This window comes from Cucumis sativus, chromosome 6 (assembly GCF_000004075.3).
Source record: "Cucumis sativus cultivar 9930 chromosome 6, Cucumber_9930_V3, whole genome shotgun sequence".
NCBI lineage: Eukaryota > Viridiplantae > Streptophyta > Magnoliopsida > Cucurbitales > Cucurbitaceae > Cucumis > Cucumis sativus.
Window position 1 is genome coordinate 25,856,616 of NC_026660.2, and position 68,951 is coordinate 25,925,566.

Here is a 68,951-nt window from a genome sequence, read left to right on the forward strand (position 1 = left end):
TTATTGAATAAGAAAAAGTACTTGAGTGACTTACGTCTACGTAGTTTATTCAAATGTATTATAAATTATTATGCAGTAAACTTAGGTGTTTTAAGAGGTATTTCTTTTACTCAGTGATTAAAGGGAATACATTGAAACAAATTTAACCCACTCACATATTTTTCATTAAAAACTATCAAACCAAATAACTACTAAATACTAATTTGACAAATTGAGTAATTTCTATACTTCACATCCTTATAGGCCGGAACTAAAACAAGAAAAGTGCCATTGTCAAACTTGAGTTCATAACATAGAAAGAAGTTGAATGTTATAGCCCATGGGCCAACTAATATATCGGCCATTTGTTGGAAATTGGTATGATAGCAGACTTTAAAAGTTTGATTTTGGAAAATGTTAAAAATAAATAAATAATATTAAGAATTATGGCAAATTACACTTACTCAAGTGTAGACAGTAGATTCATCCCATAATAAAATGTAGAAGCCAGATTTTTTTTTTCCAAAAATACTCTCAAAACATAATCTTTCACTCATATTTTGCTACACTACATATTTTGTTTATATGAAAAAAAATATTTTCTATACCTAAATTTATACATCTTTTGCTTTCAAGATCTCTCCCTTTACCGCACAAGTTTCTTTCTAAAAATTTCTCTCTCTTCTTCACAAGTTTTTCTCTACACTCCTACCTCTCTGTTTTTGGTTTTTCTTCAATTCACTATAGCTTTTTCTTGTTTCTTTGGTAATTTTATTTCTCTAATTGATTTTTTAATGGACACTCTTGTAGAGCATTTCCAAGATCTTGCAATATACTTGCCTATATTTTCTATCAGTTTCTATGGTTTTTTTTTTGGAGGGGATGGGGGATTATTGGAAATAATACATTGTCAGTGGAAATTTAAAAGCTACTTTTGATTTCGATTTTCTTTTTCTTTTTCTTTTTCTTTTTCTTTTTCTTTGTTTGGAGTACTACCTTTGAAAATGTTGCACTATTATTGTTATTATTATCAGCGTTAGCATGTATACTTTCCAGCATAATATCCATTGGAGTGGAAGGGGAGAGAAGCAAAGGGAAAATAATTATGATTTTGGCGTGACCCCCATGTGACTCTGTGACAACATACAGACCCGATCAAATTTTTTGTTTAAAAAAAACAAGAAAAAAACTGAGGCACACAACTTCATTAATTTATAAAAGTTAATATGTTGTAGATTTCTTTGAAGACACGTCTCACAAACAAGTTCACATAAATAAATATCTTCCGTTAGATAGTACAGATCAAATTGATTGACCGTACCTGTGCACAACTACATGAATGTCGCAGTTAAAAGATTAAAAAAGGTAATTATAAAGTAACACCAGGTAAGATTAGAGATTAGGATTATTCTTCTAATCTATTCATTTTAAATTCCAAGTACAATGCAGAAAATTCGAATTACAAAAATTAAAATAGAAACAGAACGTCATAGTGTTCCATGGCAATTGACAAAGACAAGCAAATTACGAATACTGTACACACAAAAATCGAACCAAAGCAAAGGCAATTCCCCATATTATTATCAGTTTTTTCATTTTCCATTTCCTTTCCTTTTTCGTAGAGTAGAACAAAATGTTAAAAAAAAAAAAACACTAAAATCCAGCTCTATTTCTCGCTGGAAATTCCACAAATATTACATTAACTTTCAATTTTAAGGTCAGATCGATGGTACACCCATCTTCTGGGCCCATTAGCCATGAAAATTCAACAAGACCCATCTTCTTCATTGTCCTCTTTCTACGTCCAGCTAAACGCAATCGGACTTCCCACCACGTGTTTCCCGTCCGACCACTCAATTCGACCAAACGCTTCTGCACTCGTTGGCGCCGCCGAACTGGTCGTGGTGGTGAATGTGACTGTGTAAGACTTCTTATCATTGGCTCCGGTGAAGCTCAATGATTCCGGCTCCACGGAGATTTTCACTGATTTGGTCTCCGACGTGATTGAGACTTTGTAGGTTCCTGGAGAGCCGACGTTTGTGAGTGTTCTAGTGTGCTTTACTACACTGGAACCACTGCCTCCGCCGCCTAATACGCCTTCAAAGACGACGGCGAAAGAAGGGTAGTTGAGATCGTTGACACTGTACTTCTTCTTGGAGTCGCAAGTGAAATCTTTCCTTGCCAGTGAGTTGATCTGCGATGGAGTGTAGTTGAGTGCGCAGAGGAAGTTCAGGTAATCGTCCACCGTTAGATCGTAAACAAGACCTGGATTGAGGGCTGATACGGGATCCACGTGTCCGGCTCCGTGATCGAATGGGGTGGATGGTTTTCCGGTGGCGATATCTTGGATCTTTTGGCCATTTTTGTAGGCTGTGTAGGCTGTTGTCATCAACGCCGATCGAATCGCCGCCGGACTCCAATCGGGATGAGCACCCTTGATCAGAGCAGCGAGACCGCTCACATGGGGGCAGGACATGGAGGTTCCGGAGATAATGTTGAAATCCACTCGTCTGTCATCAATGGCTAAACCACTTGGTCCCACTGATTTTGACCATCCAGCTAAGATGTTGACGCCAGGGGCTATTATGTCGGGCTTCAGCAACTGAGGAGTGATCGAATTTGGTCCACGGGAACTAAACGCCGCCACAACCGGTGATGGTTCGATCCCTAATTTAGTTCCTTCGAATAAGATCGTCACCGTCGGACTCGGGTCCGAAACGAGATACTTTCGTATAGTGTCGCCAGATTTCTGACCCACCGCCGTGGCCGGCAGAAGATGAGAGTCGGCCACCAACTCTTCTCCATTTGCTGCGGTATTGGCCAGCACCATTCCGATTCCACCAGCGGCTTTGACGACTGCACCTTTCTGAACCCTAGGGTTTACACCTCGGTCACAGAAAACGACCTTTCCGGCGACCTTTTCAGGGATCAAAGTACCAGTCATACACAAATTTCCATTACCGGAGTTACTCGCATTAGCAGCGTAAATAAAAGGCAACAATGTTCCCGGCAATGACTTGCCTCGATAGAGGGAAACGCCGGAGAAGTTCTTGGCGTCTCCAAGACTGACATACGCCGGAAAATCACGATCTAATGTTCCAGCGCCGACTGTTGTAATCCATGGAGACGTATTTGACAAACTGAAAGGACTGGGGCCGGCATTTCCAGCAGAGCAAGAAACGAGGATGCCTTTCTCCATGGCAGCAAAGGCTCCGGTGGCCACACTGTCTTTGTAATAATCGGATACTCCACCCCCAAGCGACATGGAAAGCACGTTAACATTGTCGTCCACAGCCTTGTCAATGGCGGCAACGATATCAGAGCTGAAACATCCGCCAGCCCAGCAAACCTTGTAGGCGGCGACTCTCGCACGCGCGGCCATTCCACGGGCGGTACCCGAGGCATACCCAAATAGACTTGCGTTTTCAACTACAGAACCGGCCGCAGTGGAAGCGGTGTGGGTTCCATGGCCATCGTCATCTCTCGGAGATCTAGATTCTTTAGATTCATCGATCGGACCCAGAGTTGCCTCATAGCCCTTAGAGAAAAATCTAGCTCCAACCAGCTTCCTGTTACAGTTCGACGCACTAAAATTAGTACCCGATTCACACTCACCTTTCCAGCTACTCGGAACTGGTCCAAGCCCTGTATCATCAAAGCTCTTACTCTCCGGCGAAATCCCAGTATCCAAAACTCCAATGATAACCTCCGACACGGAGTTGGATTCAGGGTAAAGATTCGCATTCTTGTCAAGCCCAAGAAACTCTGGAGAACGAGTGGTATGAAGTTCATATATCATCTCAGGCACCACAGCCAGAATCCCAGGTTGGGCTTCCAGCCGCTGAGCTTCCTCCGCCGTCAGTCTGGTTGAAAACCCATGAACCACGTTGTTGTACGCATAGATCATCTCAGCGGAATCGGACACCGATCTGAGTGAGGAGTCATACCAGTGCAAATGGTGCTCAAAACTCTCGGGCATTTGGTATTTAGCCATATGCACGATGTAGGTCTTCTTGTCTCCGACAGCCATGGACGGCACAGAGAAGAAACAGAGAAGTAAAAACATCCAAACGGGGTTGGCCATGATTTGTGCAATCAGAAAGAGAGCATCAAAATGGAAAATGAAAGATGGGAATGGAGTTGTATATATAAAAATGGAGAAGGGAAAGTGAAATAATAATGGAGGAAAAAAGGGGGAAAACCAGAGAGAGTGGAAGGTGGTTGTGTTGTTGAGAGAGTGAATAATTGTGTGGAGCCAAAACGGAAGAGGAGCTATCGACAGGTCTGAAGGAACGTGGAAGGGATAATGGTAATGGAAATGGAGAAGAAGTTACTGCTTTGTTTCATCACGTGTACAACCACTTTTGCTCTTCTCTCTTCTCGCTTTCCCTCCTACTCTCACCTTTTTAGTTCTCCTACTTAAATACTTTTCTTTCCTTCCTTACCGTCCAAAACAAAACACTCAAATTCAATTCTCAATTAATAAATAAAGGAAAAAAAAATTAACTTTTTATCTTAATTTTAAAAAATATGTAATAAATACAAGAAAAAGAGAATTAACCTTTTCATATATGGAGGTTATATTCCAAAGGTAAATTTGGTAATGCAATGACATCGAAATATGATTATATTAAAAACTTATATATGGAGATGGGTTTTATTTTTGTTCAATTTATAATATAAAATTTATTTCATTTAGACATCTTTCAATTAAGTTTTCTTTTTTATTGTTTGTACACAATTATTAATATTTTTAAGGTTTATCTAAATTTCATTCTAACTTTCCAAATTAATTTTTTTTCGTTAAAGTACATTAAAGATGGTTTTAGTGCATTGTTTTATAATATATGTTTTGATAACTATTTTATCCCTAAAATCTAAACAACAAGTGTATTTAATTATTGAGTTTAGAAAATGTATAATTTTAGTCTTGCATTTCTAAGAATAGACATGAAATAATTATATGATATCTTAAATTAGAAAATATTTTTTTTACCCCAATTCCTTTTTAAAATTATATTTATAATTTTGCATAATATAATCATTGGATTAAAAATATTTACGAGAAAAATTGCATATGATAGCATTGTGATAATATGATATAGCAATTATAGCACTTTGTTTTTAGAATTTTGTAAACATGGCAAAATTTTCACTTCTTCATCTTAAATTTGATATTATTCTTAAACTACCCTTCAATAATTTATCTATCTTCTTCTTTTTAATGTCCTACTCATTATTTATTTATGCTTCCACTTTTTATGACCCTAATTTTTTGTTTATTTCTATACTGGACAAATTATTTATTCTTTCTGTCTTAATCTTAATTTTAAAATATCAATAGTACATTAATTATAATATGAAATATAATATAATGGTTGTTGATCATAGTAATTTAACTTTATTTGTGATTTTTTTTTACTTTCTTCGATGTGTATTTTGAGTTGAATTTGATTCCAAATGGTTTTGTTTTATTTTTTTACATTGATTATTTTGTTTTACTTTGTCTCGGTGTTGTGATATACTTATATTATATGTATTAGTTGTTTAATATACCTACTATGTGATTTTCATTTTTTTCAACTTTTATGCACTTCATTATAGTATTATTAAATATATTAATGATGTAACTCAATGTATCATTATCAAGTATATGAATCAAGTTTACAAGTGTATATCAATAGTATATCAAGTGTATATGTAGGACTTCAAGCATATCAAGTGTATTTAATCAATTAATTGTATAAGTGAACAATACTAAATGTATATGCAGTGTATCAGGTGTATCAAACACATATTAGTATGTTTTGGTATCGAGTGTATCAAAGAGTATTAGGTGCATCAAGTGTATCAATTAAATGTATCGGGTGTATTAGGCGTCTCAGACTATCAAACGTATATTAGTAACGAGGGTATTTGTGACATTTTACATCTTGATGTGTGGGCTTGACCGCATTTTTGTCATTTTCGCAAATAATAAAATGTGTGTGTTATGAACTTAATTATTACAACTTATTTTGTTATTTTTGCGAGTGCTCCTATTTACAAATATAACCAAATTTATTAAAGTCTATCAATGATGAAAATATTAATCTATCACTAATAAACCATAAAAATCTATCAACATAATTTTATCACCTATAGATTTTGTTATATTTGTAATTTTTTAAAAATATTGTTATATTTTTAATTATTATTCCTAAAATTTATCCAAATTACAATTATCCTTTAATTATAGGAAAATTTTCAAAAACAGCAAATTTTATAAAACATTTACAACCTATATAAAACATTTACAACCTATAGCAAATTCTACCACCGATATTCATTGATATGCTATAATGATAGAAGACTATCATTGATAGAATCCAAAATTTTGCTATAACTTGTAAATATTTTAATTTATTTGACTATTTTTAAAAACATCCCTTAATTATATTGGGTAACTATTTAAATTATTTATAAAAAATTAATATTTCAATTAATTTTAAGACTAAAAAGTTACATTTAGATTTATCTAATTTGTGAACCACGAGTGCTCAACTAGTTTCCTCAAAATAGAACTTGTCTACATGCTACATCCAACCCTGCCATGTTTGATCTCATGTAACAAAAAAATGGGAAAATCCTGAAGTATCCTGTTGTAATTATAACATTTGTTCATGCTATTGTTTTAACGTTTATAGAAAATTATTTAATAATATTAAGCCCCACATGATTATTAAGAGAAAAAAAAAAGGGTGTAACAATAGACCAGTAGGACTATTTATTCCATAGTGTAGAAGCATTAAGTGTGTTTTATTCATCTCACACGAACTTGATTCAAGGGCAATTGGCAAGGAGATCCAAACATATATGCTCCAATATTTTGTTATACTATACCATATATAACATGTTATAATTTTTTTTTCTTGATTATTCATGTTGTAGTTTGACATACAATTGAACTCATGTGCCTGCTTTCATACAATCACCATTTTCAGACAACATGCTGTTATTATCACTAATACTCTTTAGTACTAGAAAAGTTATTAGTATAAGGTGGATCCTTTATAATCAATACACATAATTAATCATGTTTAAATGTTGTTCAGCCGGACCTTTAACTTCTTATTAGGATTTAAAATGAGGTTGATGCAGTGTGAATATGACGAAGGAACTGAAGGAGCACTCGTGCTGTCATGATAACGTGACTTTTAATTCTCTTTTTTTCCTTTGGTTTTATTTGTTAAGTAAATGCATTAGTCGGTTTAGTTAGAACTTAGCTGGGTGTGTGCTATGTACAGTGTCTCTATTAAAAGAGGTTTTGATGAGTTCGTATGCATGTCATACTATTTTATGATCTATTTTGTCTGTTTCTTTGATTCATCCACTTTTCACTTAGCAACAAATTGTTAAAAGTTGTCCCATAAAATATATATGCATATATACACACATCATAATGGAATACTAATTACATGGATGAAGTCACGTATATATCCAATATACAATTAAGATTTTAAAGCAAAAACAGGAACATATGTTGTATAATCTGTAATGGTTTTTTTTTTTTAAATAAAAATAAAGACGAGAGTGTATATTAAGTAAAAATTCAAACTAATTTTGTTATTATTTTTAAAATTAATCTATTACCGGAGAATTAATTTAAATTACTCACTAGATTTTCATTTTAAAATTATAATACACACCTCTCACACATCTACAAGACTCCCTTACGGTGAACGTAAATGAAGAATAAATACAATAAGCTAAAACACATGGTAGTAACTATTCCTTAAATTTAATCCAATCAGTCATCTTTTAGAAAACTGGGTTTTTTGTACATGATTTTGGGATGATTTAAATAAAATCCAAGTAAAAATAGTTATAAAAGGTATCACGTTTAAAGTTAGTTCAATTTTAATTTTCATATTTTCATTGGTTTAGATTCACTAAATATTAAATGTATGGGTATTTTTGCTTTCCCCCTTCAAACATATTGACAGATTATGTCTGATTTCTATAAATTATTATTATTATTTAATTCATCCATAAAAAATAAATTTAAAGATTAGTTCTAAAAATATAGAGTCGGAAAGGATAAGATAAAAAAATTAGAAATACATTTAACAAAAAGAAACTAAATTAATAAAAGAAAGGAAGGAAGAGTAAATAAAGCGTGGCTGGTTCACGGGTATGTGTCAGCGGTGTCTAGTAGCGAAGGGATAGTGTTTCCATTTGGTTGGTGAGGCTTTGAGCAAACACGGAAACCTATTCCATATTTTCTACTTCCAAATAAGAGGCCAAATTTCAATCTCTCTTTTTCCCCTAAATTGTCTATTTATGACTCTATTATTATTTCCCATAGCAAATAGCATACTCACACCACCCCCACCCCCACCCCCACCCCAACTCCACTCCCTCTTTATCATTTACGATACCGGTTTAAAATGCTGTTCATTACTGGGACCTCCTTGTCCTCCATTTTCGGTTCTTTATTTATCATTATTACCCTTAATTATTATTATTATTGTCATCATCAAATCTCAACACACCTATTAATAATAATAAAACCTATATTTCAATAATAGATTAGGGTCAAACACCCAATTAATTGCTTCGTCGTACACGCTATTCCTTCTTAATAACATTTCTGTACTTTCCTATTTCTACACATCGGATAATATTGTGCAAATGTCATTTTACATTGGATTTATTTACTTCACTTTTTATCTCTTTTCATGCCACATTTCTGTCAGATGCATTCATCAGTCTAATCTTTCATTCGATAGTATATGTACTGCCCATGCAATAATTTTTTTAAAAAATATTTTTACAATGGGTAGGTAAGGAGACGATTGATAAATGTATAAATGAGACAAATTAATTAACAAGGTATATATTTAAAATGAACAGTATTAAATTATTCTGAAGATACTCAAAGAGTTCAATGTTCTAACAACATGTACTAAACTAGGTTTTGATGTTTAAACTAATACATAAAATATATGATATATAGAATCAAGTATGGTGGAGTATATCTTTTTACGAACCTTGTAGTTTTTTATTTAACTACACTACTCTTATTTGATAATGTATTGATATCTGTAAGTACTCTATTGTTATAAGAAAATGTCAGAGTTTGTGTGTCATCCAAATGATTCGTTTAATTTAGAGTATTATTATCTTTCTTATTGTTCACTCACTACTCAACTCAATATCACATATCAACAAATTTAATATAGGTTAACGAATGAGACTTGATATATATATATATATATAAATATATAACTGAAATAATTTCAATCCTAGTAACTAATCTAGCGGTAGGAGTTGTCTTGTAGCTCATTTTAGTTTTAGGTTCCATTCTCATTTCTTACATTTTTTTAAAACCATAATCTACACCATATATGCGTATTTTTTATAATACAAACTAAAGTAATCTACATTTCAAACACAAACTATTGTAATTCAACTATAACAACTCACTCCTCATCATAAACATCATTCTACTCATTTTATTATAATCCACAAACAGGTCAATTTCAACTTCTAGGCTTGAAAGTAAATAATTGTATAAATCCAAATTTAGTTGTCTCCTTGTCACACCTAATAAATATGTACACATACAAACTATGCACCGTGGGCCACATAACTCAAGAATGTTGAAAATTAAAAGGATGAGCCAATGATCCACTACTATTAATGATGATTAGAGATTATTAATCATGTGTCTCGTATGAAAAGGCAAAAAGCTCATGCGAGTTTGTCAACTTTTGAATTAGCCCTAAAAATCATTTCACAAAAAAGGGGCATAACCTGCCAATTCATTCAATTTGAAGGAGTTTTGGTAAATTTTCTTTCCCTTTTATAGGGGAAGGTATGGGATCTGATCTTCACACTGATATTCTAGACCAAATTGAAGATTGAGCTACATTCTCAACTTAATTGAGGTTATTGGAAATCATATTGATTTGCTTTGTTTGATTATCTTAATTGTTTGAAGTCTATTGAAGCATTTCTCTGCTACCTAGGCCGTATTAATCTTCATTATCCAATGTTATCAACCTATCATAACTAATCTCTTACAACATTTGACATTGTTTTGCATTGTCATTCAATTACAGTTAATACTGTTTCAAGATCTTAAATCATTGTAATATCAACTGATTGCTATCATTTTTATTATTTTACATTGTTTTTCTAATTAAAGTGTTTATTAATTTTGTATAAAACTAAAATAATTTACCTCTCAAATACCTATAATCAAAACCAAAATATTATACATCCAAATGTCAAACTATCATAATCAATTATAATAAAATGTGTCGATAATAACCAACTTTTTGTTCCAAAGGTGTTTTGGACTCAAATTTATTATATGTTAAAAGCTACTTTTTTTCACAAAAATGTTTCTTTTCTGGACTAATATTTACATTTCTCAATCTTTTAACTTGAGCTAAACATCATTTTTAGAGATTTATTTATTTATTGGTAAGTATTCAATTTTAAAATAAATTAAAACATTTAACAACCAACTTAAAAATTTGTTCTTTTGTTCTTTCGAATCAATCTTTAGCCCTAATTTATTCACCATTCCAAACGATGGTACCAAACAAAATAACACCTACTCCTTTATACATATGTGTAATTAAAAAAGAAAAAGGTAAATGAATACCTAGAAAATGTAAATGCTTGAATTTATTGGAAAATAAAAGGTGGGTCCATGGATCACGTGCATCCTTTGAAGGGCGAGATTGGATTTTGTTGCAAACTTCGAAGGGGTTAAACAACGACGTCATTACTTTGGCCACGGGTTATTTTTCAATACTATAGCATTAGGTAAATATCTTGTTTACATCCCTACCCAAAAAATAAAAAAACAATTAAAATAATATATATATATATATATATATATAATAGTATACGTCTGTCAAAAGTTAATGTAAGAAAATAATTTAATTTAATTAGTCTTTTTTCTTTAATGCAAATTTATGAGTTTTTATTCACGGTGCCTTTTAGGTAGGAAGATAGTAGCCTTCTGGCTTAAGACTGGATTAGATTTTGATGGAATAAAAATTCAAGTCAGTGATGGAGTTATAAATTTGGATTTCTTTTCTTCCATCTCCATCCTTTTCTTAAATCGATTTGTTGAATTCGTTTTCTTTTCCACAATCAATTCTGTTCTTCTTCCACTTAATTTACAATTTTCTTTCTCGAGAATCACGGAGACTGAGGACCGAGAAAATTTGTGACCATAGAAAAACTTATTGAGAAGTGTAATAAACTATAAGCCAAAGTAAGTGATGTCACGCCAGGTTGGGTGGCATTAAACAAAATGTCGAAATTCATTAATTCCATTTTTCATTTTGAACCATGCAGTGCAAAGGGGCTTCGCTTTGGTACAAAAATTCCAACATAATTGGGTATGGTTTGGGTGTGTGGTGGAAGAAATTAAGAAGTTGGTATCTACTATCTACACCTACACGTCGCTTTTGATAAGACGAACTTCATCAAGAGTTGCGTTTGTGTGTTTCTGAAGTGGAAATGCAAAACCAAATTTGGGATCTGTGTGTTTTGTTTGTGCTTTTGGACCCTTTTCTTTTCTTTTCTCTTTTGGCATCTTTCTTGTTTTTTTTTTTCTATGGTTGCCGTAACCGCATCAATCTGCTTTCACATTTTTTCTCACCTTCCAATCGTTTTTCTATTATATCATTTATTTCTATATTTTCATTTAAAAAGAAAACACATGTTGTTCAAATATACTTTCATACTCTTCAAGAAAAGTTCCATAGTTTTGTTTTAATAGTAATTTAAAAACACTTGCAATGACTTCTGAAATATTTTATAGTTTTTCAATGTCATTATATTCTTAAAGCCTTATATCTAATAGAATTTGAATGCTTTTCATACCAAGCCCATACTTATCTTTTATGTTCACTCACAACTTAATTTACTAACTTTTCTATATAGATTTTGATTCTTGGCTACGCGTAAAAGATGTAAGGGGAAGACAAGTGAGGAAGGAGACTAGAATTTGTTCGTGGAAAGTGATTTTATCGTGACTTAAAATAAATATAAATATATAAAGTTAAATCATGAGTGATGAATTTGAATACATAACTAGAGATTAATATTTGATCTTTAGAAATGAAAGTTATTACATGTAGATTTTAAAAATAAAAATAAATAATAAAAGAAAGAAATTGAAGTGAAAACGAGACTCGTCAACCTTCGAATCTATATCAGTTTATGTTATTATAAACAAATGTACCTAATCTCATACTCCATTCTTCATATTTAACTAAGAAAAGATAAAAAATATATAAGTTTAATATTTATCATACATAAATCAAATATTTAATATTTATAGATAATGTAGTAATTTTAAATTTATTATTGATTATGTGAAAAGCAACGGTATAAAATTGTAAAAATAAGAACAAGAAAAAACAAAAAAAAAACGGGAAAGTTAAAAAAATAAAGTTAATGGGGTGAATAAGTGGTTGTGGGATCGAGAAGTCCCACCGCCTTTGGGCTACTCCCAACCTTCTCTTTCGGCCCACCAACAATTGTTATTGTTGTATTAAATAGTCATGGAAAAATAGGAGTTCTATCAATTATGTTGTTATCAACGATGTAAGTCTACCACCTATCAACTTTACAGATTGAATAACTTTGTCTTCAGTGAAATTTTACATTTTCTTTGAATCAAAAGGTTAAAAGAAAGTTGTGATATATTTGCACTTGGATAAAAAATATGACCTTTACACAAGCAATCTATCACTTCTATTACATATAAAAAGTGAAGTTTATCACTAGTTGATAGATTTCAATATCTTAAAATTTCATACCTCAAGCATTTTTTTTTTTATAATTAATCGGTCTTTTAAAATATCTTATATGGATTTTGCTATATTATGTTATACATTTTACTTATTTTGCTATATATATATTTATATGAAAGGAGTCCTGATCAAAATTGACATGTAAAGAGAGAAAAAAAATAGTCTACAACCAAGTTTTATCATGACACTTGAAACAAAGTAAATCTTAGTTCATATATTAGCGCAACTCATGTACTGACATTTTTTTTTTTTGGCAAAAGTACGTTTTCTTTAATTTGTAAAAGATAAACTGTATTGTTTTAATTAAAATAATGCGACATATATATGTGTAGTGTGGTGTGAAGATCTATAATATAAAATACTGCACTTATGCATTAAAAAATGTAAATTTGATTTCGTTGAAAAAATTGTATTCTTTCATTACTAAATTGATCTAAAAACTAAAATGGGTGAATAAAGACCATCAATATTATATCACTCAACACGTCTTTTACTTGGTGTATAAATAAGTCTACAAGTTTAAATCAATTTTTATTTATAAATAAATAATATTATAAAAATATTTATATGATATAATCTTAAATAATGAATAAGCTAACAAGTTTAAATAAATGGATAAAGACAAATTTAATATTACATCACTCAACAATTTCGACAATAATAACATTTTCGTAATTATTAACAATATAATCATAAAAATAGTTTAAACAAATATCAATTTATACTTCGAACTATGGAATTATATTCATTTAAAATATATCGAACTCCAAACTCAAGTAAATATATCAAATTAAACTCTCACATTTCTTAATCTATTCAGATAAAATATAAAAAACACAATGGAGAGTTTACATGGATACCATTCGATTGATGCAATTCCATAAGTTCAAAGTTTATATCCGAATTGATACAATTGTGAATTTTACAGGTTAAATTGGTGAAATGATTAGTTTATAATATAAATTGATACACCTCATATCATTTATGATTTCTCTATTTTTTTTAAAAAAAGTTTATGAAAGTCGAGAAAAGAACCTCGAGGGAGAAGAAAAGCCAAGCGGTTGGGTTTGGTTCATTTGAAGCGGTTTAGTTTACTTTTCCCTCGTAGGCGAGTGTGCCGATGCGCGCCACGGCAGTGATCCCTGATCACAGCATGGGCCATCCATTGCAAGCACAAGCACATACAATTCACGATGTGATTGCGACTATTTTTTAGTGCGTCTCGACACTTGAATCGGAATGAAGCTGGAATTGTTTACTTCGGTCGACGGAATGTGCCGCCGGCGGGCACTCTCTCTTGTTTCAGTTCTACAAAATCGAGGTAAGTCAAGCTCTTATCGCCTAGTATTATGTTATTCGAGCTCTGGAATTCGGCTGTTCACTTGCGGCAGTGACTCCGACTCAGCTCGATCTGAGTTTTCTGGAGAGAACGCATACGAAATTCTGGAAGTTTCACAGACCAGCTCCAGTGATGAAATCAAAGCTTCTTTTCGCAAATTGGCAAAGGAAACTCACCCGGACCTTGCTGAGTCGAGAAAGGATTCCTCCGCTTCCTTGCGTTTTGTGCAAATCCTTGCCGCCTATGAGGTGCTTATGTTCAATACTCTTCTTCTCTAATTCTGACTTTATTTCAATTGATAAACTGACGTGATATCAATGCTAATACTATAAACATGTAAAGCCAATTTAAGCAATTAAAATCTGGTTCACTTGTTAATTGAATGTAATTTAATTGTAGATTTTATTATAACCATCTGTTTATATTTCAACCTAAAATTTATTTTTCGCAAAGATTTAGATGTAGGCGAAACTGGAATAGAAAATCATCTGAGTTCGAATCGAAATGGCATTAATAATAGAAGGTAATAATTAAGTTAGGAATTTTGATGGTAAGGCTAAATATTGGATTTCCAAGAACAATTTTTCTCCAAAGTCATGCATGGGACCTGAACTTCACTGTGGCATTTCTCGTTCATAGAGATTTGTAGTTAGTTCACTAACATGTGCAACAATCTTCCTTCTGCTACCTCGGTTATGTTTGAGGCCTTACGTTTTCAATACATGTGCGCAAGACATGTTAGTATCTGCATGTGTTCTAAAGTGTAGTACTGCTTCTATGGTCCACTACACAATTAGCAAGTGTAAAAACTGGTTAATAGTAATGTTTAGTCTTTTTGTTTGCTTTGTGATATACAGGATAATCTGACATTGAAGCATAATCCATGATGGATTGCAGATCCTTTCTGATTCAGAGAAGAGGGCACACTATGACAGTTTTCTTATAGCTCAGAGAAGGTTAATTAAAAAACGCAGTAGCTATGGGTCAATATCAAACGTATGTAAACCAAATCAGACAACCTTCAAACAGATGGAAGTTGTTGAATGGTTGAAGTCCTATAGAATTTTCATTAACGGGATATTATCAGAAAGGAAAGTTGTTGCGGGTACAGGCTATTTTGATGTTCTTGAGAGGGATTTCTACTCAGCCATGCATATTGCTTTTTATGGTCCTACGATTGAATCTATGGAGCTTCTTCCTGATTGTTTTGAAGCTGAGGAGAGGTCAACTTATGAAACTTCTGAGATATTGCACTTAGTTTCAGGACGTGATCTTTTTGGGATGGTCTGTTTTGCTGCGGAGGTGCCTAAGGTGGCTTCTGCCACCAGTGGAAAATCTATTTCTTCAACTTCTAGGTGTCTACACATTACTGAAACCATTGAAAATGCTCGCAGCTGCGTGAAATTGACAAGAGAGGAAGAATACGAACTTCCTCGGGCCTCAATGGTTTATGAATTAGATGCATACAAAGATTTGGAGTTGCATATTTGTGGAAAAGTAATTGCTTGGGCTTCTAGACTTCCTCCAAAGTTTCACAGGGAGAGCACGGAGGATAAAAACAATCAAGACCAAATACATGTCTTTCTTAGTTCCAATGATGAACTCATACATAATAGTGTTGGATATTCTGTAGATTTCTCTTCTGGGGATGCTGCTGAAACAAGGATCCCCCTGGGAACTATTGTTGGTCTGGGTACAACTGAAGAAGAAGAATCCTGCTCCGTCTACAATAAATGTGGCACAAAAACACATGTGATAATGAAACATCGAACATTAATGGTTTGTATAGTCTTTAAGCAACCACTATTATTTGCTTCACATCTGTCAACATTAATTATTGTTACTTCAAATGCTATATTTTTCTTTAATTTGTTCATTTGTCTACTTGTTTTCTATTTATGATATGTCTTGCGTCTTATTGAAGCCAAGGATCATCTAGGTGTTTACATAGTCCCTATTGCATGGCCTTGAAGTTACTGAATTAATATTGACATTTTTTATTGCTAGCATTATTACTATTTTTGCACCTTTTTATTGGTCTTTTTTTTTTTATATCTTTCATTATTATTATTTTTCTACATTTGTTCCTTTGGTAAAGGCTTCCACCAAATGGCTTTGGTGTTCAAAAACCTCGGATCACTTTTGTGGATCTTGAATACTCAGCAAGTTTACGGACCTACAAAACGTAGAATGAAATAGTGGAGATGATACACTGGAGAGATGAAAAAAACAAACAGTTTTATTCTCTTTTCATTTTTGTACTTGAAGACATTCTTGACGTTGATAATGAAAAAACCTTCTCAGGTGCATGATTGGTATTTTTCTGTTTGACTTCAATATCTTTATATTGCCGACTGGGACACTATGGTAGAGTGCATTTGTTTACACATGTGATTGTGCTTTAGTACAGATGCATATTTTACAAACAGTAAATAATTTTCAATGTTGTGATGAGAAACCCTTTTACATAGAATGAAGAGAGAATAAGATATAAGAGTATGGTCTTTCTCCATCCATTTAAACAACACAATGCAATGTCATAATGATGCTATGGAGAAAATAGACGTTGCAAAAAGGTATGTTGCACGACTTGTTCACAATCAACATATTGCTGTCTCAATGAAAACCGAATTTGTGCTTGATTATCCTCCGTAAATTAAATAGTTCGTTTATGTCTTTGATATATGTATACTGATTCCTAATTTTACAGGTGAAACACATGCACTGGTATAGTACAAGAGAAAATGTTTCTGTCTGTGAGTGTAGATGCAGTCGAGCACGTTTACCACCAAGCAAGTGAGTTCTGCATCTTCAGAATTTTATTGATTGATGTACCCATGTTTAGTGTTGCTATAATGCTATTAGTTCTTGGCCCTTCTACTGGCAGTTGGCTAAGTAAAAATTGCTCTCTTTCTTTCTACTATAATAACATTGTAGTTGTCTGATAGTTTTACATGGATGCTTTTGACTGTAATGCAAGATTAGAACTCTTTGTAGGAAGCAGGGAGATCAAGGCTTGTTGTCACTCACCTGGCCAATTTTAATTGAGACACTAAACAATAAATGCACGATTGGAAATAGGATTTGTGATTTTTTAATAAAAAGTAAATGATTTATATGGGGAACAAGTTGTAGCTGTCAATTATCACGAGCAAGATTAAGTGTATGTTAATTAACAACATGATGGGACCATAGTTCTCAAAAGGATAGAAGTCCTTGTAAAGTATTACTTATGGTCTGGACGCCTTGATTTGGATTCTTTGTTTTTCCCTTCAGAAAGAAGGAAATATATTTTTTTAACGGGAAGACACCTTGGTTTACTGAAAGGAACCACATCATGGATTCTTTGATCTCTATAGTTGGACCACTTAGCATCTCCAACTCAGTGGCTTGGCTTCCATATTTTCTATGTGGATGCATCACCCGATACTTCTAGGTTCTTGGTGGTAGGTCGTAGGTGTGTCAAAGGAGTCACTGTTTAGGTTACTAAAAGCTTGGCTCTTTTTGGAATTTTCATGAAACTGGAATGGGTGTAGATAGAAATAATACATATAACTTGTGACTTTTTTCCAATAGAAAGTGAAGGCGGTATATTTGGAATCACGTTAAGGATAAACTCTCAGGCCAAGCATGATTATTGTTGTCAGAACCAACTGAACTATAATGATATTGAGATATGATGGTAAATAACATTAATATAAACAAAGTAATTTGAGGTACTTGGACTCTCCCTCTTTTGAGATCACTTGAGCCCTAAATCAACTGAATTAATGCCCGATCACCTAACAAGTTTTCTATCTAACTACTATTATGCCCTCAATATCCTAATTCTATCTAATACCATTTTTATCAGTAGAGTTGAGGGGCAGTCATTTGCCTAAATCCCTACGGGAAAAGGGGCGGCTCAGCCCTACGACATTGAACATAACGTTCATCTCTCTCAATATCCCTAGTAGTTATATATGATCAGGGTTAGAAACAGCTTGCACCTTGCCATTTCTGTGCATGATATGACAAGAAGATTGGTAGATTAGAAATGATGATCTCGACAACTTGGTATACCTCTTCTCATGATTGCTATTCTTATGACTAACATCTAAACTCTTCTATCTTATAGGTTTTGGCTATTTGAGCCTCGCTGTGGCATGCATGACACAGGGGGCTGGTATGTAGAAACATTTGGTAAAAATAAGAAAGGCCGAACAGTCCCATCACAAAGATTTTGGGATGGTTTTGATTATCAAGAGCATCAAGAGTAAGTTCATATCGGGTATACTAATAAAGATTCTATTTACTCAAATTGACTTGATAGGATAATCAAGAGTATCTTGATTTTTATTGAATATCATATTCCACTTTCTTTCAAGTTTGTTCAGGATAAAAAACTTGTTAGGTTAATTTTTTTTAATCTTCGAATCTCTTCAAGCTGGTGGTGTAATTACTGGATAATTCTTTTGGTCAATTGCCTTCCATTACTATCAGCTCTTAAATCTATAATTGTGCATTTTTATGTCTAGATTCGATTTCAAAATAAAATTCCAAACTCCTATTTTAAAGCATTTTTCCTAAGATGTGTTTGCTCCGACTTTTGAGCATTTGTTCAATTTTTTTTTTTTTAATTTTGTCTACATTACTGCAAGCTAAGTTATCTACCGTCTGTGCAGGCGGCTTCATCCAGCAATGTATCTAATTGCTCTTGCATACAGAACTCTTGATATCCAAGATGCAAGGATGATGAGGAAACAAAGAATCAGGGATACTATTAAGGGCCAACTTTTCAGGTTCCTCAATTGGTCCAAGAAACTTATTTAGATAGAACATTGGTCCTCTTGATGTCAAATATGCTTCAATTATCAGGCGTGATAAATGCTACAGAATCATTAATAGGCGTGATAAATGCAACAGCAAGATGGTCGGTTCTTCCATTACCAAGCACGGGTAAAGACCTCGTATGGTATGAGCCAATCATCATTAGCATTATAGTATGGTCGAGAACAACTTTTTGGAAGTACTTTCAACAATGGCCAAACATCATGTACAATCATCTTTGAAGTACTTTAATTGTCTGTATGGGTTATAGTTATAGCATATTGTAAAAAAAATCGTCAAGATTCCAATTTCTAAACACAAGGACTAGTTCTTGAAGAGGGATATCACCCGCAGACTCTAAATAATTTAGGTTTCAATTGATATCAACTAGATTCTTTATTTTTTAATTTTGGAAGTCGGACTTATAGAATCTACTTTTGTCGGTGGTTTCTTTGTTTTGTCTATGATTTAAGATCTAGAGTTCTAAACAAATTATATACGGGGGACAATTTGTTTGAAGAATGCCTTCAGCTTTTTTTTTTTTTTCCCAATAAAGAGCTGGAAACAGACACTAAATAGTCATAGAGTATTTTGTACAAAATTGTAAATGAATCAAACTAAAGTCTATACTAGAAAATTAATTGTTTCTTATTAAATTTTATGGATAAAAAGTGTTTTTTTAAAAATCAAATCGTATACAACCTTATAAATAAAGTCTACATACATTTTTTTGTCTATTTATAGGTTAAAAAGTCATTTTGGTCTGATCGAAAATTTAATGATAGACAAATTGTCCAAGCTGAATTGGTTAGGTATATTTGTTTGAATAAATGGTCTACGAGTTTTCATTTTTTAATCTAAATGTGGGTGGACTAAAAGAAATGGATAAAGAAAAAAAAAAGTGCAGCCTATCTATTTACTATTTATAATTTCCTAATATGCTTGACAGATTGATAATTCTGTTTGTTTCTTTTAATTTAAACTTACACCTTAGTTTTTGTAATTAATATATCTAAAAATTGAGTTGTATAGACGTCTCGACTTCAAATCAATATTGACACTCAATATTTGTGACCGACTTGCACATAACAGAAGAACTTAGGTATTTGCTTCACTAATTAATGAAGAAAAAATAAATTCAATTTTATATTTTACAGAAAATACAACATAGTTAAAAAAATCACAATCAAGTAAGTAAGAAAGCAATCGATATTTAGGCTCCATTTGATAAAATAAATTTTTTAATTTTTAAAAATTACAATACTTGTGGTTTGCTTTTATATTTCTTATACAAGTAAGTCTTTTAAAACATGAAATTAAATTTATGGAAGCGATTTAGAAAATTATAAAAATATGAAAACCTAAGGAGGATTAATTAATAAAATTTAATATTTGGGGAGCAGTGCAAGTGCATGAAGTGGCGGCAACGGCAAGTGCATTCCCGCCCTGTCACACAAACAAAACCTCCGAAAACTGAAAAGACTTTTTTAACCTTCGTTATGTTGACTGAGCGACAAGACACGAAATGAGTCCAAGTTAACAAAACGCTTCGGAACTCGGTAAATAGGAGGAGCAAATAAGGAAGAGATCGGTGATTGCATCAAAGGAAAGAAGCATGAAAGGCAAAAGCGGAAGAAGTAATTGGAGCTTGAGATCGAAGCTAGGTTTGCCCGCACTAATCTTCGTTTTATGCCTTTTTTGTTTCCTCGCCGGATTCTTCGGTTCTACTCTTCTCTCTCAGGTTGATCCGTGTGCTTCAAGTTTCCAATCACCGTTAGATTTCGTTGCTTCAATGCTTATACTGTAATTTTCGGATTATCTCATTGTTATCGGACGATTGAACAGGATGTAGATGACGATAGGCCGAGGGCGAGGTTGCTTCAATCGGCAAGCGATGTTACGGAGTTTGATTTGATGTCTTCGGGAGAAAACGGCGACGATTCCATTTCTTCGATTCCTTTTCAGGTGCTCTCCGTTTCGTTTTAATTATTAATTACATCTGGTATGTTAGTTTCACCGCATTGTCAAACAGACTAAGTTGTTTTTTAAGGATTGCATGCATTTGTGCGAACATCATTTATCGACGGATGAACCTTGCAACTCATCATTCGATCTTCAGTGATCATGATTTGTTGTTTAGATTATTGCACGTCTAATTTAAAGTTTCCTTTAATGGAGGTTTTGAGCTGGCGACCTCGCGCACTTTATTTCCCCAAGTTTGCAACTGCGGAGCAATGTCAGAGTATAGTTAATTTGGCGAAACCGAAGCTTAGGCCGTCTACATTGGCTCTACGTAAGGGAGAAACCGCAGAGAGCACGAAAGGAGTCCGAACAAGGTATCTTCTGTCTGTCTGTCTGTATTGGCACTTATGATTTTATCAATTATCATCCATTATTCTTTGCACGGCCTCAACATAAGTTTCTTCCTGTACTTCCATTTATAACCAAACTCTGTCCATATATGCGATCTGTTATGGTATGAGAAATTATCCATCGAGATTTCTGAAGTTCAGCTTAGTTATAGATAGTTTCTTTTTAATTCGACTCTTTGGTCACTCTCACCTATGATGTTTATTGGAATTCCGTTTGAACTCCTAGGCATTGGTTTTGGGAACTTCCATCCGCTTTTGTAATTTTACATTATCCATGCAGTTTATTCATATCTAGAATATTTATGTTTCCATTGTAGTTTCTTTATTCTGTTTCGTAATTCGACCAAAATTCCAGGTTAGCCATGGCTATTGGCAAAACTGGAAAATTTTTATTACTTCGTTTTTGGTTTTCGGCTTCATGTATAGAAGGCTCTAGTGGTTATAATGCACGATCTTCTAAATTCTTGGTTATACTCGGGTTATAGGGATATAGAATTTTGTAGAGATGCTTACGTTTGCAATTTGATTCTTTTCTCTTCTCCGCCCCAAGCAGTTCTGGAGTGTTCTTTAGTGCTTCAGAAGATGAAAGTGGGACTCTGGGTGTAATTGAGGAAAAAATTGCAAGGGCAACTATGATTCCAAGGACGCATGGAGAGGTATTTTTACCACTTTGATCATCAATATTTCCACCCTGTTTTCTTAAGGTAGAAATCTGTTGGTACATCATTCATAAGAGTCTAAAGTTTCAAAAGAACTTGGTTCTAGAATCCTGAGTATGTTTGATGTAAATTTTGATAGGGAGTGTCATGGATTTGAACTCTTTCACTACCACGGAGAAGATGAACCCATTAGCAAGTCATTTCTAACTTGCTTATTAATTTATTGCATCCATCTCTATAGTAGCTGGTCATTGGCCTTCTTCAAATTTAATGCTTAACATGGGATCTTGACCATTAATTTCTTATAGTTGATGGGATTTATATAAATCCACTATGTAGTCAGATTCTGTTTGTTATTTTAAGCTGAGATTAAAGTTTTCTCAAACTTCTCATTTCTTGTTCAAACTTCTGACAGTTTGACAACTTAAAAGAGGATCAGTGTTACCTCTTCACATTTCTTGACTAAATACCAAGGTACACAATAGTAAGTAGTAACAGGTGACATAAAACCTGAGATAATTAGTCATTGTGTTCTATCCATTTGATGGACCTGATACTTTATATATTTCTTTTAATTGTTTGTAGAAATCTGTTATAGAATAGTATGCTTAATTTCATAGTTAATTTATTTACAGGTTACATTTCCACTTGATGTTTTATGTTTTAAGGATGTTTTCTTGCATCTGTAAAAAGTATAGAACTTCTTGTTTCCAAATGTTTTAAAATTGATTGAGGATTGTGTGTTTCAGGCATATAATATTTTGCGTTATGAGATTGGGCAGAAGTATAATTCTCATTATGATGCGTTCAAGCCTTCTGAATATGGGCCACAGAAGAGCCAGAGGGTACAACGTAGATATATTAGCTTTTCCTTTGCTTATTGCTCGTAAACATTCAACATTCAATTCTTTTCATTCATTTATAAGAGCTCTGTTACAGAAATATTTTGATCCCCTCCCAAAAAAGGGGGGAGATAGAATTTTGCACTACTTTCCCTGACATTTTAGCATTAAAAAATTCAGGTGGCTTCTTTCTTGTTGTACTTGACTGATGTTGAAGAAGGTGGAGAAACCATGTTTCCATTTGAGGTAAGAGTAGACCACCATAGGACCGTATGAACGAGGTGGCCTTTCTCTTGACATTTTTTACAACCAAGAACATTAGTCAAATGGAGTATTTACTGTGTTTGATTGGCAGAATGGCTTGAACATGGATGGAACCTATAATTTCCAAACATGTATTGGTTTGAAAGTGAAGCCACGTCAAGGTGATGGACTTCTGTTTTATTCGGTTTTCCCAAATGGTACAATTGATCCGGTTAGTGTTCCTATTCCTATCCTCTTTTGCTTGATATAGTAGTTTCAATTTGAATGCTGTCTGGATTAATGATGTGTAATGTGTAATGTGTATTGTCGAACCATGAGCTAACAAGGAGCATCTATGCTTTGTTTGAGCATGAAGCTTCTCGATTTATGATAGACTCTCTATTAAACATGTTTATAAGAGGAGGCAGTGAGGCACTGAAAGAGGTAGTGAGGAATAACAGGCTATGAGAAGCTAGTTAGAACTAGAAAGGTGAGCCCAAGTGAAGGTAATAAGAGGTGGGGTGTGAATAGAAGGAAATATATTGTCAGAGAACGAGTTGGAGATTGGTTACTAAGTCCATAAGTTTCGTACTTGAGAAAGTGGAAGCTTTCTAAATCCATCGACCCATCACCTTTCTTGATTAATAAATCTCACTCATCAATTTACGGGTAGGAGCCTAAATCTGCCATGAAAACCAGAATTAGCACATGTTTGTAACAAAGAACAGTAGACTATATCAAAACTACGAACTAATATCATATGCTAGTACAGTAGAAGTTGAAATCAAGGATTACCAAGATCCCAGTCATTAGAAGGAAAAAAACCAAAGTTGTATGACACTAAAGAGCCTTTGGAGAGGACCATCTTCTGTCCCAATTTTCACGATGGATCTGTTCCCAAATAAAGATGTTATAAGGTGATGGTCGTTAGGAAGGATAGGCGTTAGGCACATATTGTGATCAGCATGTAGAGGTGTTGCCGTGTTGGACACAGACATGCTTCAGACACGTATTTTAAGGGTCAAATTTACTTTTAATTTGTTGAGTTTTTATGTTTTGGTGCTGCTGCGGCGTGTCACTCATTCAATGTTGAGACTCATCTTGTTTAGAAAATACAGAAATTAAAATAAAAAGATATATATTTTTTAACTACAACATTTGAGTTCCTAGTAATTAATTAATATATGAAAACTTTCTGAAACTAAACATTTTTTTTAAAGAAAACTAATGAACTTACATCTAACCAAACCCAGCTACATGGTGTTGGAAAATGAGAGTTTATTTGGTTGGGGACTTGTTCTATCTGATAATCTGACCTCGCAACGTTGGGCTCAGGAGACTATTTATTAATATTGTAAGCGGTAGTGTTGAGTTCGAACAAATAAAGAGACTCCATTAAGATTAAGAGATGCATAGGTTATGTTAGTATCTTATGCCGAATCTCATGTTTATTATGCAAAGTCGGCCTTACAGCATGCATGTATTTAAGGTATAGCAATTATTTTGAAAAACATATTTTGTGGACCATTCATTGTTTATGTTATATGCATGTTTGTGCTTTCGTGTTTGCTTGTGTCATTTAGAAGAATTATGATGTAAAGTTTTATATATCAAGAATGGTTTACGAATTAAATGGGTACTGTTGTGTACAGCATTTTGGTTGCTGAGAATCTCATTTATTGCATAATTTTGTAGACATCACTTCATGGAAGCTGCCCTGTGATCAAAGGGCAGAAATGGGTGGCGACCAAGTGGATCAGAGATCAAATGCAGGAGGACTTTTTATACTAAATGCAATTCATAAGCCGTAAATTTCTTCCTCATAATTTTCTCTGTATGATAGAATGAGTTCAAATATTATACAAATTTTGTTTCCCACGCTCTCCTCCTTACCTTACCGATTACATATAGGGTAGTTATTAAGGTTAGAATGTTTTTCCAATTCAGTTTATTGTGTAAAATATTCAGATTATTTTCAAATTAATCAATCAAAATCAAAATATTAGTCTATAATAATGAAACACGGGCGATAGTAGTCTACGTTTTTAATGCATTATGATATCTTTGTAAATATCATCAAAAATTAACTCTTTTTTATGTAGAGAAGGGAGCATGAGATGAGATCATGTACTGTTGAATCATTGTCTTTACCTATTATCAATCTGTGAGTGGTTTAATTAAACAGTATTGGCATAAAGGTAATTTTCAATTTTTTGTAAATACTATCAAAAGTTTTGTTATTTTAAAATAGTTTTTTTTATGACTTTGAATTTAAAAAGAGGATGAATCATTTAAGAATCAAGTTTTTAATATAAATAGAAATTTTAGTTAGTTCTCTTAGATGATCTAGGGAGGTCGTGTCATGTTAAAACTTGTCATTTCTCCAAAGTATTAATTCCATGTATGTTAAATATTAACAAATACTTCCAGCAATTAAATTGAAAATTACCTTTATGCCAATACTGTTTAATTAAACCACTCACGGATTGATAATAGGTAAAGACAATGATTAGATCAACAGTACATGATCTCATCTCATGCTCCCTTCTCTACATAAAAAAGAGTTAATTTTTAAAAAGACGATAAATTATCGTGGCAATTTTTAGTTAAATACAGTCCTGCAAAATAGATATAAATGAATTATCAGCTCCATCAATTGGTTAAGGACCACTTAGGACTAAGAGATCATATTGGAATGAAAGATTCAAATCCTTCCACATTATTAAACAAAATTAGTTATATACTAGAATTTAATTAATATAAAACTATTTTTTTTAATTCATGTGTAAAAGGCACAAAACCTAACATCATCTTTATTTAATTAAAGCTTACAAAGGTATAAAACACGTTCCAAAATCTTGTGAATAAGCATCAAACCTTTTTCGTTGATCTTGGATCCTAGCGGATGAAAATGGGATCCTATATTGAGACTCGAAGGTTAGGCAGCTACTTGCCTCCTTTTACAACATGGTGAATAGAGACCTCTCCATGATATTTAACATCAAAGGGAATTGAATTAGCCGAACTACCCAGAAAAAAACAGGGAGATAGGATGTGATTGGGTTTGTTGAATTTTAATCATAATCAACAAAACAAATTGATATCCCATAACTCTGTCTAGCAAGCTTAAGCATAAGATTAGAAGTTATACTTTTGAATGGATGCTTACCGACTTCAAACCAAAGCTAGAAATGTTGAAAACAACTTTACTGCTTTTGCCAGGTCTGATATGGATGCTTTCCCCACCGTTTCAATGCATACACACTGCCAGCCGAAGTGAACAAACCAATGGCAGCAAATGCTAATATCACTGAATTTTCGATGCGCCGGTAATAGCCTCCCTACAGTAATAAGACACAAATATCATCTCTGCAGTTTCTTATTTTACGGAATGAAAGGTCATAATGGACCTTGAACCAAACATATCAAATCTAATAACATGTAATCTGGATTTCTCTGGTAATTTGTTTTTTTATTTTTTCCATTAGGGTTAGTATAACATGTACGCATTTTGAAATTGATAAAATAGACCCTCTTCATCTTGACTTTCAAACACGTCAAATATCTCCACTAACTTCATCTACGTTCTCCCTCGTTTTCTTAAATTTTCACAACGGCCCTTCATGGTAAAAAAATTAGATTTAGACACGGGAATATATTCTTAGGAAACCTAAGGCCCAGTACTAAATTCTCACAAAACACGCCTAATCCTTTCCTTAGAAAGTGCAGATCATTTTCAAACAAATAAGTTGCTTTTGAATGATGGAGGCATGCATCAGCTCTTGTCGACACCAATGCAAGCTCCATCACTCTTAAGAGTTCAATTGAAGGTAAAATTACATACCTGCAACAGGAAAAACAAAATTGCCGCGTTTGCAGGGGCCAGAGACAAGCTAATCATCCCTCCACGTAACTTATTTGGCACATACCTATTAGAAAAGGCAAAGAAAAGAAAAGAAAAGAAAAACCAGTGTGCAATCAAAATCTGATGTATGCATATAATTACATTTCTGCAGATGCTATCATAGAGTAAAACACTTACATAGTCCTTAATTTTGCAAGTGAAGGTAAAATCAAACCTACACAGGCATGAAATATGGAAAATAGCATCACTAAAACTCCAAGCTCCTGCATATTATAGACAAATAGATCAAGCAGTGGAAAACCAAGCTCCTTATTTGTCTAAATTCTCAAAAACCTAAAAACCTAAAACCATCGAGTCATATTTAACTTGCCTGATAATCAAAAGCAACAATTGACATCACAAGCCCTGATATTGCGAAGCAATATAGTAAACAATCTTCAGTCCGAAGGGATGATGTTCCACTCATAAGCCATGGAAACAATGAGCTTCCAAGGATTCTTGATCCCAGCAAACATGGATATATCAAACCTAGATGCACTTCCCGCCCATCAGCCTAGTTCAAAAATAATAAAGTAAACAAAAAATATGATTATGAATGCCTGTTAACTATATCCAACAGCAGTACCATTTTCAAATTGACACTCTTAAAAAATTACTAGAACAGTGGTTTGGTTAGTTTAAACGAAGAATCTTAAAATTAGAGGACAAGCAAAAGACTTATCCAGTGGAATACAATTTCAAACATTACAAATCTTCTGACAAATTAACTTTGATACTTCAATGATCTTATAATTGCAATCCTCAATAAACATTTAAATATGTACCACTAATGTCGGAGCCCAAAGAATCCAAAAGAATGCAACAGAGAAGTGAACAGAAGCTTGGGCCCACGCCAATAACCATATCCTTTTATCTGCAAATTATGACAGTTTATGAATACCGAGAACATCTACTACTTCTTTCACAATTCACAAATTATTTGATGGGAACTGGGAAAACCTTGACAAAAACCCTGGTTCATACTTGAAAAATAAACACCTAAACTTATAATGGACCATGAAACCATATAATGAGTTCAGTACAGACTACGTAATGAGATTAAATAATCTGATACGTTAAAGAATCTACCTAAACCTGGTGAAGACACTGATAAGCACTTGGTGATCATTTTTACTCTTGAGGACACTATTTGTTCCCTAGGTTTCTCATTAGTTGAGCGCAGAAGAAAACAAGAAAAACTAATTAGACGCTGCATTCGGTTCTGAAAAAAAGTTGAAAATGATATTCTAGAAGATTAGTGAGTGTTTAATAAACAGTGAATATAACTAGAGAAGACCCAACCTTGTATAAGAATTTATCCAAAATATCCCTGAAAACAATACAAAAGTATTTGATAGTTTCTGCTAGATTGGGATTCGGAAAAACTATTATATTCAAATACACAGAGACGTTAATGTGTCAACAGAGCAACACTAATACGTTAAATGAATAATAAAGGGCATAAATAGACTAGCCAGAAAATTCCAATTTCTACCCACTAAAAACAAACCTAAATCAAGATGTATATATAAGGAAGCTGCTTACCACTTAAAATATATGCACTGAAAGAAGTTCTATAGTCTTCCAGTTCTATTCTTTGTGATACTTCTGTCCACCCTTTGATGATAAAAGTTAAACATATCAATGCCAAGAAGACAGCAGCAGTGGAAGAAGAAAACATATTCCTCTTAACATCATCACCAATCAGACTGTTCACAAGCATTTGGTTTCCAACCAAAGAGACAGACTCAAATATAGTCATTAGCCAAAAAGTGTCACTTAACATATCTTGCCTTTGACCTTGCTGCAAGGAGAGAAATTTATGAGAGAAGTTTAAATTAGTGCTTTCTTTCAAACATGACACTCATGAGGTACGTAGGAACTAAAATACAAGTCAACAAGGCCAACAATTCAACCAATTAAAAATATGTACTGCAAGCTGGGGACAAAACTAGGTTAAATCAATCTAGTTAAAGAACAGGCTGTTTTGTTTAATTTCAAGAATCTTAAATTTGAAGTAAAAAATATTACAACCAGAGTCCACTGATTTCGTATTCGAGGGCTGAGAACTCCTTTAAACAAGTATGGCATTGATGAAAATTTATGTGGTCTACCTTAAATAAATCCAGGTGCAAAGCCATATTAACCAACCTTCTCGTGATGATGCACCATCCATGTTTCGAAACTGAATGAAAATATTGAAGTAGCAAGAGATAAGCCTACACTGGCGATAAAGAGACTTGGATGCACAGAAATCCTCTTCCATATGGCAGTAACAAGGTGTATAATGCAAAACGTCATACAGATTTTCTTTTGACCTCTACAACAACATTAGAATCATCTATCAGAGGAACAGCATCATCTACTGCACTGTATTTACAAATAAATTCTCAGTAGTGAAATTTGAAAAGGAGCATTGGATTGGAGGAGATTTTCTACTCTCTAGTGAGCATAGGAATCAAGGTGACAACCTAGAAAGTGATGATTACTGAAAAACAACGATGAAATTCTTTAGACTGCAGTATCTTTTCCTTTATATTTGTTCCAAAAAATAAAAATAAAACTACATTGTCCGATCCAAATGTTCATAACGAGGAGCTTATAAATTATGTGAAATCACTATTTCCTTCACCAAAAAATGTCTGAGTTTCTAACATCGGAATACTGCGTAAACAAAATTCTTCGACACATCAGAGTAGCCGGTATAATTCTATGCCTAACTAGAAAAAGAATCCAGCAACATATTTTCATTTCTTGTACATGCTGTCGTATAGACGAAGACGACATTTCAGAATAAGAAGGTAATTGAGTAAGAATCGAGTTAAAATTACATCAAATCGGATAGAATGCCCAAAAAGGTACCGACGAAGAGAGAAGCTGCATATCCAACACATAGAGACAACACTATCTGCTCTCTGCTAACTCCACGATACGTAAACTCAAACTCACCATATACTGACCATAAGCCTTCCATTACTGTAAAAGTAAAGAGGAGAGATTCAAATAACCGATAGCCACATCCACACCCCTCAATTGAAGGAGAAGTTTACGTTTACTCAATTCGGCTAGGCAATTAACAAGAAATGCAATTAAAGAAGAGAAAATAGTCTAGAAAAAGGTCAAATTACAAAAGAGAACATATCGCCAGACAGAGGCTCGTTAGATGAATTCCACAATTCCAAACGATCAGTTTCTTGTCAGTTTTCTTTACAAAAAAATGTCAAGAGTAATGCATCGAACTTACCTGAGGCAAGAGAATAAAGTAAGAGAAACTTCCGCTGGAAAGTGGAAAAGGCGGATGAAAATCCATGTTCGAACGGAGCAGGAGCTCTGGTGGAGCTATTTTTGGAAGCATAAGGTAGAAGAAAGATGGAAAGAAAACAAGAGAGGAAGATGAAGATGAACAAATATGGATTTGGTTCCCAAACTGAATTTTCGATGATCACCGCCATTGTTCTAACAGTTAACCTCTCAAAGAAGCCCTAGATCTCTAACCATTTCCGAGAGAGAATTGTGAGATCGTTAAGGGGAAAAAGCGCGGTGGCAAGCAGCATTGCTCAATTTTCTCTTCAACTGCTTAGAAGCGCGGCGAAGGAAATTTTATTATATAGATATATGTTTTTATTTGATTAACTATTGTAGTTGAGAGATATTTTAAAAAATAATAAAATATTAAAAATATTTATAAAATTTATTTAAAAAAATTTCTTCCAAATAGTTTCATTTTTTTTTTTCTTTCATAATCGTTCTCCATAGTTTAAAGGCATTTTCACGTTACCCATTTTACACTCTTTTTTATAATTTTCATATTATGTACTTTATTTATTACTAATTTTATTATTTAAATCTTATTTAACTTCAACCAGTTTTATTCTACCTAGTTCTACACTCAATTCTTGTGTTACTCCTAGCTCCTAAAATTTATAAAATATAACATTTTTGTATTTAAAATTTTAAGTTTAGTCTAATTTGATCTTTTAGACTAGTCTTTTGATAGTTGTTAGTTGTTGTACGGTGTTTCTACCAATATTTCTTTCCATCCAATCATATTGATATTAACCTAATGTAGATGTGAAATAGTTTGTTTTTATTTCTAACGTATAAGTTAAAATTAAATATTTCAAAATTTGATACCAACATAGAACCATCTTGAAATCTGAGGTAATAAGCAATTGAAGACATTTTCAATTAAACTATAATTTATTCCTACACCAAAATTTTGTGGTTTGATTGCAAAGTAAACTTTCTATTTGTAAGTAAATAATTTAATTATTTAGTTCCTTCTTTGTTACGGAACAACTCATTCTAAATTCAATCATTATAAATAATTATTTTATCATTCTAAATTCTTGTGGTTTGATTGCAAAGTAAACTTTCTATTTGGGTTGATTTTAAAAATATTGATAAAAAACAAATAACAAAACCTTAAACTCAGTCCCTATCTTCAAAGAATTATAAAATATTTGTTGGATGGATGGATATTAAATCTTTTAAAGAGCTGTAAATATTTAAAATATATATCCTTTCACCCATTGGCATAGTTTGAACTCTCTCAATCCCTTTTCAAGGAATTTGCCTATTCTGTTGATCTGATCGGAAAAAAGCGGCTCCTAATCCTACTCGGGGTCAACTAACTCCTCATGTCGAAAAATGTGCAACGGTCTGACTTACTGGGACGGAAGGATTCGAACCTCCTCTTATAGCGGCCTTACCACTGCGCCCCTACTAATATAATAAAGACTTGATATGAAAGGAGATTTTGAGAAATCTTCTTCTTTCTCGTAAACCCGGTCTTACCGCATACTTTGTTGATATATTTTTATTAACGATATGATATTTACTCCATTTGCGAATTCTTTTAAAGATGAGTGTTGTATTTGGCATTTTCCAAAAGTTCTCAGACATTTCTTATCCAAAACTACTGGTAGTTTCTGAACGTATTCTAGAGTGAAAAGAAAGAAATGAATTTCCCTCTCTTCTTTCCCTCTCAAACTTCATATTATTTATGAGATAGTTGCAAATTTAGCAATTAGATTCAAAATAATTAAGTATATAGCAACATTTTAAAAAATTTACAAATATAGCAAAATTTGTCCAATTTTATCAATGATATAAGTCTAATCACTAATAGACCATTTTGAAAATATTAGTCTAATCACTAATAGACCATTTTGAAAATATTAGTCTAACATTGATAGACTATACGAATTCTATCAGCGATAGTCTAACAGTTTTGCTATATTTACAATTTTTTAAAATTTAACTATTGCAATTTTCCATTATTTTTATTGACCAAATAAAAGTAACTTGAGGGACAAACATGAGAAATAGGAATCAGCATAGTTAGCAGTTAAGATATTTCCTTTTTTTTTTTTTTTTGCTGTTGAATATTTTCCATGTTCTATTAAAATATTTATAAATATGTCGACATATCCATGAATTTGAGGGTTGAAATATACGCAGCTTAAATTTTATCTAAATAAATTTTATAAATTTGGTGAGTTTTAGATGACATCTTCTGTTGGTTCAGAACAATTATAAATATATATAAAACATCGCCGCAATTATTGAACGAACAAAAGGCCAATCAAATGATCCGAAGTAACGTGAGAACCGAAGAGACCTAAGATCAAAAGTTTGTGGTTAAACGTGTAGAAATAAATTAAAACTAACTCTCTACCATTTGGCAACGACTACCTTCCAATCAAATTATCCAATGAGACTTGAATTCTCATTTTCAAATATTGAACTGAAAAAGGAAAACAAAATCAAATGATTTAATTTATTTTCAGAAATCAATCCAAACTTACAGAGGCAGAGGAATTATTTTTGAATTTACAGCTTCATACCTTGGAAAAACAACTTCAAATTGCTATTTACAAGAACCCCGGATTGTCATGGATAAAAATAAACAATGTTATAGCCAGGTTCTCTAAAATGCAAACCATAGGAAAATGGCTAAATGGCCAATAAAGAACCAAAGCTTAGAACGACTTTACAAACTGAATTTTGACTCCATAGACCTTCCTCATCACTGACTTTCATCCCCTGCAGTTGAAACAAGGCTTTAGTTATTCAGATTTCCTGCAGTTGCAGTTCCAGTAGAAAATCGATATACAAACGAAAACCAATTGATATACAAACGAAAACCAATTGATATACAAACGAAAACCAATTGATATTCGATGTAACACGGTTGAAGTTCTTTCCCCGGTTCGTTAAAGTGGTTTCGTTTCTGAAGCTAGTTTTTCAGACTTGCAAGAATGAGAAGCATTTTGATCACTACTTTCCTGCAATCAGAAGAGTAAAAGAAACCAAGTTTGAGGTGCAATCAGTAACATTCCGTTTGATAATCATTTGGGGCTAAATGGTGAGCTCGCATTGAAACTAAATACTTACCGAAGTAATTTCGGACGTCCAACCAGGAATGTTCTCAGCAACAAGGTGTAAATAGCTTTCCATAGCCATCTCAGGGGTCATGTTCCCCAGCTGCTTCCAGGCATTCCTTAAAAAGATTGCATCCAATTTAGCAAAGCTAACAATAGCCTAAGATGTCAAGTACAACAAATAGAAACCATTCATTAAATCAGGACTCATCAATTTGTTCTTAAATCAGTTAAGATTAGACCAAATCCTGATTTAGTTATGTCATTAGTCATTAAAAGCAATGCACATCTAACGAGGACAGTACTCAATTCATGAAACTTGACCCGTACATTTTCATCTCAATCTCTCAATCATCATTCTATTCACGAACTTTCAGGTTTTGAAACCAAGAACTCAACAACAATGAAGTCAATGATACAGTTCATCCAAATTCATGAGCATCAAATATAACATAGTAACCATATTTGGAACCCACCATTTATTTTTCCTTATAATCAACTGTATGCAAATAAAAATTATTTGTAATTATAGCATAAAATGTCAAAATCTTCAAACTTGACAATTATTTTGAAAGATTTGTATTCTACCTATTAGCTACTTATTCATAACTATTAGACAAAAGAGAATCATAGAGTTGCAATGTGCGTTATAATATATAGAATTTCCAGAACTTTGAGCAGTTTTGTGGATTCAAAATCTTATTTTCCCGAATTCCAAGAAAACAACAGCATTTGAGTTGCAGGAAGATCATGACAGCAGAAGAAACATTGAATCGAAGAGAAATGAAAACGAGAGACAAAAGAGGAGTTGATTTTACCATTTGGCTCGAGCAGAGATCTTCAAAGCCATTGGCGGCGGTTCTCTGCAAGGCCCCTCCATAGCAATCTTGTAAAGCCCGTTCAGCCGCATCTTCAATTCACCGCTAAATTTGGGATCTTCGAATTCACGATAATTCACAATCCCTACTGCATCTTCAAATAGTTTCTCCAGTTCAGTTCTTTCAACTCCCTCCCAATCGTCATCCTCGACGGCAATCTCCTCCACCGATCGTCCCTCGCTTACTCTACCGGATTCCTTGCTCCGATCACTCTCAAACGCCTCAACTTCATTGCCCTCGCGTACGTCTTCTTCCTCATCCCGATTGATTCCAGTTTCCTCACACCTCATCCTAACAGAACTTTCATCGATTAACTTCTCTGCACCTTCTCCTCCGCAATCACCACCAGTATTATCAAAGTTACTCTCTACTCTTTCTTCCAAAATCCCCACAGACTCAATCACCTCATCATCACATTCCCTCTCAGTTCCATCTGTAGATTCAAGTACTCCGGTGAAATTCCCCTGTTTCGGTTCACATTCTACAATCTCATCCTCACCGACAAAATCTTCAACGACAACGCTAGGTTTACCAATCTCCAGATTACGAATTCGCGATCCAAATCCGAAGTCAAAACCAAACGGAGCCAATTCTTGATCAGTAGGCCCCCTGGATGAAAGAAACTTACTAACAACAAATGAAATAAGAAGAGGAAGACTAATAGTTAGCGCAAGTTCAAGAAAGAAATCCATAACTGAACAGAAAGAAATAGAGGAAGAACGGCGGTGAGAGAGGAGATTAGATAGAGAGAAAAGAGAAAGAAAGGGGGATCAAGATAAGAGTTGGAGAAAAGAAAAGGGAATTTTGGAAGAACAGAGCAAAGTATATTCGAGTCGGCATCAGCATCGAGGGCAGGAATTAGGTGTCGGGCCCATGATGTTGGTAATCATCTGAAAAGCAAGGTGTTGGAATGGAACCCTTACACCAACTGGGAACGATGATCACGATCGGATTAGGGCGCTGTGTGTTTGATGATGCGGCGTTTTGCCTTTTGTAATCATTGTCAAAAACGACGAAATCAAGATCATGTTTACAATAATACCAAAACAATCTAAATAGACTCCTCTCAATTTCTTTTTTTCAATTCCTTTTCAAATTTGGTCAATTTTTTTTAAAGAAATATATAGATCTCTGTGTTAGATATTTGATAATGATTTTTTTTTCTTCATTTCTCTATTTTAAGAATCTAGTTATCAAAATTGTTTGATTAAATTTGTTTTTATTTATTGGGTTAGTTGGATAAATGACAAAGGAAAAAAATCCTAAAATAATTAAATATAAATCTCAAAAGTTAGTAAAAGACTACAAAATATTCATATACTGCTATCATTTGAGTTCTTTTCGAATTTATTAAATTAATGGTTATTGTTGATAGTAGATATCACTAATAACTAACTAGGAGACTATCACTCGTATAGTTGTTTTAAATAATTTTGAAATTCACATAAAATAATTTCTCAAATTAAAATATTCTTAGTACAAAAATGCATAACTGTAACTGAAAATATAGATGAGTTTGTTGTTGAGAGTAGATCTCCCATCATATATCTACGTACTTTCATGAATCAAGAGATTAGAAATTGAAACAACTTTTTGCCAAAAAAAAATAATTTAATATTTGAAAATTGAGGATGAAATTTTAATACAGTTGGGGATGAATATGAATCTATGATGGTGTGTAAATCTACAAAAACCAAAATGAAAAGCAACCAACTCCAAACCTATAACTAATTTTTAAAAATAATATATTTTGACACAACGAAGTCCATAAAATGTAATATTAAAATATAATAGTGTTTTTGGGGTTTGAGTAGAAGAAGAAGCGCGGCGGAGTCAATAATAACAATATTATTATTCAACTATAATATTAAAGAGGATCACGTTCATTGGCCGAACAAATCAACAAGAAAAAACGACAGCGAACCTATAAATGGCCGATTCAATGCATTCACCCAAAGACACCCCATAAAACCAACTTTTCTCACGTCTCTCGCTCTTCTAAAACCAAACAAAATCCCCCAAGAAACTTATATAATCAAATTTACGTGTCACCGACAAGCATCAATCTTTGGTAAAGGGTCGATTGCTATATTTTTATTTTCTTTCTCAATCTAAGAATGACTTTTTTTAAAAAAATATATATATATCAAAATATTTATAAAATATACAAAAAAAAATAATAATTAGGTATGATAGATATAGAAGACAGTAGATAGAAAGTATTATGAAATTTTACTATATTTTTAAAAATATTTTCAACCGTTTTAATATTTACAATATTTTTCTTTTTTTTTTAGTTTATAATAATGTAAATGGTAGGAATCAAACTTATAATTGAATTAAATTATGTTCATGTTAGTCAACCGTGAAATTATGAGCTTTACGTTAAAGTCTGTCTCCATTAATCACTCTATTTATTTTCATGAAATAAATAACCAACCAAATATGGATGATTTGTATAACTTGCTTAGGGCACTAACATAATAATGCATTAGAAAACTTTTTGACGTAAACAATTGTTTTAAGTTGAAAATTTAGAGTTGAAATATATCTTGTGTGTCAATATGAGCTTAGCTCAACTGATACTTGTATGTTCTTGTGATTTTTTTTTATAAAATATGCTACCAAATAAGAATTTAGGGTTATTCCGTATGTAAGAGAGTAAGTGAGAACTCAATGCTCAACACTTTGATGGTTCTATTGAGAAAATCTTCCTTCTCCACGGTGGAGAGAAGTTCATCTGTGTGGTATGTGATGGGAGCCCAGACTTAAAAGGAAGTCTTAAGTTAACTATAACTAAAGTGATGGTTTTATGTAAGGGTTGAAAGGAAAATCTATCAATTAAATGGCTAACTCTTTTTATACATAATGGTGAGATTTATCTTCATTTGGCACACCAACTCTTACACAATAGGTGAAGTGACAATGAATTGGGTTACCACTTACCAGTTTTTGTGCCTCTCTAAACTCTTTACTTGTTATATACTATCATGTTTAGTTGATATATATGTTACCTTGTCTTTAACATTGTTGTATTTTGACTATTGTGTATTTCATGTTAGATTCCCTTTAAAATTTAAGTTGAAATGCTTATGTTCATATTTATGTTTTCCCATCCCTAGCGAACCAAATCACTAGGAATCTACTTCTTCTATGTAATAAAAAAAAATCAAAATTTAATCTCTCAATTTGAATTAACAAGAGCAATAACAATAATTTTCATACTATGTGATCTAAAAGTAACTTGAAGAAAAGACAGTTTTATCTTTTTGTTATATATGGATATAAAATTTTGAACTTTTAAATGCAAAATTATATTAAATAGCACAAAATTGGAAGTCAAATTTTTATAAATATTTTTTTAAAATTAAGCTTAAAAGGATATATTATTTAATTTTTAAAGTTATTGAGCTAAAATTATAAATTGAATTATGTATGTAGATGGAATGGAACCAACCTATAATAGAAAAAGAAAAGAAAAGGAAAACCACTGATGGAAAGGCTTTCATTTATTCTTCTTTGCACGGTTGAAATCGAAGTCCGGTTTGTAACCCAACCTTTGTGAAAAAAAAAGAAGGAAATTCTGTAAAACCATCTCATTGGTCTGTGACCTTTATGCGGGTGATCCTATCAATATTTACACGACCGCTCTAGCTATAAGATGAACAAACCGCTTTGTATCACTTGCGCCTTGCTTCCGAGCGAGCGAGCGAAGGCGATCTCTTCTTCGGATTAGGGTTTCAGATTAGTAAGGTTCTCTCGGGGTTCCTCGTGAAAATGGGTGGAGGGAACGGCCAAAAATCGAAGATGGCCCGCGAGAAGAACATGGAGAAGCTGAAAGCTGCTTCTAAGGGCGAGTTTTTCTCTCTCTCTCTAATTCTTCGCTTTTATTTAGCGACAATTTTTTTTGTTGGAGTATTTTTGTTAGATTTCTCGGCGGATATCTACTAACCAACGTGAAGACTATGTGAGGATGAAATTATTTTGATTGTTTAGTTCTGTTTTGGGATCCGTGGGGGTTGGGGTAGGTTAGCTGCTGAGTTGATTGTTTGAGTGAGTTTTTTCGGTTCATATTTTGAGGGTTTTGTTTCTTTTGTTATCAGGAAGTCAGCTTGAAGCAAACAAGAAAGCAATGTCTATTCAGGTACGTCTTGACAATGTTTGATGCTAATTTATATGTAGACAGTTGAATTAGTTGCTCTATTGATGGCAATGATTTTGGCCCACGCTCATCTCTGTAGTGTCTAAGGGATTTTTTTTTCCTTCTTTGTGCCGCTTGTACTTCAATTTCTAAATTGTGCTGGACATTTTTCTTTTTTAGCCACGTTGCGCTATATTGAATTTCACATTCAATAGATGAGTGTTTTCAATTAGATAGTATGGTGGGCACCTTACATGCAATTATAATGCTGATTGCTGGTTTTCAATTACTAAGATGAAAACTATGAGTTATTAAATGTGAGAAAACAAGCACAATTTTCAAAATCTAAAATTAAAAACAAAATGGTACCAAACAGAGCTGAAGTAAATCTTCCAGTCATCTTCAGGAACTTACCATTAGTGTTATGAACTATGAAGTGCCGAGTACACACACATAGCTAAGTTGGGTGGGCCTGCAGTTAATGTGATGGTTAAAAGCAAGTAAAACTTAAAGTTTAAAGTTTTCATGGTAGGACATGCTTCGGGTCTGACAATCTCATAGCCACTGGCCATGTAGAAGAAATAACCTGCGGTTCCACCATCATTCTTTTGTCCTGATTTTAAAACTTACGTCTTTTATCATTCGATTCCACACCTATTCTAGGATGCTCTTGGGGTATCTTGTCGATTGATGAATTACTTATATTATTTGTGCTTCGGCATTATACGACTAAAATAAAGATTTGTTTAAACCGAACTTTGGAGTTTGGACATCATAATCAATGCTTTTTACAATGTTATTTTTTTAAGCCTGCGACTTTCTGAGCTCCCCATAGGTTTTTGTTGCTCATGGAGTATTCAGAAGAGTGTTGTATTGACAATATTTGCTACTGTTGTGTAGCTTTTATATCATTTACACTTAGATATTCTTTCCTTGTGGCTGGTTATGAAAGGGAATAGGTCATTTGAGTTTTAAGTTTTGCTTACACCAGATTCCATGGTTATGTTTCAAGCATTTTCTGTGAAACTGAATGCAGTGCAAGGTATGCATGCAAACCTTTATCTGCACGACGTCTGAGGTCAAATGCAGGGAACATGCTGAGGCAAAGCACCCGAAATCTGATGTCCACACTTGTTTCCCACATCTTAAAAAATGAAAGAATAAACAAGAAAGAATACTGTCAAGGCACGCTCTGATAGCAACCTCCTCGCCTCATTGTTTAGATGTGAATCTTTGCCATTTCGACTCTGTAGCAGGATGCATGATTTCTTGTCTTGAACTGTGTTTGCACGCTATTTGGTGTGTTTATTTATGGTATTGCTCCCCATGTATCAGAAAATTGGCTTTGAATTAATATATTAGTGGTATATTTTCCATGGTCTTGTTTAACTGGCGTAGAACTAACCGTTAGATGGTTTACTCGAGCTTCTTCCATGAATTTACACGGTAGTTTTGTTATCTTACGAAATTTGAATTCGACCAATTTACTGAGATTTTATTTCTCGCATGATGAACAGCTTTCATGTTGGATATATCTTAAAATTCATGATCCTGTCAAATAGATTTGTAATTTAAAAACGGAAAGAAAGATGAAAAATAACTACTAGACATATAATTGGAAGGTGGTAAGATCAATTACACACTTGCTGAAGTTATTAAAACTCTGGTAGTTTAACTTGCCATTATGACCGTATATTAATGGTCTTGGAAGAACAATTTACGAAGAATTTGGCAATACTTTGAAGCGTTGAATGCGTCAGCATACACACTTCAGAATTTGCACATAACATATAGTTTCTCCAGAACAATGAAAAAGCGACTTCAAAAAATAATATAGAAGTCCTTTTTAGCTTCAGTTTCTTAAACTATAATACAAGGCAGCTCGTATTTCTGTAGTAACATCAACACTTAAACATCCCATAGCCAATATAACACTATAGGTTATGCATTACTCCACATAATTAATCTAATTACTACTACTGTGTTCGCATCCTGCTATTTTCAGCAGCCCTCACTTGGGAGAAATATGGATGTGCCTGCAAACATATAAAAGCCAAACTATTAGCATCACTTCTGAAATGCGCTATGATACTTGTTAAAATATAGAAGCTCAAGTCTAAAATCCTGGTGGCCCATTTATGTAATGAATTTTTTTCTGAATGAGAAATCAATGGAGATCTCACAAAATCAATCAGCAAAATGCATCCACTCTAGTTTGGAATGAAATAACACAATATTTATTGGCAGTCCTTGAATCTATTGAGTTATGGATGTATTGAAGAAAGATGCAAATATATAAACAATAAAAAAAAAACTAGGAATGCAAATGTGCAAATATTAACCTTGATTGAAACTAGAAAAGGATCCACATCACGATATGTGTGTTGTATACAGTAGTTTTACTATTTATGAAAATGCAATGGCTTGGGAGGAAAAGGAACTGTTTATTCTCTTCTCCCTAATAATTAAATTTATTTATTTATTTTACTAGAAAAGGAACAGGTATTGTTTTTTGTTTGAAGAAAAAAAAGGGAGCAAGAGGAATTTAATCTTTTTCACTTAACAGTTTTCATATGAATAACTTAGTCTTACTCGCCTAAATCCAATGCATCAAAGGTTCCCAGCAGGCTTTAGATAGAAACAAGAAAATACAATCAACAAGCTCTTAATTAGCAATTTTGATGGGGAAAGTTATAAATAAGAATTCAAATACCATGGCTTCTCTTGCTGTAAGCCTATCCTGGTGATCGTATCGAAGAAGCTTATCGAGAAAATCAATAGCCTGTATTAGGAAAGAGAAATCAATGTTAGAAAAATATTCAATATTTCAAAGAACGTTTCTCAACGTTATGTTGAGAAATTTTAAGAACGTTCCACTCTTTCAACTCAAGAAATTCTCATTCATATGGAAAAAGAAAAAGATTATGTCAGATAACACAATGGTAAAGGCTTTGATTTCAAAGTATGGTTGGAAAGAAACCAAAGGATATTTGAAGATAGGCATTGCTCTTGGCCAGGTGGGTTCGAGTCAGCTCATCAGTCATCTCAAAGCCTCTCTTTGTCTTTTCTCTCCAATTCTTTTGATGATTTTTCTAAGGTAACTAATAACGATACATATGCCATAACTTTCAAATAACCAAAGGAAGGTTACCTCGGGAGAAACAAGATGTTGATTGTCTGCATTTATAAATTTAGACCACGGCTTTCTGCTATGCCTGCAGAAGTATATGCAAATATGTTTAGCAACCTTAACACTATCGTCTTCTAAAATAAGCACGAGAGATCAATCCAATAAATATACACACAGCTGATAGATCTCAACTGAACAAAATTCGACTCTAAAAACTCAGTATTAATATCTTAGGTGGATATCTGCATAACAACTTGTCCTTTCACTCATTCTACAACTATTCTACAAGAAAATATATCATATCTGGGAAAGAAGGCTTCTCTTAGCTAAATTAGAAGCGTTTGATTTCTAGAACACAACTGATTCTTTTTCATAATATCATATCAAAGTTTAAGCACACCTCCCAACAAGTGCATCAAGTTGAGGATCGAGCTCTAGATGATACTTGTTCAAATATGCATTCAACTCATCGGTCCCAAGAACCTGAAATTGCATCCAGAAACAATATTTATATTTTTTATTCAGATTCTTTTTAATATTAAAGACCAAAGTACAAGAGAAAATAATTGTCAATTTCACCAAAGTAAATTACCTTTGCAATTTTAACCAGCTGGTCATGATTGTCATGGCCATAAAAGAAAGGCTCCTTGCGAAAAATCTACAAGAAAAAAACAAGGAAACACTATCAAGCACAAATAACGGGTTTCATAAATTCAGTGTTCACTGAGTTTAAAATCTTTAGAAAAGAAATTTCTCACCATTCCAGCAAACATGCAACCAAGGCTCCACATGTCCAAAGAATAATCATAATCTTGCAAATCAACCAACAATTCAGGGCCTTTAAAGTATCTGAGAGAATAGATTTAAATTTCTTTAATTAAAAAAACTTATACCCAAATGGATGCAGAAAAACTAAAAGACACTCTTGATAAACCCCAAATAAAATGGCAACAGCTTTTCATTTTTGTTTTAATAAGAAAACATGCTTTCATTGGAAAAGATGAAAAGTACACAAGGTCATAAGAAAGGGAAGGAAAATTTATATATACACATACATATGCATAACCCTGACAGAACGAACACCCCCAACCAAAAATGAAATAATGAAATGGGGGTCTAATCTAAGAGGGCCAGACCAAGAGGATATTTGCAAAAAACTTTAGTCATCAATGGCCAAATGGAAGCATTAAAATAAAACTGATGGAAACAAGTGTTTTTCAAGCATTGAATTAAATCTATGATGGACAAACATCAATAGTATATCTAGGCGTTAACATAAATGAATAAGCTCCCGAATAAGAACCAAAATCTTCTATTGAAGTCTCAAAGAATCTTATTATCGGGGTAAAACCAACTTAGGTCACCTAATCACACAAAAGTACAAACTATTTGGATTTGATCAGGTTATAAAGTTCTAAGTTGGTTTACATGGATCTGTGGCCATTTGAAATTAGATTGGATTAAATTGAACTAAATGCTAATTGTATGAAAGAAATTACTCGTTCTGTTTAATATGATGTCAATTCAATAAAACAAACTATTCCTTGGGTTTATGCCTCGCCAACTATTTTCATTTAACACCCAGTCTAACAGTGACTAACTGCCAATGACCAAATACTAATGGATGTTACCTTGATGCTACACGAACATTATATTCCTTGCCAGGATGATAGAATTCAGCAAGGCCCCAGTCAATCAAGCGAAGTTTTCTCAACTCATGGTCAATCATAACATTGTGAGGTTTAACATCCCTGTGCATTATCCCTTGAGAATGGCAATAATCCAATGCCTGTATCAAAAGAAATGGCTGCATCATATTACTGAGAAGAGCTATACAAAGTGGTGAAGACCCCCACACAGCTCTTATGAAACAAAGCTGACGATAGCAAGTTAAAGATAAACAGATCTTGGCTAATCAGCTTAAAATGTACCATAAGATCTATAACCCTTGTGAAAGAGGAATGGCCTTCATGAAATGGATTCAATTTCTTTTAGATAATGGTACCTGTACCCATGCCCAACTAGTTCCTGACCCAAAAAAGATTATCCAAACATCTAAAACATACACGAGTTATAATTTCTAATCATTGCACCACTAGAGGTTGAAGAAACATACATTTCCATGAAGTATGCTTACCTTCAAAAGTTCATATATGTAGTAGCGTATATCATAATCAGTCAGTGTTGGATAAAGTACTTTGAAATCTGTGCTGTTCACATACTCAAAAATCAAGCTCGGTGTTTTTGAATGTTGATCTCTAACAATGTCAAAAAGCTTGACAATGTTTGGACCCCCACAGAGATTCTGAAGTATTTTTATCTCTCTCTTTATCTGCAGAAGATCAACTACATTTCAAATCCCATTGAACATACAGATCTCAAATAAGAACTAGAATCAAAATATGGCAATGTTCCACAGCATTGTTGAACACTTTTAGTTAACAGACGGAGAGTCGAAATATCTTTCTCATAAGCCATTGATAGAGACAAGACAACTGAAAGAAACGTACCTTCTTCTTCTTAACAGGCTTAAGGATTTTGATAATGCACCGCTCGTTATTATTAACATTTATTCCCTCGAATACCTCACTATATTTTCCTCTTCCAACTTTTCGGACAACCTCATAATCGTCTTGATCACTAGGAATAGAGAGACAAAATCCAATAAAAAGTCAGAAAAAGGAGCGACATATTGAATTAGAAGTTGAAAATAGGTACCCAAAAAAAAACCAATAATGAACAAAGAATGCTCCAGATTCATCCTCCATTTGATAGGGAAAGAAGTGGATTAAAGTAAAATTTTCCAAATTCAGATCCAGTTTTATAAAGTACAGTCTCAATCTCAACGATCCCCAACTAAACCAAGTAGAATAGAACATGATAGAGAGATAGAAAACTACACACATTCAACTATCCCAATAATTGTATAAAATCAGTTCACTAGCAATTAAGCCTCAGATCATGCAGTGATGATTTATATACTCAGAAATGGGATACCATCGCAACAACCGATAACCCATCAATCAAGTTACCACCCACCAAAGGAAAAAACCACCGAAAACCTAGGGTTTCAAACTTACCCCCATTGAACAGCAAGAGATTCGTAATCCCAATAGTCCTTGGGGCGCAAAACATTGACATCTGCATACACGCGGGCTTTAGACATGAGTGGGTAGCTAGAGCCCAACAATCCGATCGGTGTGATCTTATCACCGTGAACAGCACCAACAGCAGAGCTGAAGAAGCTAGCGTCGGAAGAGGGTGGAAGGGGAGGGGAGCGTAAGGTGGGAGGGTGGGAGACAGGAAGGAGGAAAAAGACGGTGAAGACTAAGAGAAGACGGAGGGTGGCATGGTTCATGTGGCTGTGCAGTAGGCCATGAAAGAAGACATGAGCTTCGCAAGTGTAAACTGAGAGAAGAGAAGAGAAGAAAAGAGAAAGGAGAAAGAGAAAGAGCGGGACGGGTGACTCAAGTGGCTAATGGAGACGTCGTGATAGAGAGCGCATTATTGTTGTCGTTACAGTTTTGACGCATATACTTTGGCCTTCCTATTGCGTGTGCCACTGCCACTACCTCTCCCTTCTTTTTTCCCGTTCAATCTTACAATGGGGAACAGAGGAGAAAACGCAACTTGTCGGTCTTTCAAAATAGTGATATTTACAAGCTGTAACTACAATACCACTCATTATTACACTAATATTTAAAAGTTTTTTTTTTCTTTTTCATTACACGTACAAAAGTAACAAAAATATTTCAGACAAATTATAATTGAATAATTTAGTGGTATGATTAGATATTTTTCTTTCATAATTTAAAATATCAATTTATAAAATTCTCAATTTCATGATCAATAATAACAGATCATGGTGGGTGGGTTTTTATTTTGTTTCTAATCAATTTTTTATTCTACATTTGCAAAAGTATAGAACACTATATTAAAAGTCTATGTATATATATTTAGAAAGAACCTAGAAAATATTTCTTAAAACAGCTTGAAAATCTGTTAGCTAAAACCGTGAGTTAACTTACAAAAAAATCATCGTTGGTTTTTTTTTTCTTTTAATTGTTATAGTCTATATGTAATGCAAGTGTAATAGTTAAACATGTAGCACTTCGATTAAATAAATTGGCATGTAATAAATTTCAACAGTTAAACATTTCATATTAAATGAAAAATATTGGATTGTTGTATGACATTTTGTCCCAATCCAAAGAAATAGACAGACTTAAAAATATATTTCGAATTGGAAAAAAAAGTCCTCATAATTGTTAATATTTTAGAAAATCTTGTGTTACACGTTAGAAAAAAAAAACAAGATTTAAACATCATTTTAGTCCTATCACCTATGTACCTTTAAATGTCTAAATTTGGTTTATCTTCTTTCAATAAATCTTAAGATCTGTCTTCTATTGGTAGCTTAAAGTTAATTGGTCACTCATAATAATACAACATCTTTGGTTAAGCTGTCTCAGCTCTCCTTGTTGGCCAAGATTTTGCACACCTACTTCAATTATATGTAAAAAGAAACTCCTAAAGAAAAGAGAAGATTAATTATTTCGCCTTTCACAATCTACCTTAAAGATTCTCATACAGCTTTAGGTTGGATTTGCTCAAAATCAAAAACCTCAAACATGATACGTCTCACATCAGGCTTTCCATAAACTACATACGAAAGTCCATGAAGAGCTTGCTGAACAGCCGTGGTGGCCGGGTTTCGAAGCCTCCTATTGTTCTCGTATGCATCTTGAACTTTTTCAGAATAGATGATAAGTTTATGAAGATATCTTTCCCTCAAATACCGTCCGCAAAACTTGTTCATGAGTAATCGCCGGTGCTTCACCTGCAACCACCTTCCAGGGGCATCTAAATGTTTCATTAACAGTCTCTCCGCCATCACGATATCCTTGAACAAAACACAATAGGACCGACCACCATAAGTTAGTTGCTTGATCCAAACATCAAGGATAGGATTTTGATAGAGAGAAAGCAGTACCTCCTCCCTAATAAATGTAAGAAAGGGTCTTACCTGGATCTTTTGGCCGAGGTATTCTAATCGTTCATAGCAGAAACGAGGGTGCTCAAACTTGTGTTTTGATGGGTGCAAAAAACAAAGCTGCATTTGATTAAGAAATTTCCTGAGTTTAGCTTGATCATGCTGTTCCACAGATTTTACATATAGCCTAAAAAGGTACTTAAAAGTTAAAACCATTATATTGAATCGTTGATCAATATCAAGCAAGCAGGAATTCAACACTACTACATGCATTAGGCCTATTTGGTAATTGTTGGTTTTCGGTTTTTAAAAAATTAAACCTATAAACAATCATTCCACCTATAAATTCTTACCTTATTTGTTTCAAAATGCCACACCAAATTTTGAAAACTAAAGAAAAACTTGTATTTGTTATTTAAATATGGCTAGAATTGAACTTTTAAGTGAAGAAAGATTCAAATCATCGTAAGAAATTAGAAGAAAATAGACTTAATTTTCAAAAACAAAAAACAAAAGTCAAATGGTTACTAAACGAAGCCTTAATTATCCTCCTTACACGTGAAATATAACAAAGTTCCAGCCATCAAATAACAAAGTTCCAGCCATCACGCTGATAAACACATCCACACGTACAAGACAATAAAAACTGACGTTGAGAATGTATAATAATATGATCATCGCGTGGTTATGAACGAGAGAAGAAAAATCGTGTGTGTGTGGGGTGGGCAATACCTGCAGTCCAAGTCCAAGTTCAATATTTCTTGCTTCCGTGATGTCAGGAATTTTATCAGTAACAGGTAAAGGGTATCCTAGTGCTTGCATGACTTGAGGTCGGCTATCATAATCCCATATATTACCTCGGAATCGATGCATGCCAGGTGGGACACAAGCTCGAAAGAGCCTAGGGTGTGCAAATAGAGCATCTTCTGGAGGCTGAAAAATGAGAGAAGGAACAGAATTACAAGAGTGGATTTCATTATTAAGAAGGATAGATAATAGAAAAATAGTTTACTGTGCTGTTAAAAAAAAACATGAAACTAACCTTATAGGAGACCATATCTTGCCAGCCGATCCTTTTGTCTTCAAATTCAACAGAAACATAGTCTACATCTTCGAGTTGCCTGCGTAACCTTGGTTCACATTCCTTTGCATCTGGATCCATTCCGAATACCTCAAAAAGGACCCGGTACACTTCTGGCATTCCAAAACATAAATATATTGCCCCAAACAAAGCCCAAAATACAGATCTGCTCAAAGAAAATTAATTTTAGGATCACATTGTTGAAATGGTGTACTGAACCAAACTATTTTAGAAAGAGAATCAGCAGAAGTTTTATTCCCAAGTCTGAGCTACTAGTTTACCAATTGAGTCCAAGATAGTCCACCAGAAATGTAACAGAAAGTAATACCATGATATGATGTAAAATACACCCACAATTTATATCTAGCATTTTCTTTCCAACCCTTGCTGCTGTCAGGGTATTGGTAACAAGAATTAACAAAGAACACAAAATGAAAGGAAAACAAAAATGAAAAAAAAAAAGTTATATCAGGTATCCCATAAGCTGATCAGTAGTTAAATGAATTTTGAAACAACAAACGTTTCACAACGTAACCTATAGTACATCTTGCATCATACTAAAACATGAATTTGATGAATAGTGAAAACAAAGACAGGACCAACAAACGAAGTCCGTAAGTAGAGTGGGTAAAGAAAATCGAATCTCCCAATTCCCTCAATAGAATAGCAAGTCTCACAGGGCCAACTATTTACCACAAATTTGACACGGGACAAGTGGTATAAAAGCTACATTTGCCAAAAAGAGGCAAACGGAAAGCCATGTTGGTAAATGTAATCATAGTAGCCTGGAAGCAAGTTTATGAAGGATGGACAAATTAGTAAAGAAGCAGATTCATGAAGTGGACTACATGGTCTGCAGGTACTAGATTTGAGGAAAGAATGTCTGGTGCTAGGTTCAGCAAAGTTCAGGTTCACAAAGAAGTCACCCCATGGCACCGAACCGCCTATATATAAAATTTCTTAATCAAGGTTTTGTGCAACATTCGCAGTGGAACAACTTCCTTAGCATTGTCTCTTAGCTGATCTTTTGTAGCATCATCTTCACGAATTAGGTACCATCTATATAAAGAAGCTCAGTGTCCACGACTGTCATATCTAAGCTACCTAACTTTAGATTACCAGGAGCATGCCTTCAACGTTTATCCTAATCAAATGCCAATTTCCTAATGTCTCTTCTGGCCCAGAAATCCGAGTTCCTAGTGAACTATTCATTACATTACCATCATATTGCACAATCAACTTCCATAAAGCATTTGGTACATTTCAGTCTGATCATGATGATACCACATTCTGTGATTCTTCTAAAACTTAAAATGGGGTTTAACATAATCGATGACATAACTTTCCAACAAAAAACATCTCTTACAGTTATCTTATTCACAGAACTATTTACAATGGGAAAAAACAACTAGAACCAATTAAAAGACAATACCAAACTTACTTCACTGGTGGTTCCCGGTCCTTCCTAATTATCTTGTCCATGTCATCATATGGGAATATCAAATTCTGTAAACTAGCAGCTTTGATCCACTTGGGAAGGTTCCTCTTCCCAATTAACGCAAAAACCCTCTCCCTCATTGGACCTGGCGATTCCCTAGGATACCTCTGAAGAAAATACTCCGCCAACGCCAATTCGAGTACATATTGGCCCAAAAAAAAGAGCCTTGAATGCCCCGATCTTATGTGCCGGGCCTTGGTCCTTTCGCATGAGGGATGCTGAAAGGCCAAGTACAACAAAGTATCAAATTGTTTCGCAGGATTGTCGTCTCCATAACTATCGGATGGCTCAAGAGGATATCCAAGGGCTTGCTTAGCTTCCAGCAAGTACTCATCCATCCAAGTTTTATCAGCATTGTTAAGCCGCGAAGATGGTAAACAAGAACTCAGTAATGGGAATGACTTGAGAGTTAATTGAGGGCTATTAAGAAACCTTTCCGCTAATCTCTTATCATCTAAAGGCGGTCTAAGAATAAACCTTCTTGGGGGTACCTTTTTCTTCGGAGAAGTAGCTCGTTTTCGCTCCGCTAGCTCTTTGAGCAATCTCTGAGGATTGTTTTTGGGGAGTTCTTGTTGTGGGTCAACTGCAACTGCAAAAACACGCAAATTAGCCGACGAGGGGTTGGGGAAAATGGGATGATTGGGGTGAATTTTAACGATAAATGGGGTTAAAGAAGATGAGAAAGAGTAATTAGAAGGGGATGAGAGTTTAACAAAAGAAGAAGAGAGTTCCATTGGTTGTGAATGGAGAAGATAATGCTGGGTGGGTTTATTCGAAAGGCGAGGGGCCGAACATAAAGAACTTGGGTTACGAGGAACTGGATATGGGCTGTTTGAGGATGGGGAAAACCTGGCTAGGAAGATGAATATTTTGGCCTTTGATGCACAGGGTTTTGGGAGGGGTTGGGACTTGGGAGTAGAAGACTGAAGAGGAATGGATAAGGCGCGGAGGTGTGGCGGAAGAGCAATTACAAAATCCTGTGGGGGGGTTTGTCGTAATTTACTTAAATTATAATTTTTTAAAATAAGATACTACAATTGCTTTGGGTTAAAATATCTCTACTGAGTTTGCATATACTTTTTAAATCAATTTTAAATTTAGTCACCTAAACGTTAATTTCTATCCAAATTAAATAAATAATACTATTATGTTCATTGTCAAATTTTAGTAAAAAGTTGATAAACAATATATTTTTCCTTGTAATTTTCAATAAAGTTTAGTAAATTTAAGATTTAAGGAGAATAATTAAACTAAATTTAGACATTTAAGAATTAGAAATGAACCTTTGCAAAAGTAATTACCACACAAAAATTAGTATTGTAACAAATAATAAATTTTAATAGGACTCAACTTCAAAATGCTAAGAATTTTTTTTTGCGCCAAAATGTACTTTAATTTAATATCTTTACAACACAAAAAAATTATGAACTCTAAGTCAATTCTAATTTAAATTTAATAATTATGATTCAAACGAGTAATTCTAACTTATTATTCATTCTGTCTGAAAACTTTGTCTTAAATATTAGAAAGGGTGTGAGTAGCATCATATCATGTGTAAATTCTCTTTAGTTTGCACGTCTATGTGATTTTGCATCTCCAATTTGTGCATCAACGGGGTGAACAAATTGATTTTTTTTCCTTCACATTAAAAGCTGAACTTTTACAAACATTTCTTTTAGTTCCCAAACTTCTAGAATTTACCACTGGTTGTTTTATTATATTCTCAAAAACAGTACCTTATCATAATTTATTGATTTACTCTGATATTGTAATAAACACAACAGGTTTAATAACTTCTTTTTTTCAATTCTAAAAAAAATGTCTAATTCACCCCTAGCTCTCTCCCAATCCACATGAATCATACCTTGAAATTCAAAAGTGATTCTGTTCTCAAAGTTAAAAATTTACAAAGTAATACACATCATCAACATCTCAATATACAACCCAAGATGTAGAAGAAAGATCAATACAACTAAAGCATCAAATCACTCTGTTGATTAGTGAATGAGAAGCAACCAAAGATGTTCTCATATAGTTTGATTGAAAAATGAATTGGTAATTTCTTTATACCTTGAGAAATTAAGTCATGTTAAGGCTCACAACTTGAAAAAGCCATGGAGGATAATCTAGCATCTTCTTCTCTCCTCTATTATTTCCATTTTGGCAGCCTGAGGAATTTTCAGTTACCCCCAAAGCCGCCATTTCTTGACCTTTAACTTGCTTTGTGTCCGTACATCTTCTATCATGGCTGGACCCTGTTGAAGAAGAAGAGTAGGTGGTTGTTCCTGAATCTGAAGTATTGTAACTTGAAGGCCCAAGCGTTAGTTCGAGTTCGGTCTCGTTTATGATCTGCCGAGCACCATTATTGTTGGTTTCTGGTTCATCTTCAGCAGGCTGTTCCATGTCTAGTTTCGTTGTACGAGTTGATCTGTAATAGTTTTTTGCATCCTGTTCATAGATTTGTCTGAAACATATCTCATTCCTTTTGTCCCAACTCTCAGTTTCCCTGCTTTTCTCTACGTTCTTCATTAATGTCTTTTGAGTTCGATAAAGTCGATGTAGTTCTTGTACCTGCCAATATTCCTTCCCAACTTTAGAATATGAATTATATTAAATATAAGGTCGAATTGTAGGTTTAATATGTGAATGGTGTGTTTATTAATAGATGTTGTATCTTAAAAAATATTAAATATAAATTTTATGTTTAATATAGACATCTTGCACATTCAATACTTTTTTAAATTAACAAATTGACCGGAAATAAAATTAGATTTAATTTTTTTGTTAAATAGACTCATGGGTTCGAGGAAAGAAAAATTAATTTGTCAAAATCTATTAAACACAAAATTATAATAAGATAGCTTTTATAGTTAGGAGTATGTTAACTACAGAAATTCAAATTTCATTTACATACTTTAAATACTTTATGTTCAAAAATCAAAACTTGTTTTTCCCAAGGATAAGCTTGTAAATTAACTCAATATAAAAATAAATTTAAACGTGTGAATATAACAAATGTTTTTTTTCTTCTAAAAAACCCAATAAAATTAATGTTAAATCTGGAGATAAAATGGGAAATGAAGATGTGGATTAAACATAAGTTTATGCAGTTAATTCATCAAGACACCCTTTGGTTCTGAGGAGAAACCATGAATTAGACATTGAAACGGTAAAATCATTTTTACTATGATAAAAAGAAAAAAAATATCTGTATAAAATTTTTCAATGATGTAGCCATGGAAGATTATGAGATACTTTTGACAAAAACCCAAATTGGAAATTAACTATCGATCCAATCCATCCATTGCCCAGCCACCCACCACAAATCTTAGATTTCTCTTTCTCCTCACTTTAAAGTGTTGCACCGCAATTTTCTCAGATAGAGCCACAAAAAAATTAAAAACACCCACATTTATCAACTGAAAAGGAGGGGAAATAGAATCAAAATTATGGATCAAGTTGAATAAATATTTGTGTTAAAGATGATGGCCAGATTGGAAAAATCAGTGATCAGAGACTCGGAATGCCGATATGGATCTTTAACAGTTCAATAATTGCATGGTTGTTTTGGGTTCTATAAACAAAATGGATAGAATGCAAATTGAGGATAAAAAATGGAGAAATACCTGTTGTTTAAATGTTTCTTCGTGCTTTAACATAGCCATCCTCATGTACTCCTTTTCATATGCCTTAGGCAGCTTTTCCATTGGGATTTCAGCCCTTTTTTTACTTTTTTTTACCTGATGCAGTCTTGAATCTTGAATCTTAAAAACAGTCTGGAAAAAGAAAGTCCATTAAAAAAATTGGATCAATCAAGTGGTTCAGAAATTTAGAACCTGGTTCTGGAATAAATTCTATCATGAAGATAAAAACATAATACCCTAAACCCAAAGGTCCCCAATTTGATTAATTTTATATTTCCTTGAAGTATCACTGGCCAACGCCATCATGAATTCGGTACCCAACAGCAATAATGAGGACAGGAAACAGAACAACCCAGTGGGAATAAATAAAAACTTGTGAATGTGATAAAGTCTTTCCCATTGGTCTTTTGTTTGCTATCCTAAATATCCCTTTCTCATTCAGTCATTACGTCGAGCACTTAATGCACGCTCCCCACCCCCACAATAATCATAATACTGATAGTTCCAAACTCTGTCATACATTCCAAAAAAAACCCAAATGAAAATTAAACCAAAACCATCTCAAATTGAAGATTGCAATGCCGAAGTTGGATCAAACATTAAATTAAACACACAGATCGATCAAGAAAGTAACAAAAACCAAAAGGGTATTTCGGAATTACCTGAAACAATCCGTTATCTTAACGACTACCGATCAGCAGACGAAATTGCAGAGTATGCATGCATTTGCCATTTGTTTAGAATACTGCAAAAGGAAGCGAAAAGCTAAGACGAAAAAGATGGATGAAACGGAGGAAGATGAAGAAGAAGAAACTTCATCTCCTCCAAGGAATTGCAGCTTACAGAAAATGGTAATCCGTTTGAAAAGAGAAAGATGGAACATGGAATTGAGTTGGAGCATACATATATAAATCCGTGAAAATCAGAAGGTGATGAAGAATATAAATAAAGAAAAGAAAATGAAAGATTAAAAGCGAGGAAGAGGGGAACAAGAACAGGAAGAGGAACAGAAACGTACCAAAGTTGTGCGATGTTTGGGGTGAGATTCCAGCCAATCTCCTTCAACTTTCGTGAAAGATATGCTTCAGAAATAGGCAACACCAGCAGTGCACGAGATTCCAAGTACTTGGTATATATAATTCTCACATCCACTTCTCCCTCTCTCTCTTCCTTCACCTCTTTTTTTTTTTTTTTTTTTCTACTAATTTTATTTTGATTTTTCTTTTCATACTTTTAGCCTAATTTTGATAACGACTTTATGGGATTTCTTGTAGGAATATACATTTCTTTAATATTATTTTGAAAAGTATTATCGTGACCGTAACTATGAATTTAAGACAATTAGTATAGTGCTCATCACACAAAGCTTCAATGTTAAAAGTGAAAGTAGAGATTAGTTAGAGGCTTATCCACTTTTGACTCAGAATCTCTTTATTATTTCTCTTACATTTTAATGTTGTTTACGTTGTCTTTTTTGTTTTAATTTAATTTTATCACTGAAAAACATACATAAAATAAAAGATAAATGTTGAATCAGTAACTACAATTAATTAAAAAGATAAATTTTTTCCCATACTATAAAAACCAATTCGTAAGAAGACATTTCTTTTATACTATTTTTTTATACACTATCAAGATCAGCTTGCTCACACCCCAAATGAAAACTCGCCTGACCTCACAACATTTGAGTATCAATAAAACTTTTTAATTAATTCTTAGGTAAGTGGAAAATTGGACCTATAACCTTGGTGATGAATTCTAAAGTAGTCATCCAACTTAATATTGTTGTCCTCCAAATAACGGTAGATATAATACAATGTAAAAAAAATTATACGAAACTTTAGATTAAGAGCTCAAAGTTTATAAAGATAGATCATATTACTATAAAAATCTATCGATAATTGAATATATCATCGATAGATTTTTTGCTATGTTTACCATTATTTATAAACAATACCTTATAATTGATTATTTTCTCGAAAAGTATTATCAAATCTAGTTACTTTGTTTTTACATTTTGACATTATTAATAATTCTATTTCTTTTGAGGCAGCTTTTTTCAGGTAAGTGTACTCACAAGTTACTTATTTTCTTCTTCTTTTTTTTTCTTTTCATATTTTTAGAAACATGGGAATGTTTACCTTATTTTAGTTTATCCATTATTTCTTTTTAGATCAATAAACCATATCACCTTGTCTTATAAGTCAATCAAACCTCTTTTTTTTTTTTTTTTTTTTTGCATTTATAATAAATTTTAGTTATAAGTTTCTTAAAATTCCTATTCTACACATTTGGAATTTTTTATGGAAGAAGATAATAAAATTTATAATGCAAAGTTGTAAGATGAAGACACATACTTAATTATTGACGCCAATAACACTTAAAAAGGAATAAGAAATGTAAGGAATTTGGTATGAAATAGTTTGTTTTGTAAAAGGTACATAAAGTAGAAAGAAAAGGATGATGGAAATTACATAGACAAAGGGGATTCACATGCAAATGAGAATTATGTGTCACGGAAACAGTTGTCTCAATTATATGTATTAGAATCTTTATTATATCTATGGATTATTATTATGTTATTGTTATTGTTATTATTATTATTAAAATAAAAATTTAGGAAATAAATGTCATATAATTATTACCCATCAAGATAAAGATTGCGATGCCATGGCCCACCGACAACTCGATAATGGCCGTACAATATAAGTTTACTTCTATGAATAATAATGGTCCAAAACAAAATAATGAGATAGAGCTCCATTTTTCTTGTTTTCTTCTTTAAAGTTACTGCCTATTTTTCTATATTCTATAATTCAAAAGTGAAAAGTAATGCTCAGTTTCAAAAAGTTATCCACCCATTTCCATCCTTTTTCTTCCCTATACATTATTAAGGATAATACACTTTACTTTAAGCTTATATAAACATTAAACCATATTATCGTTAAATAATTATCTTTTAAGTTTTAACAATACCTTCGTTCTTGTTCTTTTAAATAAGTCGGTGATTTGTTTTATTGGATTTAGCATTTGTATTTTTATAACACACATATTATCCATAAATTTCTCACATATATATACATTAACAACTATATATGTGAGAAATTTATAATAGAAACTAACTCAATCTTTTGATATTAATATTTAAAAATTAAATAGTTACGTAAAAAAACACGTAACAAAAGGAAACTTAACAAAATGAAATTATTAATTCGTATTTTAAATAATCATGAAATCTTATATACGAAAATAACTGATAAAAGTTTAATTTGATATTTGTATGAATAGTGACGAACGAATCTCGTAAGTTTTAATCTACCTATTATACAAATAGAAAATCATCCATAAATAAATATAAATGAGATAATTGTAAAATTAATATTTCATGTCTCAGTAAATATTAAATTAACTGCCTAATTCAATTTCAATAACTTGTTTTTTAAGTACAATAATTATAAAAATAAGAATCAAACGTTTAATCTTAAGCAATCATAATTAAGTGACAATTAATGTTAGGTTAAACCGGTATTGACATTTAATGACCAATTTTACAAAAAGAACATCAATTTTAGCCCATTTTATGCTAATAACAACCGCGATTAGGTGGACTAATAAGCTAAAGTTAGGACACTTTGGTATAGGAAGTTGGGTGAAAAAAGTAATATGCTTATAATTAGCGTTTAATTTTTCAAAATGTAAATTGTAATAGGGGAAGTTAAAATAAAGAAGAATTGAATGAATAGAATAATGTAAAGGGCAGGTAAATTAGGATGATGAATAATAATAAGTATAGTAATATTTATAAAAAAAAAAAAAAAAAAAAAAGGAGGAAAGTTGGAAATGAGTTGTAATGTCGAAACCAAACCGGCAAAGGAAGAGGAAGGAGATTATTATCTGTGGCCGTCCATTTGTCTTTCCCACGTGGGTGCCAATTGCTAAACCCCTTTTCTCTACATCCTATTTAAATTTTATTCATCCTCTGGGTCCCAACCCTCATCTTTTTTTTAGTACTTTAATCCTACTTCTAGTTTACATATATACATCTAAAAGAAAAGGAATATTTTAGTTCAATATTTGTGTGGATAATTAGTTGCTTATTTATCCATCAGTGGAATTAACATTTTGTTTTTATTTTAGTAATTATAATAGATAATAATAAGTGTTATAACAACATTTTAAAAAAGGATAAATATAACAAGTTTATAAGCAATAAATTTTTATACTTAACAGACATGAGACAAACCAGTTTTTGAAATATCATCTAACTATTTTGCTATATTTATGATTTTTAAAATGATATACTAATATTTTAATTTAATTGTTACAATTGTAAATTTTTTTATTTTCAAAAATTTTGTCAGTGCTTCCAATCCTTAGTATATTTATTAAGAAAAAAATGTATTTACGAAGGAAAGTGATATAGGAGAAGTTAACTTCGAGATATAAATTGTGGATATAGTATTGTATATATATAAATAAATAAAAGAAAATGTGAGGGGATTTGGTGTGTGGGTTAAGAGTGGAGGATGTGTGAAGATTCTGTTATGGTCCCCTTGGCTGGCTGGGTCGCTGGCTTTTGTGTGGGTGCAGATTGTAAGTTGTAATGATAATGCGTAACAAATAATAATGAGTGTTGAATGAGATTCTTTCCGCCATTTTCTAAGCTCCTCTCTTATATACATTTAAAATGTTAATGTGGTACCAAACTAGGAACACAAAAGAAAGAAGAAGTAGACACGGAATCACGCCTTGCCGGTGTACGGAGGAGCAGCTCGGTGAGGCGGTGGATCCACATCCACTCCCTTCGCTTCCACAACCCCGGACCCTCCCCATCCTTATTTCTCATTCTTGGTCCCACTATCCTAATTATATGTTCTTTTTAAACTTATAAATCAGTCCACTCTCTATTATTTGGGTGAAAAATATCAAACTTTGACGAAGGACTTCTCATACCAACCTTAACTTTTCATTTCCTCTATTTTCTCACATTATATATATATATATATATATATATAATGTGTTTTTACCAATTTTATTTTCTACTAAATCTTCAAAAATGTTTGTCGTTCTTATCTTAAATTTGGTTGATCATTAATTAAAGGAAGTTACCGTTTTTTTCATGAGAATATCTAATAAATTAGTACAAAATTTTGAGTAATTTTAGATTTATTTCTTTTTCTACAATTTTAAATATAGTAAAATAAATTAAAATTTTTAAATTTCACGATGATAAAATATTGATAAGCATTAATAGACTTTTATAAATATTTATTTAAGGCATCCATAGAAATTAATAATAGAAGTTTACTACAATTTTTATCCATCAAATTATGTTTTTTTTTTTTTTTTGTCAATTTTGCTGTTTTAGTTTTAGTTGATTTATGTTTTGGTATTTTTTTAAACCATTTATGTCAGGTGAATTTCAATCAACTCTAATTTGTCAACATTGAAAGACGACTTGAAGATAAAATGTACTAAAAGAAAATCCCAACTTTTTAAAGATTGGAATCTAAAGTCTCTGAAATATATATATATATGTAGCCCCTAAGAATAAAAAATTAAGAAATTGAGATAATTACATAAGTACTACTTTCACTTTTATAGGTTGACTTTGTACATATATACTTGAATTTTAGCTTCAAATTGTTTTAATATATAAAAGCTTCCATTTGGTGTGTAAGGTTAAAAAATACTTGATTTAATCCCTAATTTTTAAAAATCCTTTTACGGTTAACCTGTCAATTAAGTTATGTGCACACAAACCATTTTAGTTAAATTCTTAACAGTGTCTTTTACTTCATTTGAAAATTCAATAATCTTTTTTTTTTTTTTTGTATAAATTCTTACACAATCAACTAATGAAATATTTTTCAAAATATAATCTACATAATGTATTAATCCATAATCCAACCAAATAATTAAACACATGCATGTACTAAAAACGGATCAAGACATGCACTAAGAGTTGGGATCTTCTTGCTAAAAATAAACTTGTAAAGTATGATAGATGGGGTATGCATATAAGGTGACAAAATTATAATTTTCAAAATAATTAGTTCAACTACAGCCTCTACTATACCATTAATTGTAAGATCTAAATTGAAATGAATTAAAATAGTGGGGAGTAGATTGAAAGAAGTAATTAATTAAGTTATAAAATAATGAGATGGAATAGAGACTTAAATTAGTAAATTAATAGGAAATGAAAAAAGAGAATAATGTACATACATTTGGAGAAACGTAACATAATATTTTTTTTAAAAAAAAAAAAAGAATAGAAGAGAAAGAGAGAGAGAGAAGGGAATCTTATTGCTTTGCTACCTTGTCGGTGGATTGTGGGGACTTTATATGATTTACAATCCCTTCTTGGGTCAACACCCACGTTTTCTGGTCCCATCTACCACTATTTAAACTCCACACTTATTTTTATCATTTATTTTCCTTTTTGATCTTCTTTCAATTTAATAACTTTCATTTTATACATCTTAGGCCATGTGCCTAATTACACTTTCATTTCAACAATAATACAATTTCTTTAGTTTTTCACCTAACCTTTTATTGGTCTTCTGTTTACATGTGTCTCACTCCTATTCGTGGGTTCAATTCGAGTATAGTTTAGACCTAATCCAATCATTTCACTTATGTATTTATTCAACTCAAATAACATGCATTTGGGTTTAATTAAATTTAAGTTTATTAGAGTAAAAGTCGTCCCCACAAACCAACACAAATCTTTTTAGGATGTTTTGTCATTACTCGTCTACATTATAGAAAAATTTTCAGTAGATCGTCTCTAATACAATTGTTCCAAACTAAACACACTTAATTGCAGAATTCCTATGTTTAAGTCACCGAAAAGGAAGGTACATGTTTTTTTGTATATGTAATAAATTTTAATTCTTTTTAAGTATTTCTTAATCTTACTTTCACGTCCTTATGATCTTTCTCATTCATATGTAATACCGGTTCATTCATATTTGTCTCATAAACTCAAGGCATTACATTTACCTATTAGTTTAAGCTTTTGAATCAATTTGTAATTTAGCATCGTAGCAAAGCATGTTGCTTCGGGATGTTATGGTTTCAAGCCCTTACATTGCTTATTTCCTCCTCAATTAAATTTGATTTCCATTTATGGGGTTTTCTTTATATTTCAAATTCACAACGGAAGAGAAGTGTTATTGATATATAATTAAATTTCCGTTAATCTTCTATCATAATTAACTTTTACGTTGTGATTTAAGATTATATTAAAGTGATATGAGAAGGGAGATCTTGGATGTCAAGCAGTTACATTATTGGAAGATTTTAAAGTTTAGTTTGTTGGTTTGGAATAGATTTTTTTCTAAAGAAAAATGGTTCGTGCTGCGTAATTTTCCTTGAATGAACAAAATAATTCAAAAGTCGCTAATGTAATAAATGAGCTAGTGGGAAGAAACTTTGGGGGATTTTGAAAACAATAGCTCAAATCTTATAATTGATCACCTAAAAAATCCTAGTACTTTTCATTAAACCCCTATCTCTTGTAGGGCTATGGAATATGTATAATATTGAAAGAAATAGAGTATATATATATATAGTCACAATTATATGTTGCCTGGAAAAGTTGATTGTTTGTATTCAAACTCATAAGAGGAAGAAAACGGTAACAAACAATAACTATTATTATAAATCAAACATTCACCTCAACTCGTTGAGCTAACAATTATTTAAATTTATAATAACTACCTCCTCTTTTTGTAAATGTTATATGAAAGTACTCGATTACTTGCTCCAATTTATTACAATATTTATTATTTTATTATCAAACTAAAATAATTTATATATCAACGGTATACTATTATTTATAACTCAACTAAAATAATCTACGTTCAAACACAAACTATTATAATTCAACTACGATATAATATTACTAACTTCTGTTTGTAGAAGGTGTTAAGTCTAATTGTTGGAGAAAGTGAATTTAGTAAGATGATATTTGATATTAAAGTAGATCCATCTCTTATCTCCATACTTTTTACTAAAGAAAAATATATATTAAAATTTGTGATGGCTATATAAATTGAGCTAATATTGGAGAAAGATATTTAAGAAAGAAAAGTAATTAATTAAAAGCACTTAAAACCCACTTGTTTTTTTAGTTATATGTATATGAGTTGAACAATAGAATATAAATGCTCAATTAATATTTGAGGAGCCTATCTATAGCTAACTTTTTGGTACAATTGGACAGTGGTTGGATTTGAGTATTGACCCTACGCATTCGTATGCATGTTCGTATATTTATCAACCAATCAACTCTATCATTGAGTTCCCATTTATATCCAAACTCAAATATGAAAATGTTTTTTTTTTTTTTAATTTATATAAAATTCAAATCCAAATAAATTAAATTCCCTTCCACTTTCTTACATCTTTTGATCTCGAGATGTAAACTTTTAAAACATGATAAAGTTATGTCTTTCAAAGTTATATTAATATATCTTTTAAATAAATAAAATATGAAACATATGTGATTTGTGTTTGTGTTTTTCTTGAACAAGTTATTGAAAACTATAATAATCGAAATTCATGATCATAATAGAGCTTAAAACAAGGTCTAATAAAAACAAAAATAAAATCTTTAAAAATCACATGCTAAAATATAAAACAAGAACAAGAGTTCATACACCAAAAGAATTTAAAAAATAATATATACAGAAATAAACTAGGACAAAAAAAAAATTACTCTTCAACTATGAAAGTTGTGATTTACATCATTTGAACTTTTAATTAGGAGATGCACACTTCATAATAAAAATTGTTAGGGTTAACAGGAATGCTTATAGATGAAATTTTACTGTATAAAATATGAAAAATCCAATAATTAATATGATCAAGGATTCCACATTAGAGAAAATGGGGAGATTTCACACCAAAAATACACATAAACACCAAACACCAAACACCATATTTATTTTATGGATGTTTGGTCCAATGAGCATCTGAACTTAAAGGTTATTGTGTATCAACTGGGCATCGATTAAAGAACATCCATTTCACAAGATTGATGAACTTTCTTACTCTACTATTGACACAATGACTAAATAATTTATGTGAGTTTAAACAACTCCACTGTTTGTTGTTGTTATATGCACTATACATTATTATTAAAAATAATGAGACGTTGGTCCCACGCACACTAAGTACTAGATATTTTTGTGGTCTGTGGGATAAGAATAGGGATAAGATTAGGGGACAAGAATGGTCAGTGAGTGGTCAATGGTGATTTTAGGAATTTTGAATGAATAACCAAAAGGAATAGGCATCATCATATGAGAAATTTATACCAAAAAGAAAGGAAGAGGGTCATGCTTCAGGTTGATTCCTAAACACTAAAACCACAAACAAATATCTTAACCAATGGCCCCATACCAATTGACCCAGCTGCCAATCAATGGTTGTCGTACTCGTACTATTTAACCTTCTTCTGTCAATTCCCTCGCTTTTGCTCTATCTTCTCTTTATCTGCGGGCCATCTTGAAATAGACAAAAACCAATCTTTCTTAACCTTCCATAAGAGAAAAGATTATTATTCAACATGGTGGATAGTTTCTTGTTACTTTCAAATGCAGCAGAGATAAAAATATCTAAAATTTATGTTTATATATGTAGATCATCCAACGGTGGTTACTATAAAGAAATTGGTTTTGAGATATTAATGGAAACCGTGTTTGGAGTGTGTCTTTTTAGTTGCACGGGACACCCTACTTGCTATCTATCTTAAACTGGTTCGGCTGAGTTATGTTATCCCCTTGCGCCCTCCACTTGTTTGGAGAACATGTCTGCTTTCGAAACCTGATTGGCTTGGGTGGACAATGCTTTGTACTTTTAGGCCCCTTAACTTCTCTCTATCTCTATTCTATTGATTTTGACTTTATTAGATTGCATTATGCATTGTTTTTGGTAGATATTTGTAAAAGGAGAAGGCCAATGCAAATCATTCACAATGAGATCTAATGTTAGGCCGGTGGAGTCCATTATTTTGGATTTCTTTTTTCAGTTTTAACTTTCAGCTCAGTTTTTGATTTGATTGCATTACGTCTTTAAAAGTGTTTGAAGTATATATATATATATATATCATTAAATTATGCAAACATATTTTTTAGGTTTTTAATTTTTCATGTGATAAGAGCAAGATGATAAGTGCATATAAATTATGATCGCACCCAAATATTGTTCTGCTATAAATAAATATAATTTCAGTTTTTCAAAGCTGAATAGTACAAAATATTTTTTAAATTTATAGTTTGTTTCATGGTGACAGGAAAGTCCATTTTTTCTTCTCAAGCCTAAAATTAAATTCCATCGGTTGGTTGTGACTTATGGGAGGAAGATCATCAAAACAAACCCATTTTAAATCCTCCCATCTTTGTTCCATAATAAAAAGTCTAATGGAGTCACATTTTTAAAGACAATTTAACGAACCCTTTTGAAATTAGAGAGAATTTTCTCAATAGTTAGAAGATTTCTTGAAATTTTGAGGTCGAATATAACACTTGAAAACTAAAATTCTTTAAAGTTGCAAATATTTTCCAAACACTGTGACTTCAAGAACTTAGTTCAATCATCAAACACCCGTAGAAGGTTTGATCTCTTGTCCATTAAACAGAGTAAGCATTTAGTTTTTAGGCCCATTGAGAAAGGCCCAAGATTCAATACTTGGGCTTTATGTGAGCAGAAAGGAGTCAAACTAAGAGCCCAAAATCTTGCTAAGTCTGTAAGATTGTCAGGTTTTTCTTCATCCAAAACTCTATATTATATCTAATACCTAAATCTAAAAAACTGAGAGAAAATTCATTTCGTTCAGTAAATTAAAACTTGAAACTTAATCGAAAAATAAAATAAAAAGAATATCGATATATATATATATGTTTATATTATTTATAACGTGGGCAGAAGTATTATTGATTGAGCAAGAGTAGAAAGGGACAGATAGATACGAGAGAAATCCACTTTATTTGATTTCTTAATTGTTAGTGATTACTTAAATGGACAGGAAAATCAACCCCCCATTGAAGTAGGCCATGAAGACAACGTAAAAGAGTTTAAACAGCACAAAGAATATTATTTATTCCTTTGTTGATGGCTTTTGGCTTGGGAAATTACAAGACTCAAATTATTATCCCTCTAATATATATATATATATATTGAATATTATTTTTCTATTTGAAAAGTTGACTACAAAACAATACAATTATTCTATCCTATATAGTATAATATGGGAGGGGTTGTAGTCCAAACTGCCCTTTACTTTTATAGATATGTTGTTAACTAACCACCCTACATTTCCTATTATTATATAAGTTTTGAGGATATATTGTAGCAGTTTTTATTTTCTATTTCTTTTCAAATTCAAGATCGATATCATATTACAACTATATGATGAAAATTATTGTAGTACTGATAAATAATAGAAAACTCATTTTCATATCATATCACTAAAGACATGTTTTTTTAATTATTAACAAAAAAGAGAGAAAGTGAATTTTTTATGTGGCTATTTTATAATATGACATGTATATCTAGAAAAACAATTCTAATAGCCAAAATTAATTATTCAATGAATCTGTGAATTTTTGAATTGATATTCATGGATTATTTCTCTTTTAATCGAGGTTTAATTAAATAAAATTTTCTAAACAAAATTTATGAATCTTCAATGGACGAAAAAATATTTAATGTGTTGATAACTGATAAGGCTTCAACTTCTTTTTTTCCTCTTCAATTTAATGTACATACGGATACGTAGGTTAGAACTCTTAACAAATATATCTTAAAATAATCTCAATAAATCACATTGATTTGAATTTGATAAAACTATATCTATACATTAGCACACACCAACGTTACACTTAATTTTTTTTTTGAAAAGCAATAAAATTCCAAATTTTTAAAGCAATGAAAATTTCCATTTAAAAAGAAATGAATTTATTTTAACATTATGATTTTTTTTTTCTTATATCGGAAAGTAAAACGAAAATCATAGTGACTTGTGAAGAATTTTATTTAATACAAAGGTGGCTAATAATTGAGAAGCAATTATGAAATAAAAAATGACTTGTGAAGTCAAATTGAAAGAGAATCTTGAAATTATAACGTGGGAGAGGCAGGTAAAGGCTGCCGAGTTGCAGGCCCATGGGCCATGGCTTTAGGCAGTTGGTCTTGGTTGAATCGCTACGCCAAGGCGGCGCACTCATTATTAAGGTTTTCTAGTGGCGAACGTAATGGAGGGTGTGCATGGCTGACATTCTTACAATTTCTTTTACTTTTTTTTTTCTTTTTCAGGGCTACAATTTAACTTCCACTTTCCCATCAATAATTTGAATAGTATTTTTATTATTTTGTTTCATATTCACGCATTCCCTAAATATTTTTCAATATCACATTAGTTAAATAGAGGTATACTCTAAATTAATTTCTCCATCACTAATCAGATAACCAAATCCCCTTTTTCTTTTCTCACTTTTGTAACTTACAAATGTTTTAAAATCAAATGTTAACCTTTAATCAAAAGAAAATGGGTAGTCTTTCTTCTCTAATTATTACCTTCATAACGTCATTATGCATGAATTATTTGATTAATAATTTTCTACTTTTCAATCCATCATCTCAACTTTTCCCTATTCTTGGACATAAACATGTGACCACTTTAATTTACTCATTACGTAATTATAAAATGTTAATGTAAGAAGTCATAAACTTACGTTAAATTAAACTTAATGCAATCAATCAAATTAGTTAATATTAACAAAAGAAAAAAAAATAGAGATTCAAATTTTTTCACTCATATGTTACATAACCCAAAAAAAAAAAAATATTTTATCTATTTTCTTTTACTTTTACTACAACAAGTATTGCATTTCAATGTTGCGGCTTAGAGATAAAAAAAGTAAAAATAAAAAGACATATCAACCCTTGATCTAGACCATAATGACACATTTAAAAATTTACCAATATTTTATAGATCAATAATTGTTATTATTATAGAAAATTTTGTCGTTTAAATAAGTTTTGCATCATTTTAGTTAAGATAGATTAAAATAGAATATAGTAATTTCAAAGTTTTAAATTGTCACCTCAAATAATTTTTTTAATTAAAAAAAAGAAGTGAACATGAAGTTGCCCATGATTTTCAAGCTTCAAGATTACTCTCGTGTCCATTCTCAACCACTATATGGCTATTAAAAGATATGTCTATTTCAAGTTGTCCAACTTTAATAATGTTCATGGTGATTCACATGTATAAATAATCATTATATAAAATAATTGTTTTCTCAATATATTTTGTTTTGGTTCTTTTTAATTTTTGACATTTAGTATCAATATAATTTTAAAAGGTATGGACGAATGATACTACTCAATTTTAATCGGTTATATTTTAATTTTAAGAAAAAAATGGTAACTCGAACAAATATTATATATATTTTTGTTTATCAACACAAAAATTAAACTTCAATGAACAATAATATAAAAATAAATTTAATGAGAGAAACTATGAATTTATTATAAATAAGATGTGAGAGAGTTAATTTTAATTTTCGTATCGTTTTTTTAATTACACAACAATTAGACATAATCATTTTCTTTAATTAAGATAATCTTATCAATATATATATATACAAGAGAAAACAAGAGTAATTATCCACGTCATATTAGATTATTGATTAATTGAAAAGCTCGTTTTATATTTTGTTTTAAAAATTTAATGTGTAATATTTAGTAATCTGTGATTTTTAGAATTTATTGAGTTATTTGAAATCCAATGTATGCAAATCATTCAAATAGACATTTTCCTTAATTCCAAAAGAAAAACAACCAATCCTTTATTATCATACAATCCCACCACCTGAAAAGTGAAAAAAAGTTATTTAGTTAATTTAAAAAACAATAGAAACCATTGAAAAAGAAGTGTAATAAAAGTTAAAATTGAAAGAAGATTCCCCAGTCAAGTTGATACCTCCGATTAGACAATAACGTGTAAAAGAAGTGACAACTTACGCATAATTCATAATTAAACACCCTAACGGATCTCATTAATTTTTCTTTTCAAAAACAAGATTTCATTAATCATTCAACTTTATTTTTAACGTAATTCTCTTTTTTTTTTTTCTTTTAGCAAATTACTATTCCTAATACATCGCTTATTCAACATAATATAATGTTATTTTTTTTAAAGTAACAAATGGTGAAATCAACTATACTTTTTCCAATTAATTGTCTTCTCCAAATACAACTATGAATTGCTGGATTCTTTTAATATATAAAAACTGTATTTTTATTAAGTATTTTGTCATTTTCTTAGCAGTTTAGTACTTATATATATATATAATGCAGAATTTTGCTTTTCGTTTGGGAATTTGAACTTTATTGATATTTAAATTTCATTTTTTTTTATAAAATAAGTTGGTTAATATATTCTTAAAGTTATGTTTCCTTCTGCTGGCTATCTGTTGTAAAAGAAATATTTGATTTGTCTATTAAAAAGTTCAACATATTAAAAGACACTACTATATTGAATTTTAATTTAAAATAAAACATTTCTCATTTCTCAATAGAAAAATGAAAATCCGTTTTATAAATAAATAATTCTTTTGTTTCTTAAAACTGATGCCTTAATTTTCTCCTTCATCCAAATCACATAAATCTCTTTATTTATGTGTATTAACTATTTACTTGGCTGAATCATTTTGCCAAAACACACTCATATTTGACATTAATGAAAAATCCTTTTCATAAGTTTGAATTTCATTTTTCTACAACCAACTTTTTACTAAAATAATATCTTTGGGTTTGAAATTTGTTTTCCATAGTTTTTCTTTTCTGCTATGATTGTGTTAGTTATTGTATTATATTTACCTACACCCTTAAGTTTCAAATTGATTGATGATTTAACATGTTATTAGAGTTAGGAATGCATCCTAAAATTCTTAGTTACTAAGAATAATACTTCAATTTATCTTGACCTTAGAAACAAGTAGTTAGATAGCAAAACACAGCCAAGAAAAACAAAGGAAAAAACAACTCTTGAAAAGCAGTAGTTGAAAGTCCCAATCTCAAAACAAAAAGTGGATTATTCCTTAATCTTCTAACTCATCTTTGAAGTTTCAACCTAATTTTCAGTGACTTATTATACTTTATTATATTTGTGTGTATATAAATCCAAAAAAACAAAGTTACTTGCAAATTTAATTTCAAACATAAAGATAATTTAGATTAATTCTAACATAAGCATAAATGCGACATAAAGTTAATATATATTTTCCAATCAACCAGATCAGTGGTTTGGATAATCATCTACTGCGTTGAGAACAAAATATAAAATTGATGAATTGTGTTAATATTTGTTTTTACAAATAATAATTTGTTTAGATGGTTTTAATTTAATTACCTTGGGGGAAATGCTAACTTATTTTCAAGTACCAATCCCATTTCCAAGCTGTAAGTCATGGGTTTAGGTGTCAAGTCAGTTGTCACTTACTTTATGTTTCTCAACACTGTTTGAGCAATAAAATAATTTTGAAAAAAAAAATACTGTTTTCGTAAAATAATAGTGAATCAAACACACCTAAGTTTCAAAAAATAATTGTGGCATACAGATATATTTAATTAATTTAGGTAGGAATAAGATTAAAAAAGAAAGGTGGCACTGTAATGTTTGTCTTTTATTGTTTTGTGTGATAAATAAACATTTAGAGTGTAAACGGATACTTTCACATCAACGATCTCAAAAATTAAATATCAATCAATTAGAGATCATATAACTTTCCCATATTTTTTGCTCCTACAAATTTGTTTGCAATAAAATTTTCTATCAACATTCTTTTTTTTATATTATATATATTTTAACAAATCGAGTTTTATTTTAAATAGGTCTCAAATGCCATGCATATTAATTGTTTATATAATTTGGGAATAGAAAAAGATGAAATTGCTCTCAAGTAAACGCCCACACATATATACAAATTTACAATTACCACTCTTTCACGGGTGTTTTCTCAACTTGTTTTAAAAAATTTAGTATAATTTAATACCCTTAATTAAAAATTAAAATATTAGTTTAGTCTTTAAAAGTGTGCTAGTTTACTTTATAATTCTATTAGACATGCAAATTAGTTTTATACTTAATACAACACCCAATTTTAAAAATATTTGATATATAATAGATCTATTGTGAATGAATCTTA

At 32.1% G+C, this 68,951-nt stretch overlaps 9 protein-coding genes and 1 long non-coding RNA gene across 17 annotated transcripts; 3 read left to right on the top strand and 7 right to left on the bottom strand.

The window, feature by feature from the left end:
• Window positions 1-1,527: 1,527 nt before the first annotated feature.
• Window positions 1,528-4,392, bottom strand: LOC101209691 (subtilisin-like protease SBT1.7). Its single transcript, XM_004141839.2, has one exon. The coding sequence runs from the start codon at window positions 4,061-4,063 to the stop codon at window positions 1,778-1,780; it is 2,286 nt and encodes a 761-aa protein (XP_004141887.1). The 5' UTR covers window positions 4,064-4,392; the 3' UTR covers window positions 1,528-1,777.
• A 9,479-nt stretch (window positions 4,393-13,871) lies between these two features.
• Window positions 13,872-19,412, top strand: LOC101209200. 3 transcript variants are annotated; one of them, XR_004217498.1, is made up of 5 exons: window positions 13,872-14,393; window positions 15,043-15,924; window positions 16,617-16,721; window positions 16,856-16,941; window positions 18,263-18,279. XR_004217498.1 is itself a non-coding variant. In XM_031887478.1 (5 exons), exons 1-4 carry the CDS (start codon window positions 14,046-14,048, stop codon window positions 18,402-18,404), a joined length of 1,458 nt encoding a protein of 485 aa, XP_031743338.1. In that variant the 5' UTR covers window positions 13,878-14,045; the 3' UTR covers window positions 18,405-18,415; window positions 18,810-18,938. The 3 variants fall into 3 exon arrangements, 2 of the variants coding, with proteins under 2 accessions (XP_031743338.1, XP_004141885.1); XM_031887478.1 differs by lacking the exon at window positions 16,617-16,721 and adding an exon at window positions 18,810-18,938 and having other exon boundaries at window positions 13,878-14,393; window positions 18,263-18,415; XM_004141837.3 differs by lacking the exon at window positions 16,617-16,721 and adding an exon at window positions 18,810-19,412 and having other exon boundaries at window positions 13,886-14,393; window positions 18,263-18,400.
• A 1,053-nt stretch (window positions 19,413-20,465) lies between these two features.
• Window positions 20,466-26,615, top strand: LOC101209446 (probable prolyl 4-hydroxylase 9). 2 transcript variants are annotated; one of them, XM_031887480.1, is made up of 9 exons: window positions 20,466-20,695; window positions 20,800-20,919; window positions 21,133-21,290; window positions 21,880-21,982; window positions 22,735-22,830; window positions 23,008-23,073; window positions 23,183-23,302; window positions 24,766-24,877; window positions 26,293-26,615. In XM_031887480.1, exons 1-8 carry the CDS (start codon window positions 20,570-20,572, stop codon window positions 24,859-24,861), a joined length of 885 nt encoding a protein of 294 aa, XP_031743340.1. In that variant the 5' UTR covers window positions 20,466-20,569; the 3' UTR covers window positions 24,862-24,877; window positions 26,293-26,615. The 2 variants fall into 2 exon arrangements, with proteins under 2 accessions (XP_031743340.1, XP_004141886.1); XM_004141838.3 differs by lacking the exon at window positions 26,293-26,615 and having other exon boundaries at window positions 20,467-20,695; window positions 24,766-25,086.
• Window positions 22,873-24,767, bottom strand: LOC116404583. Its single transcript, XR_004217499.1, has 2 exons — window positions 23,866-24,767; window positions 22,873-23,753 (listed from the first exon to the last, which is right to left on the bottom strand). It is a non-coding gene; the product is annotated as an uncharacterized LOC116404583 (long non-coding RNA).
• LOC101208957 (molybdate-anion transporter) lies at window positions 25,761-30,577 on the bottom strand. 3 transcript variants are annotated; one of them, XM_004141836.3, is made up of 10 exons: window positions 30,219-30,577; window positions 29,806-29,950; window positions 29,126-29,294; window positions 28,520-28,778; window positions 27,760-27,848; window positions 27,306-27,488; window positions 27,113-27,198; window positions 26,915-26,999; window positions 26,240-26,411; window positions 25,761-26,054 (listed from the first exon to the last, which is right to left on the bottom strand). In XM_004141836.3, exons 1-9 carry the CDS (start codon window positions 30,424-30,426, stop codon window positions 26,277-26,279), a joined length of 1,359 nt encoding a protein of 452 aa, XP_004141884.1. In that variant the 5' UTR covers window positions 30,427-30,577; the 3' UTR covers window positions 25,761-26,054; window positions 26,240-26,276. The 3 variants fall into 3 exon arrangements, with proteins under 3 accessions (XP_004141884.1, XP_011657887.1, XP_011657886.1); XM_011659585.2 differs by having other exon boundaries at window positions 25,761-26,095; XM_011659584.2 differs by having other exon boundaries at window positions 25,767-26,411.
• A 2,154-nt stretch (window positions 30,578-32,731) lies between these two features.
• LOC101208556 (acyl-CoA-binding domain-containing protein 3) lies at window positions 32,732-35,301 on the bottom strand. Of its 2 annotated transcripts, XM_004141835.3 has the most exons (3): window positions 34,179-35,284; window positions 33,374-33,479; window positions 32,732-33,264 (listed from the first exon to the last, which is right to left on the bottom strand). In XM_004141835.3, the coding sequence occupies exons 1-3, from the start codon at window positions 34,928-34,930 to the stop codon at window positions 33,193-33,195; spliced, it is 930 nt and encodes a 309-aa protein (XP_004141883.1). In that variant the 5' UTR covers window positions 34,931-35,284; the 3' UTR covers window positions 32,732-33,192. The 2 variants fall into 2 exon arrangements, with proteins under 2 accessions (XP_004141883.1, XP_031743341.1); XM_031887481.1 differs by lacking the exon at window positions 32,732-33,264 and having other exon boundaries at window positions 33,391-33,520; window positions 34,179-35,301.
• Window positions 35,302-37,785: 2,484 nt separating this feature from the next.
• Window positions 37,786-39,765, top strand: LOC101207985 (uncharacterized protein At2g23090). Its single transcript, XM_011659586.2, has 3 exons — window positions 37,786-38,091; window positions 38,342-38,382; window positions 39,416-39,765. Exons 1-3 carry the CDS (start codon window positions 38,016-38,018, stop codon window positions 39,533-39,535), a joined length of 237 nt encoding a protein of 78 aa, XP_011657888.1. The 5' UTR covers window positions 37,786-38,015; the 3' UTR covers window positions 39,536-39,765.
• Window positions 39,766-40,026: 261 nt separating this feature from the next.
• Window positions 40,027-45,103, bottom strand: LOC101207095 (casein kinase II subunit alpha-2). The gene is made up of 10 exons (XM_004141829.3): window positions 44,590-45,103; window positions 44,020-44,149; window positions 43,647-43,841; window positions 43,141-43,298; window positions 42,268-42,358; window positions 42,102-42,167; window positions 41,910-41,992; window positions 41,531-41,594; window positions 41,093-41,161; window positions 40,027-40,415 (listed from the first exon to the last, which is right to left on the bottom strand). Exons 1-10 carry the CDS (start codon window positions 44,865-44,867, stop codon window positions 40,356-40,358), a joined length of 1,194 nt encoding a protein of 397 aa, XP_004141877.1. The 5' UTR covers window positions 44,868-45,103; the 3' UTR covers window positions 40,027-40,355.
• An 815-nt stretch (window positions 45,104-45,918) lies between these two features.
• Window positions 45,919-50,018, bottom strand: LOC101207336 (ribonuclease III domain-containing protein RNC1, chloroplastic). 2 transcript variants are annotated; one of them, XM_004141830.3, is made up of 5 exons: window positions 49,025-50,018; window positions 47,545-47,749; window positions 47,235-47,435; window positions 46,536-46,622; window positions 45,919-46,412 (listed from the first exon to the last, which is right to left on the bottom strand). In XM_004141830.3, exons 1-5 carry the CDS (start codon window positions 49,813-49,815, stop codon window positions 46,095-46,097), a joined length of 1,602 nt encoding a protein of 533 aa, XP_004141878.1. In that variant the 5' UTR covers window positions 49,816-50,018; the 3' UTR covers window positions 45,919-46,094. The 2 variants fall into 2 exon arrangements, with proteins under 2 accessions (XP_004141878.1, XP_031743804.1); XM_031887944.1 differs by lacking the exons at window positions 47,545-47,749; window positions 49,025-50,018 and having other exon boundaries at window positions 46,536-46,689; window positions 47,235-47,369.
• Window positions 50,019-50,824: 806 nt separating this feature from the next.
• LOC101207586 (hypothetical protein) lies at window positions 50,825-53,901 on the bottom strand. Its single transcript, XM_004141832.3, has 4 exons — window positions 53,744-53,901; window positions 53,388-53,470; window positions 52,708-52,857; window positions 50,825-51,652 (listed from the first exon to the last, which is right to left on the bottom strand). Exons 3-4 carry the CDS (start codon window positions 52,786-52,788, stop codon window positions 51,161-51,163), a joined length of 573 nt encoding a protein of 190 aa, XP_004141880.2. The 5' UTR covers window positions 52,789-52,857; window positions 53,388-53,470; window positions 53,744-53,901; the 3' UTR covers window positions 50,825-51,160.
• Window positions 53,902-68,951: the final 15,050 nt, after the last annotated feature.

What these genes read in the sequence shown, in the direction of transcription:
- LOC101209691 (XM_004141839.2), bottom strand. Translation starts at nt 4,063, where the DNA reads ATGGCCAACCCCGTTTGGATGTTTTTACTTCTCTGTTTCTTCTCTGTG.
- LOC101209200 (XM_004141837.3), top strand. Translation starts at nt 14,046, where the DNA reads ATGAAGCTGGAATTGTTTACTTCGGTCGACGGAATGTGCCGCCGGCGG. An exon ending in AAATCCTTGCCGCCTATGAG is followed by an intron (nt 14,394 to 15,042) that starts GTGCTTATGTTC and finishes GATGGATTGCAG; the next exon opens with ATCCTTTCTGATTCAGAGAA. An exon ending in GCACGTTTACCACCAAGCAA is followed by an intron (nt 16,942 to 18,262) that starts GTGAGTTCTGCA and finishes TCTATCTTATAG; the next exon opens with GTTTTGGCTATTTGAGCCTC.
- LOC101209446 (XM_031887480.1), top strand. Translation starts at nt 20,570, where the DNA reads ATGAAAGGCAAAAGCGGAAGAAGTAATTGGAGCTTGAGATCGAAGCTA. An exon ending in GTTCTACTCTTCTCTCTCAG is followed by an intron (nt 20,696 to 20,799) that starts GTTGATCCGTGT and finishes ACGATTGAACAG; the next exon opens with GATGTAGATGACGATAGGCC. An exon ending in CAAATGGTACAATTGATCCG is followed by an intron (nt 23,303 to 24,765) that starts GTTAGTGTTCCT and finishes ATAATTTTGTAG; the next exon opens with ACATCACTTCATGGAAGCTG.
- LOC101208957 (XM_004141836.3), bottom strand. Translation starts at nt 30,426, where the DNA reads ATGGCGGTGATCATCGAAAATTCAGTTTGGGAACCAAATCCATATTTG. An exon ending in TTTGGGCTCCGACATTAGTG is followed by an intron (nt 27,489 to 27,759) that starts GTACATATTTAA and finishes TTTTTGAACTAG; the next exon opens with GCTGATGGGCGGGAAGTGCA. An exon ending in TTTTGTTTTTCCTGTTGCAG is followed by an intron (nt 26,412 to 26,914) that starts GTATGTAATTTT and finishes TTATTACTGTAG; the next exon opens with GGAGGCTATTACCGGCGCAT.
- LOC101208556 (XM_004141835.3), bottom strand. Translation starts at nt 34,930, where the DNA reads ATGGATTTCTTTCTTGAACTTGCGCTAACTATTAGTCTTCCTCTTCTT. An exon ending in ATCTCTGCTCGAGCCAAATG is followed by an intron (nt 33,480 to 34,178) that starts GTAAAATCAACT and finishes AATCTTTTTAAG; the next exon opens with GAATGCCTGGAAGCAGCTGG. An exon ending in GGACGTCCGAAATTACTTCG is followed by an intron (nt 33,265 to 33,373) that starts GTAAGTATTTAG and finishes TTCTGATTGCAG; the next exon opens with GAAAGTAGTGATCAAAATGC.
- LOC101207985 (XM_011659586.2), top strand. Translation starts at nt 38,016, where the DNA reads ATGGGTGGAGGGAACGGCCAAAAATCGAAGATGGCCCGCGAGAAGAAC. An exon ending in GCTGAAAGCTGCTTCTAAGG is followed by an intron (nt 38,092 to 38,341) that starts GCGAGTTTTTCT and finishes TTTTGTTATCAG; the next exon opens with GAAGTCAGCTTGAAGCAAAC. An exon ending in AGAAAGCAATGTCTATTCAG is followed by an intron (nt 38,383 to 39,415) that starts GTACGTCTTGAC and finishes AACTGAATGCAG; the next exon opens with TGCAAGGTATGCATGCAAAC.
- LOC101207095 (XM_004141829.3), bottom strand. Translation starts at nt 44,867, where the DNA reads ATGAACCATGCCACCCTCCGTCTTCTCTTAGTCTTCACCGTCTTTTTC. An exon ending in TCTCTTGCTGTTCAATGGGG is followed by an intron (nt 44,150 to 44,589) that starts GTAAGTTTGAAA and finishes CTCTATTCCTAG; the next exon opens with TGATCAAGACGATTATGAGG. An exon ending in GTTGCATGTTTGCTGGAATG is followed by an intron (nt 42,168 to 42,267) that starts GTGAGAAATTTC and finishes TTTTTCTTGTAG; the next exon opens with ATTTTTCGCAAGGAGCCTTT.
- LOC101207336 (XM_004141830.3), bottom strand. Translation starts at nt 49,815, where the DNA reads ATGGAACTCTCTTCTTCTTTTGTTAAACTCTCATCCCCTTCTAATTAC. An exon ending in AAGATATGGTCTCCTATAAG is followed by an intron (nt 47,436 to 47,544) that starts GTTAGTTTCATG and finishes CTCATTTTTCAG; the next exon opens with CCTCCAGAAGATGCTCTATT. An exon ending in ACCTCGGCCAAAAGATCCAG is followed by an intron (nt 46,413 to 46,535) that starts GTAAGACCCTTT and finishes GTTTTGTTCAAG; the next exon opens with GATATCGTGATGGCGGAGAG.
- LOC101207586 (XM_004141832.3), bottom strand. Translation starts at nt 52,788, where the DNA reads ATGGAAAAGCTGCCTAAGGCATATGAAAAGGAGTACATGAGGATGGCT. An exon ending in AAGAAACATTTAAACAACAG is followed by an intron (nt 51,653 to 52,707) that starts GTATTTCTCCAT and finishes GAATATTGGCAG; the next exon opens with GTACAAGAACTACATCGACT.